The 72,089-nt window shown below is 39.4% G+C and overlaps 2 protein-coding genes and 1 pseudogene across 2 annotated transcripts; 2 read left to right on the top strand and 1 right to left on the bottom strand.

The window, feature by feature from the left end:
• Nucleotides 1-28,438: 28,438 nt before the first annotated feature.
• Nucleotides 28,439-35,388, bottom strand: LOC142642599 (factor of DNA methylation 1-like; annotated as a pseudogene).
• Nucleotides 35,389-57,152: 21,764 nt separating this feature from the next.
• LOC142644277 (uncharacterized) lies at nt 57,153-58,967 on the top strand. Its single transcript, XM_075818924.1, has 2 exons — nt 57,153-57,443; nt 57,639-58,967. Exons 1-2 carry the CDS (start codon nt 57,153-57,155, stop codon nt 58,965-58,967), a joined length of 1,620 nt encoding a protein of 539 aa, XP_075675039.1.
• A 1,858-nt stretch (nt 58,968-60,825) lies between these two features.
• On the top strand, nt 60,826-61,429 carry LOC142644276 (uncharacterized). The gene is made up of 2 exons (XM_075818923.1): nt 60,826-61,241; nt 61,348-61,429. Exons 1-2 carry the CDS (start codon nt 60,826-60,828, stop codon nt 61,427-61,429), a joined length of 498 nt encoding a protein of 165 aa, XP_075675038.1.
• The last annotated feature ends 10,660 nt before the right edge of the window (nt 61,430-72,089 follow it).

Genomic DNA, 72,089 nt, shown 5'->3' with positions numbered 1-72,089 from the left:
CTATCAATCCGTTAGAACCTAATCCATTTTTAGGTTACCCATTAAGGAGAGAGAGAGAGATGGAATAGAAAATGTTGTATTGTAACCAAGAAATTTTTTTTTTTTTTTTTGTCTTATCTTCTTATGTTTTCTTGCATATAATAAGAAAAAGAAGATGTTGGCATCAAAATTTTTAAACCAAATATCCAAAAAATGGTTCATGTTATAGAGAGAATACAAAGATTACGTAGCTCAGCCGAAAAAACTCTTAATAGCTACTAATGGTGAACCAAAAATTGGACTATTTCTAGTTCGTCCATAGTGTCATCCAAGTCCAAAAAGGATGTCTCAATATAAAGAGGTTCTCCAACATAAGAAGGTCGTCTAAAGAAAAGAAAGTCATCTAGCACGGAAGCACCTGGACGACCTCACAACACTTAGAAATTTTCAGGATAAATTTATATCCAAAAGCTTAACATCCGGATCATGTTTTGTTATTATGAAGTATGAGCAAAATCCTTATTCATCGCTTTGACTTCCTACTAAGTTCTTAACTTCTAATGACAGTTGTAGAAGATAAGTCTAAACCTTCTAACTCCTATAGCAATTGTAGAAGATAAGATTAAACCTTCTTACTTCTATAGTAGTTGTGGAAGTTAAGTCTGAGCCCTCTAACCTCTATTTACATTGAGGAAGTTACTAAACAAGTAACCACTCCAAAGCTCACTATATAAGGACTCATCCACATCAAATGAATGTAAGTTTCCACCATCCCTACACTTGAGTTCTAGAGAGAAAACTAACTTAAGTATTGGAGGGTTCTTGGCCGGTTTACTCCGGTTGCCTTTGATCTTGTGTTTCTTTCTTTTCAGGCCTTCTAAACAACCTCAAGCCTATTGAAGCCTGAGCATTCAGCCTACTAAATTTTTTGTGCATCATCAATTGGCGCCGTCTGTGGGAAAATTAAATTTGTATTTTGTAATTTATCTTTTTTAGACAAAAGGCTGTATGGTTTGGACAAGGTCAATGGCCACTAGTCCAAGCCACCAGGAGAGTGGAAATGCTTCCAACCACCCCAACCACACTCATCAATTAGCACCTGTTATGCAACCGCCTTCCGTCCAACAAATGTAGTCTATGGTAGTCGCTATGGAAGAGCTAACCCGTCAAAACCAAGAGTTGACTTGAGAGATCGACCAAAGAAGGCAATGTCATGAACAGTGTGTGGAAGGACAAGCTCAAAGTCAAGAAGTTAGAGAATGAGAAAATGTGGAGCACGAAAATCACTCAAGAGGTACTGCTTTATGAAGGGTGCCACACTTGGAAAAGGAGATGGATCAAATGAGGAAAGCCATGAACGAGATGAGAAAAAATAAGAGAAGGACGAATCTTGTAGATGACTTGGTTCATCGAACTGATTCTCCTTTCATAGCTTCCATCAATAGTCATCCCCTGCCTTCCAAGTTCAAGATGCCTTTGTTGGATTCGTATGACGAAACACGTGAACCATGTGATCACATTGCCACCTTCAAGACCACAATGCACCTACAAGGGGTTCCAAATGAGAAAATGTGTAGGGACTTCCCAACCACCCTTAAAGGGCCAGCATAGATGTGGTTCAACAAGATACCTCCAAACACTGTTGGTACTTTTGAAGAGTTGAGTAAGTTATTTGTCAATAACTTTATTGGAGGTCAAAGGCATAAGCATTCCTCGTCCATCCTACTAGCCATAGAGCAAAGGGATAATAAAAGTTTGCGGTCCTTCATCACTCGTTTTAACAGGGAAGCCTTGACGGTAGATAAGATGGATGACAAGCTGTTGTTAGTAGCCTTCCACAATGGAGTTAGTTCAGATTTATTCATCCACAAGCTCTAGGATCAAGAACCACAGACCATGGCTGAACTCGTCCATTCAGCCCAAAGTTTCATGAATGCAGATGACGTGATCCTTGCTAAGAAGAGGAAGAGAGCAGAACAAATGGAAGCAGAGTTCCTTCGTCATCCTAAACAAGACCCTTGTCCAAAGAAGGCCCGAATAGGAGAGAAGAAAGATAGAGATAACAAGAAAGCAAGTTCATCTTCAAGATAAAGTCAACATTACACGCCTTTGAACGTTTCATTTGACCAAGTACTTATGCAGATCAAGGATAATCCATCCTTGAAGTGGCCAGAGAAGATGAACGGAGATCCCAATAAGCGTAATAAGAATAAGTATTGCCACTTCTATAGAGATCATGGGCATGACACAGACGAGTGTTATGACTTAAAACGTCAGATTGAAAATCTCATTAAGCAAGGAAAGTTGAGAAATTTTTTTGGACGAGATCATAAGGACGAGAAGTTAAAAGAAAAGGTAGAAAAGCCATCACGACCCCCACTTGGAAAAATAAGAGTTATTGTAGGAGGATCTTCAGCAGGACAATCTTCCAAGTCAAGGAAGACCTACTTGAAGGTGGTGCAGAACGTCCAACTTTCTGGACGAGTTCCAAGGACGAAGGGGCTAGATGAGCAGGCTATTACTTTCACAGATGAAGATGCTAGAAGGATCCATCACCCACATGACGATGCAATCGTCATAACTTTGCTCATTGCATACTACACGACTAGAAGGGTGTTGATAGATAACAAGAGTTCAGCAAATATCTTATATTACCCTGCCTTCCAGCAGACGAAGCTTGGACGAGATCGACTCTGTCTAGTGAATTCACCCTTAGTTGGATTTGAAGGAATAAAGGTACAACCGATGGGCACTATTACTCTACTCGTCGTGGTAGGGGTATATTCGTAACAGATAACTAAAGAAGTGAATTTCCTCATCGTAGATTGTCCATCTTCCTACAATGCCATCACTGAACAAACAACTTTAAACAATTGGAATGCAACAGCATCTACCTACCACTTATCTATTAAGTTCCCAACATATTATGGAATAGGACAACTACAAGGAGTTCAATCAGCCGCGAGAGAATGCTACTTAGCCATATTGGCTATGAACGAGCATGTGCAGATGATGAATATAGAGGAGAGAAGGGTCGCTGCAGAGCCTACTAAACTACTAGAAGACATCCTTCTAAACAAGAGTAACCCTAAGAAGTTTACTAGAATTAGAACAAGTATGGAGGAGAATATGAAGCAAGACCTTGTCCAGTTCTTAAGGAAGAGCATTGATGTTTTCGTGTGGAGTCATGAAGACATGCTAGGAATTGACTCAAGTGTCATTACTCATCAATTGAATGTATACCCATCTTCCAAGCCAGTTCATTAAAAGAAGAGGGTCTTTGCTCCTGAGCAAGACAATGCTATCAAGGAAGAGATCCAGAAGTTAACCACGGTAGAATTTATTTGGGAAGTCTATTACCTGGATTGGCTAGCTAATGTAGTGATGGTCAAGAAGGCCAATGGCAAGTGGAGGATGTACGAAGACTTTCCTGATTTGAACAAGGCTTGCCCCAAGGATAGTTATCCATTGCCACGCATTGACCAGTTGGTAGACTCAACAGCAGGTCATCGATTGCTAAGCTTCATGGATACCTTCTCAGGTTATAACCAGATAAAGATGGGCGAGGTAAATCAAAAGAAGATATCCTTCATTACTAATCAAGGTTTGTTTTGTTATAAAGTGATGCCCTTTGGTTTGAAGAATACGGGGGCAACCTATCAGAGGTTGGTCAATCATATGTTTCGTCCACAGATAGGACGGAATGTAGAAGTTTATATAGATGACATGTTGGTGAAGAGCTTGGACGAGAAGAAACATTTGGATGACCTACAAGAGACCTTTGACACACTTAGATGATACAACATGAAGCTGAATCTAAGCAAGTGTGCTTTCGGGGTTTCATTAAGGAAGTTCTTAGGATTCATGGTTTCACAGAAGGGAATTGAAGTGAATCCTGATAAGATCCAAGCAATACTGAACATGGAACCGCCAAAAAATGTTAAGGAAGTCTAATCTCTTACTGGACAAGTTACAGCTCTAAACAGGTTTGTTTCAAAAACTACCAATAAATGTTTGCCGTTTTTCAAGGTTCTTAAGAAAGTGTTTGATTGGGCGGACAAGTGTCAAAAAGTCTTCTAGGATCTTAAGGTCTATCTTACCACAACTCCCTTTCTAAGTCCATTTATACCAGGTAAGGAGTTGTATTTATACTTAGCAGTGTCCCCACATGTAGTAAGTTCAGTATTAATCAGGGAAGAAGGGAAAGTATAAAAGCCTGTTTATTACACAAGCTGGGCACTAAGTGGGGGCAGAAGGACGATACCCAATGATGGAAAAGTTAGACTTTGCACTAATAATAGCTTCCAAAAAGCTAAGGCATTACTTCCAAGCTCATGTCATCAATGTCTTGACAAATCATCCACTTAAGAAGGTAATGAACAAGCTGAAAGCCAGAGGACAACTAATCCAATAGGCCATAGAGCTTAGTGAGTTTGATATCAGGTACCTACTTAGGAGTGCAATAAAGGCTCAAGCTCTAGCAGATTTCATTGCAGAATTCACTCCAAGCCATGGTGATTTAAACGAAGTGGATGAATCCAATACATGGGTTGTCTATGTAGATGGCTCGTCCACACTGCATGCAAGAGGAATAGGAGTTATACTGAAATCCTCGGAAAGGGACAAGTTGAAATATGCAGCTCGTCTACAATACCAAAAAACCAATAATGAAGTTGAATATGAAGCCCTCCTCAAAGGGTTGGAATTGGCTAAGTCCTTAAGGGTAAAGCCAATAGTCATACAAGGAGACTCTCAGTTGATAATAGGCCAAGTGAATGGAACATGTGAAGTAAAGGATGAATGGATGAATAAGTACCTCAGTAGAGTGAAGCGTCTTATTAAAAAATTCAAGGAAGCCAATTTCTTTCAAATCCCAATGGAGAAAAATATGGAAGCAGATGCCTTAGCAAAGGCAGCATCCACAAATGGATGGGTGGACGAGCTTGATGAAGTCCAGTAAATGCCTAGCATTGATCTGCTAGAGGTACAGCAGATAGAAGGTGAAGGGAATTGGATGACCCCCATACTAGCTTACCTAAGGGATGGAAGGCTTCCAAAGGAAAAAGATGAAGCCAGAAAGCTAAGGATCAGATCAGCTAAGTGTCCTTATAGACAAGGTGCTATACAAAAGAGGCTTCTATCAGTCATACTTAAGGTGTTTAGCTCCAGATGAAGCAAACTACATATTAAGAAAAGTTCATGAAGGAGCATGCGGAAACCATTCAAGAGCAAGAGCACTCGTCCACAAGGTCATCCATGCATGATATTATTGGCCAACAATTCAAGCAGATGTTAAGTCTTATGTAAAGGTGTGTGATCAGTGTCAATGTTTTAGCAACATCCTTAGATGACCATCGAAGTACCTTGCCCCGGTGATTGCCCCGTAGCCCTTTGCCCAATAAGGATTGGACATTTTAGGTCATTTTCCAATAGGAACCAGGTAGATGAAGTTTTTGGGGTACCTAGGGTACTAGTGTCAGACAATGGACGACAATTCAATAACACACCCTTCAGAGACTTCTATGAGCAACTTGCAATCAAAAATCATTATTCCTCACCCTCCCACCCACAATCAAATAGACAAGAAGAAGTAGCAAACTGATCCTTGTTAAAGATCATCAAGACTCGGCTTAAGGGGGCAAAAGGAGTATGGCCAAACGAGCTACCAGGTGTTCTATGGGCTTACAGGACGATTGTGAGAACCCCCACAAAGGAAACTCCTTTCAAACTAGCCTATGGAAGTGAAGCAATCATATCTGCAAAGGTGCACATGGCTAACCACAAGGTGATAAAGTATCAAGACAAGGAGAATAAATAACAACTTTGTCTTAACCTCGATCTAATTGATGAGGTAAGAATGGGTGCAGAGCAGAGGACAACAGGGTATAAAAACCTCATGGCTAGGCAATATGATGCAATGGTAAAATCCAGGCACTTCAATATTGGGGACCTCATCCTAAAAAGGGTCTCCTTAGCAACCAGAAACCCGGCCCATGAAAAACTGTGGCCAAATTAGGAAAGACCCTATAGGGTTATCAATTGCAAAAGGTAGAGATCAAACTATTTGAAAGCCTTAGATGGACGAAGGATAGAGCACCCCTGGAATACTAAGCATCTCAAAAGATACTTGTTAGGATTAGTGCCCTTAAATCCTATTGTATGATACTGTGTATGATATTATGTATGACATTATGTATGACTTAATATTGTGATTGATAAAGTTATTTTATTATTATCTAAAATAATGGTAACATGAATATGGGACATTATCATATAGTCCATGAGATGCATTGTATGTGATTTATGTGAAAAGTCACAGAAGATGTAAATCACAAGTTCTTTGTAAACTCAGAATTTATAGTTCGTAGTCGATGATGAAATTGGGCATTTCATCTGCGAAGACTATAACGTGTCAACTAAGATGATTTGTCTTGATCATGGAAGTAGAGACTTCTAGTTGATATGTTGATATGTTTTAAGAGTTAAAACATATTGAACAGGACCGCTGTGAGATTTATTATTCTCCTAATGACTGTCAAATGAATAATAAATCTCATGACTTCTATTTGCATGAACTCTTAATCCTAAGAGAATAATGGACATGATCATGAAGTGTAGGTTGCTTTGATATATCAGGAGTGAGATCTGAAGTGACGGTCAAAACCTCAGTATGTTGGGTAGCCACATTTAGTGTTGATGGAACATATATTCTCAAGATGGAATTCATAGTCTCTTGATGGAGATATAAAATATTCCCTTGAGATAAGTTTAATAGTTTCAGTTATTCAGAGAGTTAGGCCTAACCACTTTAGTAAGAAATTACTAAAGTATATATTTATGAAATTGGATTTCATAAATATATAATGAATAACTTTAAAGAATTTGGTATTAAATATAATTAATGGTAACCTTGAACTTGTCAAGAGTTGACGGAAAAGCCCAAGGCCCATTGGAGCTAGTGTCTTATTGGTCCCTTTTGGTCCCACTCCAAGCCACATACTAAAGCCCAATTGGAAAGGCCCAAAGGCCAACCCAATTAGATAATCAGTTAGTTATAAAGGGAGAAACATACAGAATTTTTTTTTAAAGAGATTAGAAAAGAAAAGGAAACTGTGTGTGAGAGAGTGTGAGACACACTTTCATTCTCCCTTTGAAAAACTAATTGAGAGACCACACATCTTGGGCGTAAAGTGGAATTGGAGTGAAGATTAAAAGTGTTCCCAAGTGCTTCTAATCTTTGTTTTGAATTTCTCCACACCAAGGTACACTATCTTGTTCTTAAATTCTAAAATTTACATTGTGCACGTTATCAATCATGAACGAAATAGATCCTAGTTCTTTGCTTCCGCTATGGGTTTTGCATGAGTTGCAAAACCAGAATTTTTTCTTCAATACTATCAATGAAGAGTCAGCCTAGACGAGTATCATCCTAGACGAGCATCATTCTAGACGAGCATCATCATGGACGAAGTTGAAGTTATGTGTTACTTTCCTAATATTTATTTGTGTTTATCTCTAGTACTACATGTTTTTAGTATTTTAATTCCCTAAAAGTGCATTAGCTTCCAACTTGTGCACTATCTACAGATGAATTTGTGATGGACGAAGTCATGAACTTAGTGTGTTTGTACATAATTATTTTTAATTCCTTCAAGGCACTAGCTTCTAAGCATGTGCCGTGCTTGTGGACCATGTTTATGTTGTGTCTATACGGTTTGGATTTCCAATGTATATAATGTTGTGTGAATTTCTAATTCTCATGATTGTTCTCATTCAAACTAATCCACAAGAAGGCTAAAGGCCCAAGACGAGTAAAATCTCTAGACGTAGGGATGTAACATCTATAAGCTTTCCTTAAATAAAGATAAAGCAAAGAAAAATAAACCTAAGGCATATTCATCTAACTAATGGATGAGGCAAAGTGTGCACACAAGGTTATTCAAAATCCATGGATAAATTTAACCAACCAAATTTAACCAGCCAAACGTCTTGCCCAAAGACAAATAAAGGATCGTCCAACCTATGGATAAGGGATAATGCAAGTTATAAGTCAAATTTATGGACAAATAAAGCTAGCAAAGAAAGTACTATTCATAGACGTTATACTTACGAAATTTAAAGAATGGTAAGTGTTGAACATGAGCAAATTGTTCTAACATGGACAAGCTAAATGCCTTCATGAGTAGACGGACCATACTTGAAATTATAAGATGTGACATGGATGATGTGAAAAAAGGAAATTCGTTTATACATCAAATGTATAACATGTTCAACAGCAAGTGAAGAATAAAGACGAAAGTAAAATTCATTCATAAAATGTAAAAAGGAGTAGACGACCATCGTCCCAAAACCCTTATGTTATTCAAAGCCAAATGAAGGTCATTGTATCTATTGCATGTCCATAAACTTGGATGACTAAATTGTACTCAAATAAATTTTAAAATAAAGCCCAAAACAACAAGCATCCCCAAAAAATAGAATAAATAAATAAATTTTCTAAAAAGAGGTAAAATTACTGAGATAAACCACTAGGGCCATTGCCCCCAGACTTTGGGACGTCCTTGCTGGCATTAGTGGCGTCCTGGGCAAGTTCCATTAAAGCGTCGTCCACAATGTTGACGTCTTTGAAGCTCATCTAAAGCAGAGAACTCTCTGCTATAGTGGGGATCTTAAAGGAGTCAAAATCTATTTCAGGGAAGGCCTCCTTGGCGTCAGAGCAAAAATCCTCAAAGCCAGCAACATAATGTCGGTCTAAATGATTGGTGAAGTCGTCTAACTTCAAGAAAGTTGCAATGGCTTCCTCCTTAGCCTTCTCCAAAGATGAGGTGATCTCTTGGATTTTCACCTCGAGATGACCAATGCGGGTCTCGTTCTCAATAGAGTTTGTCTTGAGCTCTTTCACCTCATTCTTTAACTTCTTCTCAATCCCTCAAAGACGAGTGACCTCCTCGGTTTACCTGATTACCTCCCCCTTCTTTAATAGAAACTCGTCCTTCAGCTACTTGTTCTTGGCCTTAGCATCCTTAGCCTTGTCACAAAGTTCCTTGGCTTGGCTAGATGCAATATAAAACTTTGCCATGGCCTAAAAAATGAATGGGCAAAAAAGAGTTAGAAATTTTTTCATAAATTTCTCAGAAAATAAAATGAGAATGACGAGAAAATTACATACCTTGAAGAGGTCGTGGATGGTAAAATGTTCAAAATCCTTCACTGACATGTCATAACATGCACTTACTTCTTTGTCAGTGACGATTCCTTTGAATTTCTTCCAAGCATAGCCTTCGTCAAGTACCAAGTTAGGAGGACAAGGGGTTAAAACTGAAGGATGAACTCTCTGAGAACCTTTGACTACAGGGGGAGGAATTTCCAGCTGGAAGATTGAAGGAGAAGCTTGAGCAGGGACCACATTCACTGCCATGTCGTCCAGGGGTACCGTCGCATCTTGAGACTTCGGAGCCTTGGGAAAAGGAGTCTTGTCAGACTTTGGTTTCTTTTGACCTTGACGACTTAGGAGATCTCCAAGTTCAACATTACTTGATATGCCCTTCCTCTTCCACCAGAAGTCTGGACTGCAGGCCTCTAGACAACAGGCTTTTGGAAGGTAGGCTTCTAGATGAATAGGGGAGTTGAATTGTCTTGAATCTGAACATCCTTGTCTTCTTCAGTGCCACTTGCCACATTTTTTCCTTTGTTTTCCTTCATGGTGGCTAACCCTATCATAAGGAAAGTTAAAGGATTGTTCAAAAATAAATAAATAAATAAATAATAATGGTGAAATGAAGATGGACGACACTTACTTCAACAAGTGGTCAATTCGTGGGCAAGTTTCTCTTCAGTAAGCTCTGGACCAAGTCCCCAAACAGCAAGATGATGCAAAGTCAGTAGGCTATGAAAAGACCTCTCTGGATGAGCACAGGCTCTGTCAATATGGTCTAAATGAAAATTGTCCAAACGTGAACCAATAATAGCTGCACAAACATAAAACAGAGTTAGACGAGGAAAAGACTACACAAAACAGACAAAGGAAAGGAAAGAAGGACATACCCTCAAGACCAAGACGACCTAAGGCACTGGTAAAAGAAGGAAAATGGGCATTATCTACATCAATTGGGTCCCCAGCCCAATCTCTAGAAATAGAGAAAAATTCCTTCTTCCATATCCTATCAGAATAACTACAACCCTTAATTAAATTAAATTGAGGGCCCTTGGACGAGAACTAGTAAAAACTACCAGACTGCTTAATCTCTGAGGTTTTTAGCAATAGAGAAACTCGTCCACTATGATTGGACAGTTCCCCTCAAAAACCTCACGCCACAACACTTGCATGGCTACTATTGTCCTCTATCCATTAGGATTGAGTTGGTTTAGTCCAATACTCAACCTATGGAAGAGACCTCTACAGAAAGAATTGAGAGAAAACCTAAGACCTGCTAACAAGTATATACACCAAAACTAGAAGTAGGAGAACAACATCGTTCTCCACTTTTAGGAAGACAATGCCTAAAATCATTAGGAATCTAGTTTCTACTAACAAGGGTTGCCAATTTACTTAACAAGGGTTGCTAACAGGTAGGAAGTATATACACCAAAACCAGAAGTAGGAGAACAACACCATTCTTCACTTTTAGAAAGACGAGACCTAAAATCATTAGGAATCTGGTATCTACTAACAAGGGTTGCCAACTTACTTGAATCTAAGGTGGACGACACCTCAGGGGCACAACTATAAATAACATTTTTGTCCTCCTCTTCTTCTTGAGGAGGACTTGGTAATTTACTTCTTCCGGACGAGCTAGCCTTAGCCCCAGAAGCCATCCTACGTTGCATTTCCTGGAATTCCTTTAAAGGAAAACCAAGGACCCTAGATGAATAATGCTTGTCTTGGGAACTATTGTCACTGCTACTACTGTTACTATTACTCTCATAGCTGCCACTACTACTAGAAGACACATTTTGATACTCGTCTATTGCTCTCTCTGTACTACCACTAGACATAGACATATTTATAAAAATATACAAAATTTCCTAAAGACGAAAACCTAAGGAAGAAGGAACTCCTAACGAGAGACTACAAACGAGGATGACTTGACGAATCTTTTGAATGAGATGGCAAAAGGGAAAATATTAGGAAAGTGAAAGGGTAGGAGAGAGAATGTACATATTTATAGGCCTCAGAGGTGGGTCAACGAAGTGATGCAAACCAATCAGAAGCTGACACGTGGCATATACCTCAAAAAAGTGAATCAACGCGACAAGTCAACCAGTAAGATTGTGACACATGGCATGATCTGAAGTGACAAAAATCTACATACACAAGGATGACACATGGCACACCAACTAACCATTAAAATACTGACACATGTAAAATGTAAAAGGTAAACCGGAGTTCTGCTACAGTGTCTAAGACGACACTTGGACAAAGGGGCAACTGATGGTGAACCAAAAATTGGACTATCTCCAATTCATCCATAGTGTCGTCCAAGTCCAAAAAGGATGTCCTAGTTAAAGAGGTCGTCCAACATAAGAAGGTTGTCTAAAGAAAAGAAAGTCATCCAGCACGGAAGCACCTGGATGACCTCCCAACACTTAGAAATTTTCAGGATAAATTTATATCCAAAAGCTTATAATTCGGACCACATTTGGTTATGATGAAGTATGAGCAAAATCCTTATTCATTGCTCTAACTTCCGACTAAGTTCTTAATTTCTAATGGCAGTTGTAGAAGATAAGTCTAAACCTTCTAACTCCTATAGCTGTTGTAGAAGATAGGACTGAACCTTCTAACTTTTATAGCAGTTGTGGAAGTTAAGGTCAAACCTTCTAACTTCTATCCACGTTGAGGAAGTTACTAAATAAGTAACCACTCCAAAGCTCACTATCTAAGGACTCATCCACATTAAATGAGAGCAAGTTTCCACCACTCCTAAAATTGAAATTCTTGAGTTCTAGAGAGAAAACTAACTTAAGTATCGGAGGGTTCTTGGCCAATTCACCCCGATCGCCTTTGATCTTGTGTTTCTTTCTTTTCAGGCCTTCTAGCCAATCTCAAGCCCGTTGAAACTTGGAGCATTCAATCTATTGATTTTCTGTGCATCATCAAGCTATATACTCACTATTCTCAGTTATATATTATAATGAGCCCAATGTGATGTATTTGTAGGAGGTCAAACTCTAGACTAACCATATACTAAAACACGGTTACAAGACTTGTTGTACAAGTAGAATACTTTGCTTGCACAAAGATTAGGATTGGGCTTGAGCCTTTACTTGGATTGAGTATATTATCTTTAACATCCCCTTCAAGTCATGATTAAAGCAAGAAGACAAATTAAGTTTAAAATGTAAGCCCATGAAGATACTTTGATGATGACCATAAATAACCAAGATGGATGGAGAATGGACCAAGCACAATTTAGAATGATCGTGAAATGAAGGATGTTGAAAAATGGCTATATTGGCCTAATGACAACTACATAATGACCAGGGGGTTGCTATGGCTGGGGATGGCTACACTAAGAGCATGAGGAAAATCAACAAAGGATGACATCATGATGGAGCATGGGCAATGGAGGAATACCAAAAGGTAACTAAGGCCTAAGAATGGTTGCACTAAAATTAGGTACCACAAAGAGATGTGTGTTGCAGTGCATTTAACACCTTTTCCACTCATAATCAAACTTCTAAGCGTTTTTTTTTTTTTGGTCGAGGCATAATTTCGAATTGTACCTAGAATAGGTAGTCTTGAGATGAATCTTCCCTTATGTTTGGATTTAAAATCAATTAGATATAGGTGAACAACCACACCTTAGAGTCTTAATGATTGATGGTGACTCCTTATACTAGTTCACCACATTATCTATTAACCAAACCCTCCCACACATTCCAAACATCGTATTGCCAATACTGGCTAGTCAATCCAACAATCTAAATGAAAGGGGGGGGGAATATATATATATATATATATATATATATATATATATATAGAGAGAGAGAGAGAGAGAGAGAGAGAGAGTTACACCTGGTGTAACTCTATTGAAGTTACACCTTCTTTACATAGTAGATCTCTAAGAGATCTAACGTTTTACAAAATATAGTTGACTATTTATTGGTTTCCAACTCATTTACCTAATTAATAGCAATTTTTTTTCTCTCTCCTTAATTGTTCCTACCCTCCCAGCTTCCATTTCTTCTAAGCAAGTTCCCACTTTACTTTGTAAAAAACAAAGACACAGCCTAGTAATATTTTGAACAAGCAAATAGCCGAAACTATCCAAGGGAAAAAAATTTAAATATTAGTTTATATATAGTTTTTTTTTTTTTTGAGAAACAGTTTATATATAGTTGACACCACTACAAATAATCAAGTTCATGAATAAGTACCAACAGATATTGTTGCCAAGAGCCTAAATTAAAAAATTGGTTCATAATGCAATTGTGAGTGAGTGAAAAACCATTGGTATCTCCTTGCTAGGAAAATGTCATTGGTACCCTATTAAAACAAAAGCTGTGATATAATTAAATGCCCTATCAAGCCACAAATTACTAAAGATGACATATTTGCAATGTTTTTTTTTTTTTTTGTTAAGGAATAGTGCCAATAAGAAAACCTTTCAATCAGGGTACTACAAGGCTGAAATTGGAGGTATTGGCTATGGCGAGGTGACCTTAAAGGCTTCAAAAGTTTCTTGAAAAAATGGCAGAATGACATTTAATGAGATGGAAAACAATAGTATCTCAACCATTAAAAAATAAAAAATATGGAAAGTAATAAATAAGGAGTGAGAAAAAATGATATTAATTAGGCAAATGAGTTAGTAAGGAATTAATATTTAATGGTGTTTTTTAAACTATTAGATCTCTTAAAGACCTATGGTAAACAAAAAAATGTGTAATTTTTATAAAGTTATACCAGATGTAACTTGAACTCATCTCATATATATATATATATATATATATATATATGAAGAGAATAAAATTAAGGTAGATGGACTCATTCAATAAAACTTGCCATAGGCAACGGTATGGGGATAATGGATGATCAAAACATAAGGAGAAGACGACGAATTAATGCACCGGACGGAGAATATATAAGACGGATTGATCCTACATAATAGATGGATTCTAGCTAAACAGACACAAGGGGGACATATATCAAGGCCACGTGGCATCTACATGGCTTAAGTGGCCTCCAAGGAACCCTAAATGGAAATGTCTTACACCCAACAATTAACCCTAGTCAATGGAATCCTAATATTGAAAGAATCCTGAAAAATACAAATATTTATGAGGATCTTCCCCACAAGGAAACATCTTCTTAGCCAAGAAACGAAGGTCGGTCCTACATTACTATAAAAACCCAAAACCCTCAAATAATAAAGTACGCATAATTTACCCCAGCTCTGGCACTCTAGAGTTGTGAAAGTTCTTTAACTTAACCTTCGGAGGGTATTTGGCCGATACTACATTGGTACTCTCTGTAGATTCTTCTTCTTCTTCTTTTTTGTGCAAGTCTTGTCTAAGAGCATGCAAGGATTGTGTAGCTTACTGACGATTTTTGGCATCATCAGTTGGCGCCGTCTATGGGAAAGAGAGTAAGTCATACTACCGCTTCCCAAACAAAGAGTTGCATGGTACTTACTCCCTCAATGGCAACCACCTACAACAATCAAGGAGACGAACCACATACCACCACCCTCGAGAGACAGGTTTAGACCCTCGCCACGACTATAGAACGCCTTATCAAGCAAAACCATGACCTAGTGGAATAGCTACGCCAAAAGAACGCAGGGCTTAATACTCAAGAGGACCAAGAAGGTACCAACGCTGAGAGAAGGGATCAAGAAGGGTCGAAAGGTAGCAATACCCCAAGCAAACTAGAGCGACAAGATACAAGCCGTCCATCCGCCATGGATACGGCTCCGCCATACATGGTTGCAGAGATGCAGATGATGAAGGAACGAATGGACTTCATGATGAACACCCTAAGAGAACAGGTATCAAACAACCTCGACAAGCTAGTCCATCGGACGGACTCACCCTTCACTGCACCCGTCACTTCTTTCCCCCTTCCATCAAAGTTTTGTGTGCCACAAGTAGAGGCCTACGATGGGTTAAGGGATCCTTTGGACCACCTGGAGTCGTTCAAAACCCTCATGCACCAATAAGGCGTGGCAGGTGAGATCATGTGTCGGGCCTTTCCCACTACGCTAAAAGGCCCTGCAAGGGTTCAATAGGTTGATGTCAAACTCCATCATTACCTTCAAGGAGTTGAGCACCCAGTTTGCCTTGCACTTTATCGAAGGGCACAGGTACAAGAAGTCCACGGCATGCTTGATGAATATTAAGCAACAGGAGAACGAGACGCTGAGGTCTTACATAACCCGTTTTAACAAAGAGACCCTCTCAATTGATAAAGCTAATGACAAGATACTCATGGCTGCATTCACCAATGGGTTAAGGAATGGGGAGTTTTTGTTTTCATTATACAAAGGTGGAAATCACATTTTCGTCCCTACATTTTCAGGCGATTCCCACTTTGGTCCCTAGATTTTATTTTCACCGCTTTTAGTCTCTATCCTGAAAAACGCTTCCCGTTTTGGTCTCTGCTATTACATCAAAGACGGAAAATGCACATGTGGCAAACAGTAGAATTAAAAAATATTAAAAAAAATTTATTTTATATTAAAATAAAATAAAATTTTAGTTATCATTTAATTATTTAAATAATAATTGTTCTTCATGTTCTTCCCCAAGAACATGGTTGCCCAGAAAATAAGAAATTCAATATTTTTTTCTCTTTTATTTCATTTTCTTAGCATCCAAACAAGCAAAAACATATACAAAATCATGATCAAACTCAAATACTCTAACACAATCAACTAACAAAACCCAAAACACATAATCAAAAAAAAATAATAATAATAATAAAACAAACAAAACCCAAAACACAGTCATATCAAAAACAAAATACCAAAAATACCAAAACTCAAAGCTAATCCTCATCAATAAAATACACCAAAATGCAATTATGGCCAGTGAGATCAAACCACAGTGACCATCTGGGTTTAGAGAAAGAGAAGATCAGATCTGGGTCAAGGTGGGTTTTGGCCATGGATCTTCAACCATGGGGTTTCGGCCATGGGTCTTCAGCAATGTCTTCTTCACAGTTGTCACCAGGCTACTACGACACACTTACCTCCACATCCATAATCACCACCAATTCTGTCACCGCCGCGTGCTCTGTCTTTGCCACATGCCATCCATGGTGCGAGCTCGTCCAACCATTCTCCTCCTTCACGCGCCCATACACACTCAGCAGAGCCACCACTCGCATCAAGCGCAACCTTGATCACTTCTGTGAGAACTACACGTTCATCATGCTCCTCATCCTCTTCCTCAGCCTCCTTTAGCACCCGATCTCCATGATCATCTTCCTCGCCATCTTCATCACCTGGTCTTTCCTCTACTTCCTCCACAACCGTCCACTCCTCCTCTTCCACATCACTATCAACGATCGCATTGTCTTGGCCTTGCTCTCCATCATCACCATCGTCGCTCTAGTCCTCACCGCTGTCTGGCTCATTGTCCTTGTTTCGCTAAATCTGGGTTGATAATAATATGTGGGACTACTTAACTCTGAATTTGTATTTAAATCTGGGTTGGTATTTTTGTTGTTTTTGTTGTTCTTGGTTTTTGGTTTTTAATTATGTTTGTAGATTTTTTTATTTAGTTAAAATTGATAAATTAGTTTTTTAAATTTAGATACTGATGTGGCATTTTTTAATGCCAAATAACATTTATTATTATTATTTTAATGGCTATGTCAGCTTTTAGTGTGCCAACAGTGCACTTTGTTTGCCACATGTGCATTTTCCGTCTCTAATGTAATGGCAGGGACCAAAATGGGAGGCGTTTCTCAAGATAGGAACTAAAAGCGGTGAAAATAAAATATAGGGACCAAAGTGGGAATCGCCAGAAAATGTAGGGATGAAAATGAGATTTTCGCCTTATACAAAAAGGACCCAAAAAACATGTTGGATGTACTTTACAAGGCTACGAAGTACATGAACGCAGAAGACGCGTTGTTGGCCCAAGAACAGAAGCCCAAGAAGAGGGAAAGACAAGAAGAGGCACAGCAGGACAGGGACAGAAGACGACAAAGACTAGAGACAAACGGGAGGATAGACGCTCTAAACCCCCCACCGGAAGGTTTGCAAGCTTCACCCCGCTGAATACCTCAATCGATTAAGCCTGATGCAGATCAAGGACGAAGGAGCCTTGACATTCCTTGGAAAGCTAAAGGGAGACCTTAGCAAGAGGTCAAAAGATAAGTACTTCCATTTTCACCGCAATCACGGTCATGATACATCTAACTACTACGACTTGAAGCAGCAGATAGAAGCTCTTATTAGAAAAGGAAAGTTGTAATGATATATCAGCAAGGAAAGGACGAACCCACCATAAGAGCAACCTGCCTAGAGGGAAAACAAGGGTCCTAGGCCACCCCTAGGAGACATAAGGATGATTGTAGGGGCAACACAACTTCCAATTCGTCCAGGAAGACATACAAAACATACCTTCGAATGGTTCAAAACCTCCAACTGATGGGTTTCATCCCAAAGATGGCACGAATCAACAACCTTGTAATCGAATTCATAAAGGAAGATGCACGGTGTCTCCACCACCCACACGATGATGCACTTGTTGTTAGCATACTGGTAGGGGATTAAAACACTCACCGGGTCCTTGTAGAAAATGGGAGCTCCGCTGATATCCTCTACTACCCGGCATTCCAGCAAATGAGGATTGAGAGAGAACAGCTGATTCCAACCAACGCACCACTTGTTGGATTTGGGGGAACAAGGGTATACCCCCTCGGTGCGATCACTTTGCCTATGACGATCGGTGAGTACCCTTAATAGATCACCAAGGATGTCACATTCCTGGTCATTGGTTGTTCATCTGCTTTTAATGCCATCCTAGGTCGTCCTACTCTAAATTTATGGAAGGCCGTAAGTTCAACTTACCACCTGATGATCAAGTTCCCCACTGAGTACAAAGTAGGGGAAGTACGAGGAGAACAAGTAGCAGCACATGAGTGCTACATCGCCATGCTAGAGATGGCCGATCATTTACAAGCCATGTGTGTGGAAGAGCAGCGGATGGTGGCAGAGCCCATAGAAGGGTTAAAAGAGATACCTCTAGATGACTCCAAGCCTGAGTGAACGACCATGATTGGCACTCTCGCTAGCCCACCCGTCTATCAGGTGCTCACAACATTTTTAAGGGAGAACCAAGACATCTTTGCCTAGAGCCATAAGGACATGCCCGGAATCGATCATTTAGTCATAGTCCACAAGTTAAATGTGTCGCCCTCTTTTGCTCCTATCCGTCAGAAGAAACAAGTGTTCGCACAAGAAAGAGACAAGGCCATAGAAGAAGAGGTTCACAAGTTGCAAGAACCAGAGTTTATACAAGAAGTGTACTACCTCAACTGGCTAGCCAATGTAGTAATGGTCAAGAAGGCCAATGGAAAGTGGAGGATGTGTGTGGACTTCACGAACTTGAATAAAGCACGCCCCAAGGATAGCTACCCATTCCCACAAATTGAAGTCCTTGTAGATTTGACGACAAGACACCAATTATTGAGCATCATGGATGTGTTCTTTAGATAAAACCAAATCAAGTTGGACAAAGCTGATCAGGAAAAACTTCGTTCGTTACCAGTCAAGGCCTTTTTATTACAAAGTGATGCCGTTCAGATTCAAGAACACAGGTGCCACGTATCAAAGGCTAATGAACAAGATGTTCGCATGTTAGATTGGGAGGAATGTGCAAGTCTACGTGGATGACATGCTAGTGAAAAGCATAAGGGAGGATGACCATTTGGATGACCTCAAAGAGACCTTCAAAACCCTTCGTTCATATAACATGAAACTGAATCCAAACAAGTGTGCATTCGGGGTGATGGTAGGAAAATTCTTGGGGTTCATGGTGTCCCAAAGAGGTATTAAGGTTAACCTAGATAAGATACAAGCCATAATGGAGTTAACTCCGCCAAAAAATTCAAGGAGGTATAAAGTATAAATGGCAAGGTAGCCACACTGAACAGGTTCATCTCAAGAGAAACAAATAAGTGCCTACCTTTCTTCCGCACACTGAAAAAGTCCTTTGAGTGGACGGCCGGGTGTCAGTATCATTCGAGGACCTAAAGACATATCTTTCTTCCTCATCGTTGCTAAGCCCATCTGAACTAGGAGAAGAATTGTTTCTCTACCTAACTGTCTCCCCAGCTTCTGTCAGTTAGCCTTAGTCAGAGAGGAGGATGGGGTACAGAAACCTATATACTTCACGAGCCAAACACTCCAAGGTGCAGAAAAGAGGTACCCTCCAATGGAAAAGCTAGCCTTTGCCCTGGTGATTGCAGCCCGTAAACTCAAACCTTACTTTCAGGCGCACACGGTGATTGTTCTAACGGACAAGCCTCTATAGAGAGTGATGAGCAGCCCTGAAGCTACCAGATGGATGGTACTATGGGCAATTAAGTTGAGTGAGTTCAACGTATAGTATCACCCATGTATGGCCATAAAGGGACAAGTTATTGCTGACTTCATTACAGAATTCACAACATGGAAGGCTAGGGGGCAGGAGAGTGTCTTCAATCGAATATCCACACGGATGGATCATCCAACAAACTGGCAGGTAGAGCTGGTGTGGTACTCCATAGCCTAGAATGAGACGAGGTCGAATGCATGATCTGAATTGATTTCCCTACAACCAATAACGAGGCGGAATACGAAGCCTTAATAGCAAGGCTAGATCTAGCCAAAGTAGTAGGAGCCATAAATGTGGTCGTGTATTACGACTCTTAGGTAGTCACAAGTCAAGTAAACGACGACTACGAGTGCAAGGGCAAATAGATAAAGAAGTACCTAGAGCAAGTGAAGAATCGAATGAATGACCTCCAAGCTAAGTTTGTTCAAATCCTAAGAGAGGAGAATGAGCAAGCTAACTGTTTTACCAAGGCTATATCAGCAGAACATATACTCATCCCTAGTCAGGTACTGTCCTTTGTTCAATATTCACCATTAATACATAGCGTTTGTGTGCAGGAGATAGGTTCCAAAAGCAACTAGACTATAGCAATAACCTCCTACTTAAAAGACGGCATGCTACCAGATGGCCAGGAGGCTGCTAGGAAGTTAAAGGTTCAAGCAGCACGATTTGTGCTAATGAAAGGCGTCTTGTACAAAAAGGGCTTCTCCTATCCATACCTGAGGTGTCTTACCTCTAAGGAGGCAAACTATGTCATGAGAGAAGTCCATGAAGGAATTTGCGTGAACCATTCAGGATCACGGTCTTTAGTGCATAAACTGATTTGGGCAGGATACTATTGGCCTACCATGCAAAAGGATGCCCATGCATACGTCAAAGCTTGCGTTAAGTGTCAGAGGTTTGGCAACCTCATTAGACAACCAATAGAGGAGCTCACCCCAATGATGGCCCCATGGCCTTTTGCTCAATGGGGGTTAGATATCATGGGCCCGTTCCCAACAGCAGTTAGATAGATGAAATTCCTAGTAGTCGGTATAGACTACTTCACTAAATGGATGGAAGTCGAAACCCTAGCCACCATCACGGAGAAGAATGTGTGAAGTTTTGTATGGAGGAACATTATTTATAGGTAAAGTATACCTAGAGTATTAGTCTCAGAAAACGGGAAGCAATTCAACAATGATTTGTTCGGGGATTCTTGCTCACAATTGGGGATCAAGAATCACTACTCATCAACTGTCCACCCTCAAGCCAACAAATAAATTGAGGTACGAACTAATCCTTGCTCAAAATCATCAAGGCTCGACTCGAGGGGGCAAAAGGAATATAGTCGGAAGAATTGCCAAGAGTTTTATAGGCTTACAAGACAACGACAAGGACGCCTACAAGAGAGACTCCGTTTCGACTATCATACGGAAGCGAGGCAATTATCCCAGTCTCGATCAGACTCACAAGTTACAGAGTTGGAAACCATGACGAGAGTAGGAATGATGAAGCTATGCATCTTCAACTTGATTTGGTGGATGAGGTCAGGGCGACAGCTGAACAAAGGTTAGCGCGATACCAAGACCTTATGGCCAAGCACTACAACTCCAAAGTCAGACACAGGGACTTCCAAGTTGGAGATCTCGTCTTAAGGAAGGTGACAGGCACCACAAGAGATCCCGCCGAGGGAAAGTTAGGACCTAATTAGGAAAGACCCTACAAAATCGTGTCATGGTAAAAGAGAGGCACCTACCACCTAGAGACGCTTGACGAACAAAAGTTGCATCACCCATGGAACACGAAGCACTTGAAGAAATATTACCAATAGACAACGTCACGAATAACAACACTCCTCATCTCCAGTTTATTTCCTTTTAGTTAAAATTTACTATCTACAGTACTTATTAAGCCCAAAGGGCAATCTTTTATTTTTTCAAGGACAAGTTTTATACACATATTTATCATAATAAGAGGAATTATTCAAAGATGACGTATGTGCTGTCAACATTTTTACAATTATTAAGTCCCATAGCAGATGGTTCATCCTAAGTGATGACTCGAAATTACTGTCCCATAGCAAACAAGTTCATCCCAAGTGATGGTCCAAATTATTATGTCCCATAGCGGAAAAGTTCATCCTAAGTGATGGTCCAAGTCCCATAGCGGACGGGTTCATCCTAAGTGATGGTCCAAAATTATCAAGTCCTATAGCAGACGGGTTCATCCCAAGTAATGGTCCAAAATTATCAAGTCCCATAGCGGACGGTCCAAAATTATTAAGTCCAATAGTGGACGGGTTCATCCCAAGTAATGATCCAAAATTATTAAGTCCTATAATAGACGGGTTCATCCTAAGTGATGATTTAATATTATAAAGTCCAATAGTGGACGAGTTCATCCCAGAAGATGATTAAAAGTTGTTAGGTTCATAAAGTGGACGTCTTCATTCCAAGGGTGACCTAAAAAATTGTTAAATCCAATTAGGGGACGGGTTCATCCCAAAGGATGGTATGAACTTATCAAGTCTTTGAATGGACAAATCCAATATTAAATCTACGAGTAAATGGGTCCATCCAAAAGGACGTCTTGAAAATATTAAGTAACTGAAAGGATGTATCCATTATAAAGTCCTCAGAAAGAACGGATCAATAATGAAGCATACAATCAAAATGCTAAGTCCAAAGAAACACCAGGATAAATAGGTGGATACGCAAAATATATAATCAAAATACAAGCAACGAATATCAAAATATTATAAAGGCCTATAAAGGGAAAATGTCTACATGCAAGGCCTAGATAACAATAGGCAACGGTTAAATTAACAGAAACATTGTTCTTCCAAAAGATCTTTACATTCAAAAGAGAGAAACAATAATTAAATCCCAAAAAAAAAAAAAAAAACTACTGCTAATCCACTGGGTTCTCTCCGTCCTTCCCTTCAGCGGTATGGTTCCCCTCAAGTGGACGAGCCTCATCCCCAACAGATTTGTCTTGATCTTCATAAGGAGCAATCTCCCCATCACCTTGAGGGTGGATGGTGGTGTCATCAGCAAATAACTCATCAATGCTTTCAAAGTAGACGGGCTAGGCTGGACTCTGGGCCTGGGCGTCAATTGAAATATGGGACAAGTCTAGGTTCGGGAAAGAGGCCTTGACTTGATGGAAGCAATGGTCAAAGCCGTCAGCAAAAGAACCACTGAGCTCCTTTAGGAGGCGTTAGAGTCACAATATTCCCGTATCGCGTCTTCTTAGCCTGACGGAGCTTATCCTTGGCATCCTTGATCTCTCCCTCCTTGTCCTCGAGGACTTTTCTCAACACCTCCGTCTGCTTCTCCAACTCACCCCGAAGTTGCTCCTACACAATAAGCTTATTCTCCTGTACCACCTTCCAGGCCTTCAGCTCCCCCAACTCCACCTTTGTCACCTTCGCCTTCATTCTCACATGATCCACCACCGTCTCTTGAGACAGGCAAAGGTCCATTAGACCCTTTACAAAGGTTAGAAAACTTAAGAGACAATATGACGGAAAGGAGAGAAGGATGGATATACATACCTGTGCAAGGCTGAAAAGACCTGTCTCCCCCATAGCCTCGATTTCGTGATTGCCCAAGTCCTCATAGCCATCATCTTTGAGGATGGACGAAAGTTGCTTGAGTGTATACCATGAGTCCTCACGAAGGAGGACGAGGCGCTCTTCAGTGATGGGACCCTAACCCGTTATGAGGCCATTGCCTTTCCCTAGACCAAACAAAAGAGGCGGCTTGTTTGTCCCCCCAACGGCTGACCCCGCCACCTTGGATTTCTTGGGAAGACAGTCAATCTTGTCCAAAGATTTTCTCTTTATGGACAGGTTAACCAAACCTATTCCCTTATGAGGCAAGCTTCCCTCTTGCTTCTTTCGTGCAGCAACCTGTTGTTTGATGAAAGCCCTCCTCTTACCGTCTTCCATTTCTACATCAAAATGGACAGAAAGAAAAAGTTAGGTAAATTACTATAAATAAAAGAAAAAGTAAAGAGCAAAGGACTTACATCTGTGTGCTTGACTATCGTAGTGACGGGCAGCTATGGTAGGTTCAGGACCGTCACAATACCAATGGATCATGTCCAAGGTAACAAGCTTTGCCCACGTCCTCTCTGCCAATTTGATCTTAAAGATTTTTTCAAAAAACTCCACTGCTCCAGGGTCACCTCTGGACAATCTCGAGCTAGAAAAAGGGAATGTTTAGGCCAACATGACAAATAATAAGAAACAAAATTTAGACCAGACAAAGGCATTATACCCCAAGTTTTGTCCACATGCATGTACTCATGATCGTTAGGGTGACACATCCAGTCGTCCACCTGAATGAAGAAGTATCGGCTCTTCTAGTTTCCATTTGAATCAAGGGTGTCGTACACTAGCCTAAGCACCAACTTCCTTGGTAGGAAACTGTACATACCCTTAGACTGTGTGATTTTTGATGGACGGTAGTAGTGGAAGAACTCCTCCACCTTCATCTTACGCTTAGTCAAGACTCCATATAACACTTTCACGCCAAGGAAGACTCTCTAGGCATTCGAAGACATCTGGGAGATGACCAGCCTCAAATATTGAAGTAGATGGCGGTGAAGAGCATTTAAAGGGAATCTAAATCCCGCCTTAAGCATCTGCTCATACACCCTAACGTCTTTGGCACCCTGGTTGTAGCACTTTTTGGATTTGAAAGCCAGACAGATAGGGATGCTGATGGGAATTTGATATTTTTCCTTAAGGATCTCGAAGTGTTTTTGCTTGATGCTAGAGTTGAAGTCATTTACCTTCCATAACGGGAGAAGGAGAAACTCCCTAAGGCCATCAAGACCTATGACGGATTGGATGGGAGGTTCAAAGTAGTATACATCTTCACTGTTTAAGTCCCCACTTGAATCACCCTCTGATCCGACCACGTCCAAGTCCTCATCCTCCTCCACAGAAAGAGAGTTGGCCAACGGAACCCTTTCATCATAAAAGGTGTCAAGGCCATCCTAACCTAACGGATACACCTCATCATAGCCCACTCCTTCGCGAACACACGATTTTTCACTCGTTGCCTCACTAGACATCTATCACCTACACGTGACACATAAACCCCTAAGACTCTACAAGTCTACACAGGCGACCGGTATGCAATATTTAAAGTGAATAGCAAAAAAGAATTCAGCATAAGGTGAAGGATACTTACAGTTGAACGACGCAAAGAAAGCAACGGAGAAGGCGTGGCGAACGGTCGCACCAAGTAGATGGTATGTCGGTTTGATGAAGAGGACGGTAGTGCTCTAACTGGAAATTCGTTGAGAGAAGTAAAAATGGATGGGAGAAGCAACATATATATAGAGGGAACGACATAGAAGGCGAAGGGATGCTTTGGTCTGAGTGATTAACCACTGCAAACATGTCACGTGCCCTTACTGCATTAATGGCTCTAGACTAGCCTGTCAATCAAAACGTGTTTCCCAAGGGTTGAATTAGACCATCACTCCATGAGTCCTTCTAAAAAATAAGGCGACGGACCCATAGAGTGAGGGGGCAACTAAAGAGGACAAAATTAAGGTAGACGGACTCATTCAATAAAACTTGTCATACACGACGGTACAGGGATAATGGATGATCAAAACATAAGGAGAATACGACAGATTAATGCACTAGACGGAGAATATAAAAGACGGATTGATCCTCCATAGTGGACTGATTCTAGCTAAACAGACACAGAGGGGATAGATATCAAGGCCACGTGGCATTTACATGGCTTAAGTGGTCTCCAAAGAACCCTAAATGGAAATGTCTTACACCCTACGATTAACCTTAGTCAATGGAATCCCAATATGAGAAGAATCCTGCAAAATACATATATTTATGAGGATCTTCCCCACAAGGAAACATCTTCTTATCCAAGAAATGAAAGTCAGTTCTACACTACTATAAAAACTCAAAACCTTCAAAAAATAAGATACGCATAATTTACCCCAGTTATGGCACTCTAGAGTTGTAAAAGTTCTCTAACTTAACCTTCTGAGGATATTTGGCCAGTACTACACCGATACTCTCTGTAGGGTCTTCTTCTTCTTGTTTGTAGTGCAAGTCTTGTCTAAGAGCGTGCACAGACCGTGTAACTTACTGATAATTTTCAACATCATATATATATATATATATATATATATATATATATATATATATATATATATATATATATATATATATATATATATATATCAGGGATTGACCGTTTGACACCTGGCCGAGTTCCTTAGGAATTATATAGTAGGCAATTAGGAACCTTTTGAATCATATTTGGGAACCTAAGATTGATCATCTAAATTAACTACACCCAAACTTCACCATTTTTAATATGGCAGACGTTTTAATTCAGATTAGAATGCTGGTAATGGTGCCGAACTTTTGTTTCAGTTTGAGTAGATTACCACCATAGCCCAATGCCCTTATAGTGATCTGCAAGAACTCATCGACATGATGGGGTATACATTGATTAGTTGTAGTAAGCAATGGAAGTCATTCCCAAAACTTGTCTATTAATGGTCTTTTTAATAATGGTAACAAGGTTTTTGAAATGGCTCTCTTTGTCACTCACTTCTAACTGATCTTTGACTGAAGACAATGACAAGGCTCAAATAGCAGTATTGGTCCATAGATCTAGTGAACTCCCCATGTAAGGAGTTTATACCATGATGAACACTGCCGCAACTTACATATTTAGACCATTTAAAAGCGAATGTAGATTGAAGAGTTTGGAATTAAAGTAAACGGTCAAATTTTACAAAGACCTACCATAGGTTACATCTCTAGGACAACGGACAAAAGCATGAGACGACAAAACCCTTTAAAGGTGGATGGATAATCTGGGGGGACGGGTCACCTTTAGTGTACGGATGATCTAAGGAGAACAGATCACCTTTAGTGTACGGATGATCAAAGGAGAACGGATTGTCTGCAGTGGACGGATAACGCTCCGGACGAATACTGAGGTCGACGATGTCAAATAAGCCACGTGACAATGATATGGCTTACATGGCCTCCAAGGAAATTTCAAATAACAATAACTTGTGATCCAAGATTAACTCTAGTCAATAAAACTCTTATATGGAAATGGACCCTTAAATTACGTGCATTTATGAAGATCTTCTCTACAATGAAATATACCTCTGGCCTAAGGCAACAAAGTCGGTTCCCTACTACTATTAAAAGGCGAAATCCTTCAGAAAACAAGGTACGCATAATTCATCCCAACTCTGACACTCTAGAGTTGTGAACAAAAAATTTCTCTAACTTAACCATTGGAGGGTATTTGGCGTCACACCGACACCCTTTGTAGGTTCTTTTTTTCGATGTTGTGCAGGTGTTGCTTCAGTACATAAGGGTTGTACAGCTTACTGACGATTTTTTGGCATCATCATAAATTCTCTTGGATATAACGAGGCTGCTACATTCAATCTAATGAGCTTTATGCAAGAGTCCTTCATATAATTACGCCCGATGTAGTATATGAAGTCATTCAATAAAATATTGATTTTTTTTTTTTTTAGAGTATAGATGTTTGCTGGCCTTATCGTTATTCTCTCGTTTTCTCTCTCTTTATGTCTTTTCCTTCTCTTTGATATTATGTCCCTCTTCTTGATTTATGTGAGTTACTGATAAATGTGGAGAAATTCAATTTCCATTTCTTTTTACCACTTTTCAACCCTAAATCAAATATTTGCTCTTCCCTACAAAACCCTATTCATTCTTAAACCCTAACCCCTTCTTTTAAAAGTTCTAAACCCTAATCCGCACATCCTCCTAAGGACCTAAACCATAACCACCACAACTTTAACCCAATACAAGCACACATTGAGAGATTCTCCAATTTGTCCTACGTGAGATTTTCAATACGAATCCAAAAAAATAACTTGTAATTCTAACCATCACACCACTGATAAAACACTTAACCCCACCTCTAAGAGGTTCCCGACATAACCTACATCAAACAACTTATATGCACTGTTTTGATGAACCCCCATTCACAAATTTATTACACATTGCATCATTCGTGCTATAATATAAGTAAAGCACACATCACAAAATACTTGCGTTAAATTTCAACCCAACCCAATTAACCGAAGTTGAGAGTAAAAATAGTAAAATAATTACAATTCCAGTATTTTTAGGTCATTTTTAAATTAATCCCCTATCGATCAGCTCTAGTACAAAATTTATTTATACTCCTTCGGGGTCTCTAGAGGTTACTTGAAGTTTTACAGGTATGGCCTACTATTTATAGGTTAATTGCTATGAATATTTCAACACCAAATGGTTTTTTTTTTTTTTTTTAAGTAACAAAAATTTTATTAATGAAAGAAAAACGGTCAACCCGAGTACATTGGGAATGTACTATGGAGGCACAAATCAAGAACCAAGATTACAACGATCAAGTATTTCAACACCAAATGGTTATTATAACATTAATAAAAATTCCCCCCCCCCCCCCCCTCTAAAATGTTCCTGAAGGATTTACGGTCCGGAAAGGGCCAATTACTATTTTATCTAAAGAAAACCATTAACTGATAAAATAAGCTTTAGACGACTAGATGTTGGCTTTCAATTTAACCATCTTGGCTTTTCAAAATCAATCTACACTATCTATGGGTCCATAGCTAAGTGGTAGAGCATTTGACTGCAATCTACACAATCTATTATAACTTTTTACATATAACCAGACCAGAATTACCTTGAGGAGCTCTCTAAATACTAATTTAATATATATTATTAAAATGGGTTCCAACAATATCAGCTGGACACAAAATTCAGCATAAACAGACTAGATACATCATACCACATTGTTAGGTAATAAGTACTTTTCATATTGGTTTATGGATGAATATAAAAAATTTCTTAAACAAAAACATAGAATTCTAGCATCTAGGGTTCATTTTCATTCCAGATGCATATAAAGTCGTGCCCAATTTATCAATAAAATACATATAGCATGTCATAGGTACTACTCAAGAATCAAATGACACCCCAACACAAGCAACTTCAATTTTGTGCTAAGGCATATACATGCATAGCATGTAACATTACCTAAACAAACATAGAGCAAGTCAAAGTAGGTTAACTCATCTAAAAGAAAACCCCCAAAAAAAAAAGCAAAGTAGCAAACTACCTATTACTCATTGCAGAAAACCCTAAACAGTTCATGGGGCACCAAACAGTTCTGATAAAACTATGATTAAATAATTAAATTCACAATTTCCTAACAACTTAAGCTGCGAGAATCATTTAACAGAATATCAGTGTACCTCCCATTTAAAAAGTGAAAATATTTCAAATGCAATGCCTCATGGTCTCTTGTGCTTAAGTGCCTTGATATTCTTCATCATGTAACTGATCACCTCCTTTAATGTAGCTTTCCTTTCTTCTTTTAAGTTCCAAAGCTCGGAAACAACGTATCGGCCGCTTGGATTATACTCATTCATCTCTTTCAATGCTGTAACAACAGCTGCATACACCTGATCCCCCAACTCCTCTTTGAGATTTCGTAATTTCTCATCTTCTTCATTTACTATTTCCTGTATTAAAAAGCAGACAAGCTAGTGATTAATCTACAACCAATCCTGTATATCAAAGTAAGCAGGAAAAGAGAATGTTTGATCCTGGAACTAATGACAGTGGACAAACCAAAACACTCGATATGAGAAAAAAAAAATTGTAAGAAATTGGAGAGAGTTGGACCCATCACGAATAACTTGTAAGCAGAAATATTATATTGCAAGCTAATTCTAATTTATGCCTTCTACAATAACATATACAAATATAAATAATAGAAGACAAGCAAATTTGCACAAGCTCATAAAATAAATACATACATGAAAACAACAATAATAAGGTTCAAAAAATATTTAAAATAATATACCTGAGTATTCCCATTGATATGAACAATTTTAAAAGGATACCATCCTGGATCCTTCAGGTTCTCCTGCCACAAAGAGCACAGCATTGAGCCTTGCAAATTTGCTTCCTCAATATGAAATTGCTCCTTGCATGCATCTTGAAATGCCTTCTGATCGATTTCTCCCATTCTCTTTATACCAATATTCATTCGAGCAGTAAGCATATCTGTCAAACCCTACAGTGAGTAGAAAGGAAAGCATAAGGTCATTTGTGTTACTGAATGTACCAGTAAATATAAGGAATTATTTATAATTATGGAGTTGTGAAGAGTGAACCCGTGACTATTGCTCGATTCAAGAGTGGACAAGGATATGAAATTAAAAAAGAGATGTCTTATGTGTATTTACTATCTAGAAGATCTCTGATATGCTTTAAAAAAAGGCTATCCAATTGGAGTGGTTCGTAAAATTTAAGAAGAAATCTATGATTTTCAAGCCTAAATATAATTCTGAAATGCCAAGACTGGTTATGCAAAAACCTAACCACCCACCTAAACTGTACTGATCCGCGTTGACCCATACAATTTTTTCTGGGGCAGTTGGTGCAAGTCATCAGAATCGGCCCTATAAGGTCAGTCTGGCATGCAGGCTGTATATTTTTAGCGTGCCCTAAACCAATCAAACCTGCCTATGTCTCACGTGGAAGATATGGAAGGAGAGAAATAGGATGACATATGGGGGTTAAAATCAGAAGCTTTTAATGTAAAGAAAACTCGTTAAAAAATCCTTCAAGAACTTATCAAGAATCCTAATTTAGTGCTGATGTTTTGAAGAACCTTCACCATATATAGACAAATATATATATATAGCAAAGAAACCATACTGCAATTAATTCTTTCCGAGTCTCTTGTAAGTCATCATTGCTCTGTCGATCTTTAACAATAAGAACTTTATTCGTAGATTCCAAATCATTCAGATCCTCAACTTTTTCTTGCAATTCATCATTCATCTCCTTCATCTGCTTCTGAACTGCTGCATCATCATAATCTTTACGATGCTTCATCACCTGAAGTTTCCCTTTTATCTCTTCAATTTCCATCTCCACTTTTTGTTTAGCAGCCAGCTCCTCTTCCAACTGAAGTATCTTATTTAGGGCAGCCTCTTTCTCCCTCTGAAAATTAAAATTCCTAATTAATGAAATAGAAAGTGAAAATTAAAGACAACTGTTAAACAGTAGATTACATGCTACAGTCTCTGGTTAAAACCTAATATTAAGTTGCACACCTTTTGCTCCTCAACCAGCCTTGCGACATTCTTATCAGCCCTTTTCTGCTCCCAGGAAGCCATTTGAAGTGAATTGTTTCTCACACCATGCTACATAGACACAAAAACAATATCAATACACAGCATGAAGCATTATTTTACAAAATCAAAGCAATTGTTTTTTCCTGATTGATTCAAACAGCTTCTGCTAAATTGGTCAGTAAAATGATCCAAATATACTAAGACTAGTCAATTTGGTTCATTTATCCCACATGCTACTTGGGGCAGTTACATAAGCTATGCATAATATATAGTGAGATATTGATATGAAGAACAAAGTTAAACTTCTTATGGATGAATATTGAATGGCTGGGAATTTCACTTTCATATGTATCACCTTTTTCTTCTCCTCATCAAGCTTTTGTCTCTCACGCTCAGTTAGTGTTTCACGCTTGTTCAATTCTTTGCTCCAGGATTCAAGTCTATTGTTCTTGTTCTCCAATTGAAGTTTCAGTTTTTATTGTTCATCAAGTATCCTATGAACTTTTCCACGGTCAAGCCGCTGCAACCTCATTATTTCTGATAAATAAGTCAAATAGTTAAAAGTAGATCAATTTATCATATACCATATTTGTGCATATTAAAAAAATCAATAAACTATCACCTGTCCTAAAAGCTTAAACTTTTAGGAAATGATGAATTTTATAAGGTTTCAAACTTAGAACCACCAGCTCTAGTTAGACCATTACCATGCTACACTACACTTAATCAGACATCTGCAGTCTTAGAAAACGATGAATTTAATCATTTAACCATAATTCTAACAAAAATCATTAGCTATATTTAAATTGCTGGAGATTTCATGATCGTCTCATTCCTTGGGTTCAACACTGTGAACTTAGTTCAAAAAAAGCCTTGGAAAACTTCTTTTCTTTTATGTCACAAAACAAACAACCATAGGTCTCAAGAGCATGACTTGCAAATCCAGAAATAAGGAACAAGTACAATCTTATAATTTATTTGGTTTTCTCAAGAAGAGTAATTCAACAATCATCAGACTGTTTGAAAACACAGTGAAACATATGATACAACCTATATTATATAAGTTTGGCTAAGCACAAAGTGAAGCAAGCTTCACCAGAAACTTAAAGGAAGTTTCACCAGACATAAAAAGACACTGCAAATGAACGTAATTCAAAAAATGAAGCATGTATCAAGAAATATGCAAAAATAAAATAAAAATAAAAATAAATTGAAGAATACAAACCTTCTTCATAAGCATAGTTTAGCCTGTCTTTCTCTTCAAGCATTCTACTTAAGGTCATGGTCTTTTCATTGTACTTGTACTCTATTTCGTTAAGATTTTCATTTGTAATATTAATTTTATTAGCTAGCTTTGCCACAACATTGTTTCTGTTTTGCGCTGCTTCCCTGTCAATGTCAGATACTGTTCTTAACTGCCCTTTTCTGCGAAGAAAATCACCTATTGCCCCTTGAGCTTCATAATCATCAGCACGTGCACACCACCCATAGCATTTACGACCATGTATTTTTTGCGCATACCACTCCTTTTTACCGCAATGTTCAGTTTCAAAAAATTTCTCAAATTCAGAACAATTCATGAAGCCCTTCCAATCATTACTAAATTTTACAATGGCCTGTCCTATTTGGTCCTTCTCATCTGAGAAAACTACAACTTCCACTGGTTCAAATTTCCGGAACCTTGTCGACAAGTGTTCAGTACCAAGTAAGATGTCCTTGTTGCTACAGACTATATTAACAAGGATGCCCATCCAAGGCCATACATATAAATCATCTAACTTTGGAGTTGGAGCAACAGGTTGTGGCAAAATTGGACGTTGTGTTTGGTCTGCTTCACTTGCTAGGTCAGTCTCCAAGTACTTTGACAGGGCAAGATGGTTTGCCTTTTGTTTTGCACTTTTTTTAGCTGAACCTTTACCTGCTCCTGAAGCATGTTGAAGCAACTCCTTGTACTTGTAATCTTGTTTCTTCTTCCCAGTACAGAATGGACATCTAAGGTTGCCGTTCAAACCTTTAACTTTGTACTTTCCAGCTCTCAGCTCCTCATATGGTTTCTCTATGTGATCATTGATCTCAGATTCACTAATATCTGACTCTTCAGAACTGTAGTCCATCTGACTTGTATGCAAACACCAAAAATCAATGTCATAAGAATTAAGAGATTTGAAGTGATAATAGAAACACAAGAAATTATGAAGGTCGAAGCTTGTCAGATAGACAATCCAATGAACATCAAGCAGCAGTTTCACCCAAAAATGAAAAGCAAAAATAAAAACATCAGACAACTTTATATAACAGAAAGTTTAGAAGAGTGAAGCTAGGTTATATTGACATTAATGCATAAATAAGGCCAATGCCCATTGGAATATAAATGTTGTTGCAAAGAAAATTGAATAGTCTTGCAATGCAATCGCAATGAGGCAATCATATAAATACTACACTTTCTTATTTGAGTGCACAACATCAAATTCAACTATTAAAAAACACAGTTCCTTGAAAGATATTCAAAAAGTAAAAGGCATTTTGAGATTAGAAGAGTTAAATAATTTCAACATTGAGAGCAAATATAATAAAAAATGCTAAAATTTAAAGAACAGAATGAACCAATAAGGATTTTACCATTTACATTTGGGTTTCATCTAATAAACATGGTTTTAAATACGCACATAAATAAATAAAGCTTATTATCACTTTTTATAACAGTAAAACAAAACAAACTTACTTGTCCGTTATGCTTTGAAAAAGAGTGCATGCTTTTGTGCTTAAGCAATAGCTGATAAAAGACAGATGAATGACTAATAATCTAGATACAGGAAGATAATCAATAATATTTTTAACAAAAAAGATTTGTGAGAGAATAATTTGCAAGTAGGTATTAAATTCACAACCTTACCCAGCACCCTAATTTTTATATGGACAATGGAGAAAGTGTGATTCAAGCTAGAGCTCATTGGTTATGGGATACTTTACTCTCCCCTATCTTTCCTGAACTAAAGTACCTTACTCAGGTTGATCTTAAAGCAGTATAAGTTTTGGGAATGTCGGGCAAACTACATCGGGTCAATCCTAATAGGGTAACTAGTTTTAAATTTCTAAAGTTTCGGTGAACTTCTTAGAATATGGAGCTATATTTAATGTCAATTTAATACAAAAATATCAACTTAGACAGAAAATCTAGTCTAGACAAGCTACATGCAAATACAAACCAATTCAAAATTAAAGTTCTGAGGGTAACTTTCTGTTATCATGACACTTTCAGAAATATACTGAAAGAATATTTGGTAGCCAATAATCCTCAAAGTTGGTGGAAAATTTATTAAATTTAACGAAGACTCGAAAGCCATATACAGAGATTAAAAGATAGATAATCGTTGCTGCAGCACAAGGACAGTGGCAAAGCACAATTAAAACGCCGGTTTGCTTCCATTTTGCAGATTATTTTATTAAATAATGAGTCATAGCTAGAAATAATGAGAAGAAAATGTTTTAACATAACAAATAGGTGTAAGAATCAAACAAGGTCCCAAATGAGAAAAAAAAGAACGAGAAACTGGTCATTTTAAGGTTGTAAGTTGTAACATAATATGTCAGCATAACAAATGAAGGTTCTTCTTGAACACGAGATAGAATGAAACAGACTATTATTTTCAAAACATATAGCAGAAAATTCATGACTTAGACTTCTTATGCATAACTCTGAGTACCCTCCAAATTCTTCATCACACTATCTTTTGGGTCAAAAATTAAGTTAAACCAGCCTAGTGAGTACTACTTTCACCACAAATTTTATAGTCACCAAGCTGATATCCAATGTCAAATTTACAAAACATGATAATTTTAAAACATTCATGAATTGGACAGACTCTTAAAAAACTAAAGTACCTATAAAGTTGCTTAATAGTAGAATACAAATCATCTGTACCATTTTTTGTATTCTACTTTATGTTTCACCGATCGCAACTTATCATATATTTATTTAACTTTTCTTATAAAATAACCAAAGCTTGAAAAATAAATAAATAAATAAATGCATGACAAATTGTGATGGGTAGAAGATAAAGCAAACCACAGAATGTGGTACTGAGGATTTGTATTCTTAATAATGATCCTGCCAATCATGTAAATTTGTTTCCAAGCTAAGAATGATTTCTTACCCTTCCAGGAACCAGACCTTTTTTGCTCTATATTGTGTAAATAACGCAACCAGATAAATCATTTTTTCCTTATGGGAAATGGGTTTCCTACTTTCCTGTACATTACAATTTATATCTACAAAATCCTATTTTTATTTTTAAACTTCTTAAATACCCACTAGATTCAACAAAAAACAACTACTAAGCATATTTAGGAAGTGGGTTTACTTTAAACTTTTTAAGTGGAGTAATCACCAAAATTCTTCTTCAAATTTAAGCCACATTGAACACAAACGCACACATTCCTCAGAATATCAAAGATTTCTTTTGTTATTTGTGAACAAACAAAATGATATTATATTAAATAAATACAATAAATCAAATAAGAGAAATTTTATAGAGAGGGTACATACATTTGACTCTCTGTCTTCTTCTTCTTTGAAGGGAGAGAGATGATCACGATTCACGAGCTTGTCTTACAAATGTTTGGAGAAAAATAAATTGTATTGGACACATCTGAGTATCTGACATCTTTATGAGGAATAATAATATAATAATAAAATAAATTACAGTATATACTTTGGGCTTAGAAGAAGCCGTGTGTGTTACGCCAAGTGTGATTAATTGACAAGTAACAAGTGGTTGTACTAAAATTTAGCAGTTTTTTAAGATAGAATCAAACATTTTTTTGTTCTAATTTTTTTTTTTTTTTTTGAAATGGGAAGTTCTAATTAACTTTTGTTTTACTGCTTTATTATTATTATTATTTTTTTTTGCTAAACACAAAAGTTTAATATTTTTTTTTTGAGGGGGACAAAAGTTTAGTAGTAGTTGTTATCAAAGAATTCTATCTTTTTTTTTCTAAATTTATTTTTTTCTAGCTTGATAAACACCACCTCTTTTATTTTTTTTAAGTTTTAATGAAATCAACATTTTTATTTTCTTTTTCTACAAAGCCTAGGAAACATGAAAACTCTCTGAGGATACAATATTCGTGTCGTACTCATATTGACTATGTTATGTTATAATCTTTTAAAAATTGTTCATATTATCATATCGTATCAGTAGCCATACTTCCTAGTACAAAGATTCCTCATCTTTGTTTTATTCTTCTTTTATTAAGTGTCGCAATTTTATTCTGAATTAATATTATGTATGTGTGATGCACTGCAAATTCATGATACAAATGTAAATTTTTTAATCTAATCTTCTTATTGTCAAGATGAAGTCTTTATGCTAAGAAAGTGGGATTAATCCTAAACATCCTCTTATTATGTCATTAAATCAGTTTCAAACACTTATAATCTCATAGGACATTCACTCCAAGTTTTTTTTTTTTTTACTAGGTGAAGATTTACTCCAAGATGAAGTATTTGTGATAAGAAAGTTGAATTAATCCAATCATCCTTTTATTTTGTAATTTGATTAATTTTAAACACTCTGAATAGAACACTACTCATTATCTTCTCCAAAAAAAAAAAAGTTTAAAAAGTTTAAACTTTTAACAAATTTAATACTTCAGATTTTTCTAGAAAGATAATATTATTTGTACCATATTTATCTGTAGGAACTTGAAAATTGATGGCCCAAGCCCACTAATAACAGTAGTGTCTTATCCTTTAAACCAAACTCAAACAATAGAAGGTTACTATGTAAAGAGTGGGAAAACAATTCTAGTGTAATTCTGAGCTAAGTTCAGGTCTAAGGCCGAAGAGTCCAAAGTAACAAAGAAAAACAATTCACGTTGTAATTGAGAATAAAGCTCTCCTTAGTCAGGTCCGAGGTTTAGTTCTTATATATGATTAATACAAGTTCTATATCAGGCAATACATTGTTCACTTTCTTGTTTGACTTCTTCTTAAAGAATAATCCCCCCTTTTCAACTGGAAGGTTTCCCTCCCTTATATACCTTTCCTTCTTGCATCATAGCCCTCCACTTGTATGCCTCAGGGCTTTTCTTAGGATACTTGTCCCATCAAAGTTTTGCTGAAAATGGTAGAAGGGGTTGCTAGTTGCGAAACTACTATTCAAGTATCATTTCCTCATTAATGCAGCTGATAAGGTTGTTGTAGTGCATTCAATGTGGAGATGGAAGATATACATTTACAGGAAGCTCCCTTCCACCATCCAGGCCCCTTCCCCTACTTTCCCCTCTAATCGGGCTCTCACAAAATGCTATCCCGCATGTCCTTCCATTCTCGGGTCAATGAAGTCCTTGAGCCGGATACACTTTTACGGGTGGGATCATGTGTGATACTTCTCATTCAATCATCTTCGGTCCTTGGACACCCTACATTATCAATGTTGTAGACATTTGCTTTAAATTATGTATTAAAAAAATTTATAAAAAAAAAAAAAACATACAGTACTTTAATAATTTAACCTCCACCTTCTTATCTTGCCACACATTATTATGTATGGACTTTGGATAAGATATTTGGGATAGAATTTTACTCCAAATTAATTATAATGTGAGAATTAACAATATTTAAATTTCCTTTTTTGGGTCAATGAAGAAATACAATTCAAATATTATTTGAAAATTTAAATATGAAATATGCAAATATTTAAATCTCAATCCAAATTCTACAAGGATTGTTTATGTCCTAATAAGTATTATGTCTTTCATATTTTCATAACGAATTATAAGTGATCAGTTGCTATTGGCTTTAATTTGAACTTCATAACGGATACCTGACGGTTATGCGTGGGATAAGGGATTGTCACATTATATTCGGAGATTCTTCTAAGTATAGTCTCCTCGTCCTGTAATTCCTTCGTCGAGTGTGCCTGATAATTCCAAGTGTAGCATACTCGTCCACGAAGCTTTATGTGGACAAGTCCTCTCAGGGCAGGCCGCGCGTATACCCCGGACAAAGGATGTAGCTTCGCTATCATCCTCTCGACGGCCTTGTCAGTTACCCTCGTCCTGAGGATAACTCCTGGACGGCTGCCGAGGTGATGACCGTCCAGGGACGGGTTGAGCGTTTTCATCCATCAGTTGCCCCTCGTCCAGGAGTTATGCAACGCATCAACAGATTTCAAAACGCGCTACGTGTCACACATCCATAGGGGGTTAGTCACCTAGTTTACTTCTTCGAGGCATGCGCCATGTGTCGCCTTCTAGTTGGTTCCGTCGTTACAGTTATCGAGACTTTTCTGCCTATAAATAGTGGTTTGCCTCCCATGCCCCTTTCACTTTTTCAAATTTTCTGCTTTGACACTCTCGTCCGTCGCTTCGTCTAAGAATATCCTCAGCGTCCTTAGTGTCCCTCGTCTAGAGCCAGGTAATCTCTCTACACTTATTCTAGCTTTCTGTTTTAAGTGTTAGGACGTTGTCAATGGCCTCCTGCTCGTCTAGCGACAGTGTGGTCAAGGCCATAGACGAGTATCACGACGACTCTAGTTGTGATACTTCCAGTAATGCCAGTAGTAGTAGTAGTGGTCATACAACTGAGGAATACACATCTGGTGTTCCTGGGATTCCTGCAGAAACCTTTCAGGAGTGTATTAGGACGAGGACAGCCTCTGGGGCTGACACCTCGACGAGCTCCCCGTCGTCTTCCCCTTTGGACGAACGGGAAACCGTATATAGTTGTGCTCTAGAGGTTCCTTCCAGGACGGACGAGAGAAGGTTAGATTCCCTTAGGAGTTGGTTTCAAATTCCTGATGATCTAAACCCTAGGTTGGTTGTTCAAGGTGAATGGTGTTGCCAGCCTCGTTTTGAGATAGGCGTCTATGAAGCTTATCTGTTAGGGGGGCTTAGACTTCCCTTGAATGCCTTTGCTAGGGAATTGCTCACTAGGCTGGGCTTGGGAGTGTGTCAGCTTAACCCTAACGCATGGAGACTAATTGTTTCCATGCAAGTCTTATGGATGAAGGTGTTTGACGGGGACCGTCCTATCACCGTGGACGAGTTCTTGTACTGCTATAAACCCTCCGAGATAAATCAATCTCGAGGCTTCCATCAGTTCACAGCCAGGAGCAATGACTGTAGACTAATCAAGTCTTTGCCCTCGTCTGACAGAAACTGGAAGACGGAATTTTTCTTCGTCTCTGGTTTCTGGGCAGGGCATCCTGTTGAGACTGGTAGAGATTCGTTTGCTCCTTATACTGGAGACATAGGGAACCTTCGTCCAGAAGGTATGTTATGCTCTTCCTTTTTTGTTTCTTTTTTATTGTACTTTTTCTTTGGACGATGGTCTAACCTTGACTTCCTTCTTTCCTTTCCAGCCGTTGGACGACCTTCTCTGAGCAAGTTCCACCGTGATCGCGTCCACAGGGCCCGTCTACATTCTGAACGAGACTTTCACTCGTTAGTGACCCTTAAGCGTCTACACAAGTGGGGACTCGGCCTTGAACCGTCCGTCGACGCCTTAACACACGAGCTAACTACCCGTAGACGTGAGTGTTCTTCTTTAAGATATGTCTTTTCTATTTTTGTTTTATTAGTATTATTTATATGTCTTTTTTTTTTTTTTTTTTTTTTTTTTTAGGAATGGCTACCATGAAGGGAAACAAGGGGAAGGAAGTGGTCGACGAGGCAGCTAGATCTGAACCTCATCCTCAACCCCGTCTTGCTTCTGGAGAGAAAAGGAAAAGCTTGTCCAAGCATGTGGACTTGGCTAGCTTGCCAAGTCGTCGAGGGAAGAAAGCTAAGTCTGGGTCGTCCAGGCCTGAAACTGCTAGGCCTGAACTTCCTTCCCAGCCGCCCGTCCTAGTCGTTGACGTTGACTCGTCCACACCCCTAAGTGCCACTCCGTCCAAGTCTCCTGCTCTCGACTCGTCCCGGCCTCCTCAAGGGATTTCTACTAACTTATTGGAGAACGAGGATCTGGCTTGGGAGCGATTCCAAGAAGCCATGAAAGGTGAGGACGTAGTTGCGTGCTACAACATGTCTTTGAAAGAGTTCGAGCACTCTGGCGTCCACGATCTCTTCAAGGTGACCATCTTTGCCTTGTCTTGATTTGTCCATGTTTGCCCAATATTATTTCTATCATCTGAACTTCCTATTCTTCTATGTAGGTAATGTCCAAGTTCGTAGCTGCGTCCAGGCAGGCCACAGAGTTGGACAGGACGAGGATCCTTCTAGAGAAAAGAATAGAAGAGATCAAAAACGACTGTAGGACGTGGGCAGAGGTGGCCAACAAGGCCAAGGACGAGGCTGAAGAGTTCAAGGCTTTGGTGGGGGAGCTGAAGTCCGACACTGCCAAGAAGTATGAGCGTCTTGAACTTCTTCAAAAGGAGAACGACGAGTTGAGCCTACTTCTGAAGAAAGCTAAAGACGAGGCGGTGGAGGAATTCAAGGCGTCCAAGGAGTTTACTGACCTGATGGATACAAACTATGCAGCAGGGTTTGAAGACTTTAGGATGGACGCTATGGACAGCTTTCCTGAAGTTGACTTTAGCGTCATCAAACTTAACCTTGCTGCTGCTACAAGTTCTCTCGTCCACACAGGTTCAGACGATGTCAACATTGAGGACGACGCTTCCACCAGACCAGCCCAGGACGACCCCAACGCTGATGCCCCTTCCTCTTGAAGAAAATATTTCTGTCTCTAACCAATCATCATTGTCACTTGGCTTTCTTTTCTTTCTCTTTTTTTTTTTATTTAAAAAAATGTATTTAAGAATTTGAGATGTTATTCAAGTACAATTTCCTCGTCCAGAGTGTTCTAGACGAGCTTATGAACAATGTCTTTTACTGCTTATTTTATGAGGGTTTTTGGACGGTGGCCGTCTACCCTTTTCAAATTAAAGAATATCTTCTTTGTTTGTTATCATTTATGTCATTGACTTTTAAACAATGCTCCAAGTGTTGAATGGCCGTCTACAATCTTTTTATGGACGACCCACTTAGGACTGATGACTGCGTTATCTTGGCTTGTCCTTTAGGCAATTATTATTCGTCTTCTCGAAAGAAGTTTATAACGTGTCCTTTCTCGTCTTAACGAGTGCTCGTCTTTGGAATGTGATACCTTAAGGCTCTTTTCTTAGACGAGTGGGCCTTGGACTTTTTCCTTTTGCTTTATCCTCTTTAGAGGAAAGCTTTGGACGAGCATGCCTTGTCTTTTTTAGAGAAAAGCTTTGGACGAGCAGTCCTTGGCTTCTTTCTCTCGCCATATCCTTTTTGGAGGAAAGCTTTGGACGAGCATGCCTTATCATTTTTCCTTTGCTTTATCCTCATTTGAAGGAAATCCTAGACGAGTTTGCCTTCGTCCCGAGATTTTACTTGTCTAAGGCTTTTGCCTCGTCCGTGGATATTATCAGGGAGACTGGAATTCAAATACATAAGAAATCCACACCATATTATTACATGAATATTGTTCACAAACTTGGCACATGCTTATAAGCTAGTGCCTTATTAAGATACTCAAGTACATAGCATCGTCTTTCATAAGCTAGTCTGTAAGTAATGCAAAAGTTTAAGAACTAGTGCATTTTTATTCATAACACACCATAATAGTAGGAAAAACAAAAGTAAGCATAAGCGAACACGCAAATCACAGCTGTAATTTTGCCACTGACTTCCCTCGTCCCTGCTCATTACTGATAGTACCTTCGCAGATGTTCCACGTTCCAAGGATGCTCTAACTTCCGCCCGTCTAGAGCTTCCAGGTAGTAGGACCCCTGCCTTTTGTAGTTGATTACCCTGTAGGGTCCTTCCCAATTGGGTCCCAGTTTTCCATGAGCTGGGTTCCTGGTTGCCAAGGAGACCCTTTTGAGGACATGGTCCCCCACACCGAACCGTCTGGGTTTTACCATGGCATCATGCTGCCTGGCCATGAGATTTTTGTACCTTGCCGTCCTTTGCTCCGCATCCCTTTTTACTTCATCAATAAGATCGAGGTCAAGGCGAAGTTGTTCCCCGTTGTCTTTCTCCTGGTACTCCATCACTCGGTGACTTGCCATATGGACCTCCGCTGGTATGACAGCTTCACTCCCATAGGCTAGCTTAAAAGGGGTCTCTCCCGTCGGAGTTCGTACAGTCGTCCTATAGGCCCAAAGAACACCTGGTAGCTCGTCTGGCCATATCCCTTTCGCCCCCTCAAGCCGAGTCTTGATGATTTTCAGCAAGGATCGGTTTGCCACTTCTGCTTGCCCATTTGCCTGTGGATGGGAGGGTGAAGAATAATGATTCTTGATCCCAAAATGATTGCAAAAGTCCCTGAAGTGTGCGTTGTCAAATTGACGTCCGTTGTCAGATACTAATACCCTGGGTACTCCGAACCTACATAGGATATTCTTCCATACAAAATTTTTCACGTTCTGTTGAGTGATTGCTGCAAGAGACTCGGCTTCTACCCACTTGGTAAAGTAATCTATACCTACTACCAAAAACTTCATTTGCCGGATTCCTATGGGAAAAGGACCCAGGATATCTAGTCCCCACTGTGCGAAGGGCCATGGGGCTGTCATTGGGGTCTGGTACTCTGATGGCTATCTAGGCACATTGCTGTAACGCTGGCATTGGTCACACACCTTGACGTAGGCTTTAGCATCTGCCTGCATTGTTGGCCAATAGTAACCGGCACGGACGATCTTATGGACGAGGGACCTTGCTCCTGAATGATTTCCACACGATCCTTCATGAACTTCCCTCAGAACATAGTTTGACTCGTCGAGAGCCAAGCATCTTAAGTAGGGTTGGGAAAAGCCTCGCTTGTACAACACCTCATTTATGAGGACATACTTGGCCGACCTGACCCTTAACTTTCTCGCTTCATCCTTGCCTTCCAGAAGCCTCCCATCTTTGAGGTAAATTATTATCGGACTCATCCAATTCTCTCCTCCTCCTATCTGCTGTATGTCAGGGATGTCTATGCTCGGCATGTACTGGATGTCGCCGAACTCGCTTATGACTCCTGCCGAGGCGGCTTTCGCCAAGGCGTCTGCTTCTGCATTCTCCTCCCTGGGAAGTTGAATAAAACTTATGGATGAAAATTTTCGGGCAAGGCGCTTCACCTTGTTGAGGTACTTCTTCATTCGATCTTCCTTGACATCACACATCCCATTCACTTGGTTAATGACTAGTTGAGAGTCTCCTCTGATCATTAACGACTTCGCCCCTAAGGACCTGGCCAACTCCAATCCCTTGAGTAGAGCCTCGTACTCAGCCTCGTTGTTGGTAGTTGGATACTGCAGACGGGCTGCGTACTCCAGCTTGTCACCGTCAGGGGACTTCAGTATAATTCCAATTCCTCCTACATATAGTGTGGACGATCCGTCTACATTAACCACCCACATTTCATTTCCTTCGTTCTTGTTCAGGTCGTCCTGACTGGGGGTGAATTCTGCAATAAAATCTACCAACGCCTGCGCCTTTATCGTACTCCTTGGGAGGTACCTGACATCAAACTCACTGAGCTCAACGGCCCACTGTACCAATCGTCCAGCAGCTTCCAACTTGCTCATCGCCTTTTTTATGGGATGGTCTGTTAGGACGTTGATGACGTGTGCCTGAAAATAATGTCTTAGCTTCCTGGAAGCCGTGATCAACGCGAAGGCTAGTTTCTCCATCATCGGATATCGTCCTTCTGCCCCTCTCATCGAGTGGCTCGTGTAATAGACCGGTTTCTGGACTCTTCCCTCTTCTCTGACTAACGCCGAGCTTACTGCGTGTGGGGACACTGCCAAGTACAAGTACAATTCTTCCCAAGGTACAGATGGACTCAACAGCGGTGCCGTCATTAGATACGTCTTCAAGTCTTGGAAAGCCTTTTGACACTCGTCCGTCCACTCAAAAGCCTTCCTAAGGACTTTAAAGAACGGTAAACATTTGTCTGTAGCTTTCGATACAAACCTGTTGAGGGCGGCGACTCGTCTAGTAAGAGACTGGACTTCCTTGATATTTTTCGATGGTTCCATGTTCAGTATTGCCTGGATTTTATCCGGATTCGCCTCAATTCCCCTGTGCGATACCAAAAATCCCAAGAACTTACCCGATGAAACCTCGAAAGCACACTTGCTCGGATTTAATTTCATGTGGTACCGTCGCAACGTATCAAAAGTCTCTTGGAGGTTGTCCAGATGTTTGTGCTCGTCCTGGCTCTTCACCAGCATGTCGTCCACATACACCTCCACATTTTGCCCGATTTGAGGACGGAACATATGGTTAACCAGCCTTTGGTAGGTCGCCCCCGCGTTCTTCAAACCGAAGGGCATTACCTTGTAGCAATACAACCCTTGGCTCGTGATGAATGAGGTCTTCTCCTGATCCGCTTCATTCATCTGAATCTGGTTATACCCTGAGAAAGCGTCCATGAAGCTAAGTATCCTATGACCTGCCGTCAAGTCCACCAGCTGGTCAATGCGCGGCAACGGGTAGCTATCCTTGGGGCAAGCTTTGTTTAAATCAGTGAAGTCCACGCACATCCGCCACTTGCCATTGGCCTTCTTGACCATGACTACGTTCGCCATCCAGTCTGGGTAATGAACTTCTTGGATGAACTTTGCGCCGACCAACTTCTGCACCTCTTTCTTAATGGCATTGTCTCGCTCGGGGTCAAAAACTCTTCTATTCTGACGCACTGGTTTTGAATAGGGACACACATTCAGGCTATAGGTAATGACGTTCGGATCAATGCCAGGCATGTCCTCATGACTCCATGCAAAGACATCGAGGTTTTTCTTCAAGAACCGAATCAAAGCGTGCTTTGCCCCCTCTTCCATGCTCGCCCCAACTCTAGTAGACTTCCTGGGCTGGTTATCGTCCAAAGGGACGTCCTCTAATGCTTCAGTGGGCTCAGCCACGACCCTTCTTCCGTCTATACTCATCGCCTGCACGTGCTCGTCCATGGCCAGCATAGCTAAGTAGCATTCTCTGGCGGCCAGCTGGTCTCCTTGCACCTGGCCTACTCCGTGCTCGGTTGGGAATTTGATGGACATGTGGTAGGTAGAGGTTACCGCTTTCCAGCTATTCAAAGTTGGCCTTCCAATAATTGCGTTGTATGACGATGCACAATCAACAACGAGGAAATTTACCTTATTGGTTATCTGCTGCGGATATGTTCCGACGACCACTGGCAACGTGATGGTGCCCATAGGTTGCACCTTCACCCCTCCGAATCCTACCAATGGCGAGTTCACTGGTCGAAGTTGATCTCGTCCTAGCCTCATTTGTTGGAATGCGGGGTAGTAGAGAATATCTGCAGAGCTGCCATTGTCTATCAATACCCTCCTAGTGGTATAGTCAGAAATGAGCAGGGTGATGACTATCGCGTCATCGTGTGGGTGGTGAATTCGTCCTGCCTCCTCGTCCATGAACGTAACAGCCTGTTGGTCTACCTCCCTCGTCCTAGGATGTTGTCCAGACAGTTGGATGTTCTGCACCACCTTCAAGTATGTCTTCCTTGACTTGGACGACTGCACCGTCGAGTTTCCTCCTACAATTACCCTTATCTCTCCTAGTGGGGGGCGTGATGATTCCTCCACCTTGGCCTTCATTTTTTCATCTCTCTGGTCTCGTCCAAGGAAGTTCCTCAATTTTCCCTATCTAATGAGATTTTTTATCTGCTGCTTCAAGTCAAAACACTCGTCCGTATCATGCCTATGGTCCCTGTGGAAACGGCAGTACTTGCTCCTATTGCGCTTGTTGGGGTCTCCCTTCATTTTATCCGGCCACTTCAAGGACGGATCATCCTTGATTTGCATAAGAACCTGCTCTAGTGGCATAGTCAAGGGCGTGTATTGCTGATTCCTCGCGGAGGAACTGGCCTTCTTACCATCTTTATCTTTCCTCTCGTCAACCCGAGCTTTCTTTGGACGAGGTCCTTGATCCGAATAACGATGGTGACCCGCTTCTGAACGCTCTGCCCTTTTTCTCTTCTTGGCTATGATAGCGTCCTCAGCGTTCATAAAATTCTGGGCCGAATGTACTAGATCGGCCATGGTCTGCGGTTCCTGCTCGTAGAGCTTATGAATGAACAAGTCAGAATTGACCCCATTGTGGAAAGCGGCCAGTAATAGCTTGTCATCCATCTCATCCACCGTCAGGGCTTCCCTATTAAAACGGGTGATGAAGGATCGCAAACTCTCATTTTCCCCTTGCTCTATGGTCAGTAAGCTGGGGGAGGAACGCTTGTGCCGCTGTCCCCCAATGAAATTGTTGACAAACAACTTACTCAACTCTTCAAAGGATCCCACCGAGTTTAGGGGTATCTTACCGAACCACACTCGTGCCGGTCCTTTAAGTGTGGTGGGAAAAGCTCTGCACATAATCTCGTCCGGGACTCCTTGTAGGTGCATAGTCGTCTTGAAAGTTGCAATATGATCGCAAGGGTCGCGATTTCCATCATACGAGTCCAGAGAAGGCATTTTGAACTTTGGAGGTAGGGGGTGACTGCTGATGGAAGCCGTGAAGGGTGAGTCCGTTCGGTGAACCATATCGTCCACTGGGTTCGCTCGCCTCATGTTTTCCCTCATTTCATCCATGGCTCTTCTCATCTGGTCCATCTCTTTTTCCAAGTGCGGCACCTTTCTTGAAGCAGTACCCCTTGTTTGATCTTCGGACTCTACATTTTCCCCTCCCCCTTCCTGACTTGGGGCCCTTCCCTCCATGCGCCCTTCCTGACGCTACCTCCGGAGGTTGATTTCCCTATTCAACTCCTGGTTCTGGCGTGTCAGTTCTGCCATAGCGGCAGCCATGGATTGTATGTGCTGCATAGAAGGTGGTTGCATTACAGGTGTTGATCTGCGATCGCGAAGGGGATTGCTGGATGCATCCCTACTCTCCTGGTGGCCTGGGCTGGTAGCCCTTGATCTTGTTCGAACCATTCAGCCTTTTGCCTGGGATAGAATAACTGTTTTCAACAAAACACGATTGAACCAAAAAGGACTGAGTAGTTTCTTCCCACAGACAGCGCCAACTGATGATGTTAAGAAGATCAGTAGGCTGGATGCTTCAGACTTGATAGGACCACTTACTCTCTCTATGACCTGGAGAAAAAGAAAAGCCAATCAAAGGCGACCGGGGCTGCCGGCCAAAAACCCTCCGATGGTGAAGTTAGTTTTTCTCATTATGTTTTTGGAGTTCCAACTTTTTTGGAGTAAAATTCACATACCTTTGCCTTGTCTGAATCAGTCTTTATATAGTGCCTTCATGAGCGGTTATCGAAATTGGGATCTCTCCTGGATTCAAGGAGGATTAAACGTAACTGCCATAACCATTTAGGAGTTACACTTCTACTTCATAACGGATACCTGACGGTTATGTGTGGGATAAGGGATTGTCACATTATATTCGGAGATTCTTCTAAGTATAGTCTCCTCGTCCTGTAATTCCTTCGTCGAGTGTGCCTGATAATTCCAAGTGTAGCATACTCGTCCATGAAGCTTTATGTGGACGAGTCCTCTCGGGGCAGGCCGCGCGCATACCCCGGACAAAGAATGTAGCTTCGCTATCATCCTCTGGACGGCCTTGTCAATTACCCTCGTCCTGAGGATAACTCCTGGACGGCTGCCGAGGTGATGACCGTCCAGGGACGGGTTGAGCGTTTTCATCCATCACATACTATTAAAATTACTTTTTTGCCCCATCAATAACACCCTACAATAAACTACCACTTAAAATTTATTGTGAAAATATTATTAAAATGTTGTAAAGAGTGCATTTATCATCTACCGTTTACGAATATTCTACAAACATTATTATTGTCATGTCACTTACCTGACATGTCACTAACCTCCCCACCGCTATCAAAAGCACTTGTAATATCATAATTTAGAAGGTTTCAACTAAGGAAACCTGATTTTTTTTTTTTTTTTTCCGTTTAGTATCCGTTTAGAATAGCTTATTTAACTAAAATAGAAAACTTTTTTCCTAAAAGTGTAGAAAAAATGTTTAAAAATATAAGCTGAATAGTACAGTAGAGCTCATGAATAATATCAAAAAGTACAGTGAGACTTATGAACAGTAACAAAAATAAGCTAAAAGTGGAGATAAGATGAAGAATTTCAGTTCATCCCATACGTACACTTAACACCATTTTAGGAACAATTTCGTTAGTTAGCAGGGTTTTGAAACTATTTAGGAAACTAACATCTCAAGTTTGAGAGACTCGAGTTCAGTTGTAAAAATCTAGCCTTAGACACTTGGTTCTAAGGTGAGGCGTAGTACTTGAGTCACTAAAACTCATTCCATAGAGTTGAAAGAAGAAGCATACAAACTACAGAGTTAAGAAGAAGGAGCGAACAGAGTGAAGAAGAAGGCGTAGCAAAAAGAAGAAGGATCTAACTGAAGAAGAAGAAGAATCTAACCGATGTACTTGAGCAAAGTTGATCTTCCTCTCCGACCACGTGTTGCTGGGTTTTTCTTTGCTCTTCTCTCTTTATTCTTGCTAGGTTTTTTTCTTTAGCTTGCTGGGTTTCGTTGCTCCACTCTATATCCAAGTTTCTTTGCTCTTCTCTCCGTATCCAAGTTTTTCTAGGTTTTATGTTTTTATGGAACTCAAGTTTTAAAAAACTCAATTTCCACAATTTTTATGGGACTTAGGTCTCTAAGACTCGATTTGGAAACGTTGCTAACTAATGAAATTGTTAGCAAAATAATGTTATTTTGAAAGAAAAAAAAAAAAAAATCCTCAAGGAAACCTTCTAAATTACATATGTTGACCTTTTTATTTTTTCATTTTTCCTAAGAAAATTAATTACTCAAGATAAAATTGCTCCATTTGCGTTTTAATTTAAAACCAATACGAATTGTCCTAACTTATAGGCTGACTCACTTTTGCTTTTAATTGACATGCGTGCTAATCGAGATCATCAGAAGCCTAACAAAGAGAAATGTGGGCAAACCCGGCCCAAATTTAAGCAAGAGAAAAGGTTGCACTGTTATACAGTCATGTATCAAAAATGAAACCCTTTAAATTTCTGACCAAAGAAAGAAAAATACAAAAAAAAAAAAAAATATGACAGCATAAATTAATTGACCTCTCTTTGACATATATACTATCTTCATAAACTTTGCTTACACCTTTAACACACAAAGTTTTTGGTTATTTAAGTTCACTTAGGCCAGGCTGAAGCAACACAATGCTGAATAATGCCTTTCTTGCGAAATTGTTGAACCTGTAACATAGTTAAGCCCGACTATGGTTGTGATCAGTGACCCAATCCCCCTTTGCTGGGTCCAGAATTACCTTGGTTTATAATAAAACCATTCATGGATAAAGAAGAAGAAGACTGATGTTTGAGAACTCTCAAGCCCTCGATATGCATGGAATGAGAGAGCAAGAGGGTTATAAAGATGATGATGAAAAATGATATTGAAGCCCCATGAAAGAGAATTTCCCTTCACTCTTTTTAGTTATCTCAAAGGCTTTGAAGGTTTTTGGTGTGGTATAGAGTGAGAGGAGAGTCTAATACATAGGTGATAGAGAGGTGAGGTGAGGGCCAAAATTGGAAATTAACATTAATTTCCAAACAATATAATTAATAGGCACAGTTACAAAACTATATTTTTTACTAACATTTCAAGTCTAAAAGACTCGATTTTGAGCTGATAAATCTACTCTCAAATACTCGATTTTCATGGTCTGATCTGTTTGATATGGCATTTTTTCCACGTGGCGTTTACTTGGAAATCAAGTTTCTAAGACTTGATTTATAATATTTGAAAAACGCCCTTTACACCTTCTCATTAGAATCAGAGGGGGAAAAAAAAAATCACCCACAGCACAGCAGCCACCACCACCTAAAATCCAACAGTACCACCGCTACTAAATCCATACCCACAAACCCAAATAGATCGGATCCGCCACTAAAGAAGAAAGATAGAGAGAAAGAAAAAAAAAATCACTCACAACATAGCAGCCACCACCACCACCTAAAGTTCAATAACACCACCATCGCCAAATCCATACCAACAAACCCAAATAGACTGGACCCGTCACCAGAGAAAAAAAAAAAAAAAAAAAAAAAAACTCACCCACGACCACCGACGGCCACCCTCACCCCATGACCACACACGGCCCACGCCGAGCTGAAGCCACCCACGCCGACTTGAAACCCACCCACCCATGGTCTCACGCTGATCTGAAGCCACCCACTCTAATCTCGATCTTCAATGGCGATCTGAACCCGACCCACAGCTAGCCACGAGCACCAACGGCCACCCACGCCCCACGACCACACACGGCCCACGCTGAGCTAAAGCCACCCACGCCGACTTGAAACCTACCCTCCCATGGTCCCCTTAGCTTTTTCCTTGTGTTTCTATTTCTGGGTTTTTTTTTTTTTTTTTCTTTGATGAGATGAGAAGGTGTAAAGGGTCTTGTATTGTAAAGGGTTTATAAATCGATTCTTAGAGACTCGATTTCCAAGTAGATGCACGTGGAAAAAAATGCCACTTCAGACGTGATCAGACCGTGAAAATCAAGTCTTTGAGACTCGATTTATAGTCAAAAATCGACTTTCTGAGACTCGAGATGTTAGTAAAAAATATAGTTTTGTAACAGTGTCTACTAATTATATTGTTTGGAAATTAATGTTAATTTCCAATTTTGGCCGTGAGGTGAGTGCTTAAGATAGGTGTGTTTTTATTCTTTCACATTGCATTGTTTCACTGGGAGATGCGCTATATATATGTTCTTTGAGGTTTTGAGTTTGAAAACGTATAGCCCACGGTTTGACCGTTGAAATGCATGCTTCGCTAGCGATGTGAAAGTTACATAAAATTTGGTGGGCTAAAATTGTTAGAAAAATGACATTCACAACATTTTTACAACACTTTCATAACAAATCACACTTTTTTTTTTAAAGAAAATTATAGATGGTTTGTTACTATTGGATGTAATTTGAATATGCTACTGAAATTACTTTTTTTGCTGTACCAATAACAACTTATAACAACTTGCTACTTAGGATTATTGGTTCTAATTTGAACCTACTACTAAAATTGCTTTTTTTTGCCCAACAAATAACAATTTTTCCACTCTCATAAAAAAAAAAAAAAACAATTTGTAACAACCTGCTAGCCACTTAGAATTATTGGTTCTAATTTAAACTTAATTCTGAAATTAATTTTTTTTTTGCTCTACCAACAACATCCTGTAACAACCTGCTATTTAGGATATGTTGTGAAAGTGTTGTAAAAATAATGTAGACAGCATTTCTCAAAATTGTTAGGCTATGGCATTTCCTTTACTTTTTGATGTATAATTTCTCTCTCTCCAAAAAAAAAAATATTTTAGTTTCTCTTTCATTTCCCCAATGACCCAACACTCAAACCTACTCTGTGACCCTTCAATAAGCATTTTAAAGTTTTGTCAAGCCACTAGTCACTAAAATTGAACAAATGATTCAGTATTCATAGACATGCTTTGCGTTTCATATAGAATTTATGTCCACTTGGCCTAAAAATTGACATGTTTAGCATTCACCATAAAACATTAGCAATGATATAAAACATAAAAATAAAAATAAAAAAACTGAATTGATGGTGTTGATTTCTTACCTATGTTTTCCTTTCAATTTTTTTCTTCTTTTCAATTCATTAATTTTTTTTTAAATCAAATATTTTTCAATAGAATTATTTTAAAATATAATGTTCCTAGTATTAATTTGACCCTCCTCAGTCCTCACAGGGCTGGCCCAACAAAATTTGGGGCCTAAGGCAGAAATTTTATATGAGGCATTTTTATATGTAAACATTAATTAAATAAATATATATAATACATATTAAATTAAGACTAATTTGATGTAAATACAGAAATTGATGAATAATAATAATTAAACTAAGGTTAATTTCATACAAAGGATTGAATATCATAGTTGAACCATAAATTTAAACAAAAAGAACTAGAAAAAATATTATTGTTCTAAAAAAGAAACTTACTATAAATTGGATATATAACTATGCATAGTTAAGTACAATTGTAACCTAAATTTTAATTTATATATTCTTTTTAAGAGAAAGAGATAGATAAATATTATTTGGTGCATGGTTTTGTAGGATATTAGTTTACAAAAATTAAGACCTCAAACAATTAGAGGAGATTAGTCATCATTGATGATCTATCACATTTGCAGCATTTTTTTAAAAACATTTTAGGGTTTCAATTGGTTTTAATTTCTATTGGTCTCCTATTTTGGAAGCCTTGTTAGAAATGAAAAAGAAAAATACTAAAGATGCTGCAAAATGTTCACAATATAATGTGATAATGATTGTAATTGATGAAATTCAACAACTTAATTTATTTGTATTTGAATTAATTTTTTATGTGATTGGTGACATGTTAGTTAAATTTAAACTTAAACCTATAGTAAAATTTGTGGTATCTTTAACATCGCTTAAAAAAAAAAGTACTAATTATTTAAAAAATGTTATATTTTTATAAAATTTTGGGCCTTTACAAATGGAAATGGGGCCTTTTTTTATTAGGGAATTTATTTTTTGGTTGTGGGGCCTTAGGCCTAGGCCTAAGTTGCCTAGGCCTTGAGCCGGCACTGAGTCCTCACAATGATCTAAGTTACTAAATCTTTGTCTGAAATCATGTCACTTAAGAAGCCCAGAGAATGTCACCACCACCTTTAAGCCAAGAATTTGGCGAGAGAAAATCATAGGTGTCTACCAGTAGATTTAGATATGGCAAAATAGATTGAAATTTGTTGGCCCAACCCGAATCCGCCCAAACCCACTCATTTTGTTCCGAATTGAATATGGGCCAACCCACAGCCCTCCTTTTTTTTCTTTTTTTCTTTTTTTTTGTGGGCCAACTTGACCCGACCCGTGGCCCACCCGTTTTTTTAACATTCTTTTTCCTAAAAAATATTTAAAAACTATATGGCACTATGGCAAGGTATGCTAGACTACCCCTAGGTACATAACATTATTATAAAACGCACAATGAACTTGTGAATTCTAGTAGTTCTGCCCCCTATTTACCAAAAAATAAAAAATAAATAAAGAGTTAATTGAAAGGAAAAAATAATATACAAAAGGAAAAATAATATACTAATATCTAAGTATCTAACAACATGTCCAATTTTTTTTCTTTATCCAAGTTTGTCTATTTAATATAGTATTAATAGTAATAATGTAATATACGAATATCTATCTAATCTAAGTATCTAACTAGAACAAAGCCACAAACCCGGCCACAGTGAGTCAGCAACAAAGTGGCAAACAATAAATAAAACAAAATAATTCAATAGTGACTCAAATCGAAAGGCAAACTCCAAAGTTGGTTATATGGATTTGAAGGTACTTTAATTTATTAATAGAGTCATATAAATTATACATTTTAACTCTTTATTGATAAGCTTTGATTTGCTTTCATGGTACACTTATATTAATATATTGTATTGCAGATGAAGATATTGATAAAATTGGCCAACTTGAGCTACAATTCACAGGTATGAATATTTGTAGTGCTAAATCTACTACCAACATTGAGTAGATTGAGGTATATATAATTCTTATGAAACATTTACTTGTTCTTCTTTACTTAAATTGTTATGTTTATTTTTAAAGGTTTTTTTATTTTATATATATATATATATATATATATATATATATATATATTTAGTTTATCTTTCTATATAATCTAACATTATTATTATTATTTTAAATGCAACAAGGATTTGTGCACTTAAGAAGGTTGATAACTTGACATGGTCCATAACATTTAGTTTTGTAATTTTTTTTTTTGGGTTCTTTTGTGGGAATAATATCATTAGTAAACTTTGAATTTGAAGTATGTAAAGAATATTATTCATGCTCAAAAGTCAAAATTGTTTAAATTGCAAGGATACGAAAATCCTTATGTTTTTTGGTTTGTTCTTTTTTCCTTTACATCACACGTATAATAGTAAATTAGTAACGAATAGTCTAACTATTTGATTTGATTCATTCTCTCTAAAACATTGGTATTTATTTATTTATTTTAATGTGAAAAATATGGGCTAACCCGACCCGCAACTCGATTGATTCGACCTGTTTTCAACTAGCTTAAAATGGCTTGTTTTTGGCCCGCAATTTGAATGACCCGACCCAACCTGACCAAACTCGACTGTTTGCCATGTCTAAGCAGAATGACCACAAACATGTGGATGAAAAAAAAAAAGAAATGTTTGCACAAAGTAATTAAACGACCAAGCCATAGTAACCAAAATTTCAAAGTCTTTTTTTTTTTTTTTTTTTTTCCACAGTATTTCCTCAAAACTCTCAACTAGAAACTAATCAATGTTTGCGATGAGTAGGTCTATAGTGGGGTAAATTGCTGGCCCAGGGATTTTTTTCAAAGTGCTGGTGCCTGGACTTGAACTAGGGAACTTCTAGTCAAACCCAAGAGGGTCAAGATAGCCACTTTGAGATCTAGTGCCCAACCACTTAGCCAACCCCATTGGGTTAAATTTCAGAGAGTCAAGAACACGTATTATATAAGTTGCAACTCACATGCAATGTTTTGGGTACCAAATTTTGAAGTCGTTGGCTTTGGCCCAAATTCTATGGTCTATCGATCACAACTAGAGGTTCAAACTCTTTCATATAAGCCTAGGCATTTATCGTTTTCTATCATCCAAAATTCTATAACATATCTTATTTCCATTTGATCTATAGAAACAAAAAAACCCTCTATAGGGTAAAAGTCTGTGTGTATATAGGTGTGCACTGTTGGGCTTTGTGAAAACTAGTTGTATTTAATCCAAATCATAACCCAACCCAAAATAAAATTTCTAACGGTTTTTAATGAGGGATTTTCTAAGGCTAAGCTCAAGCTGTTGCCTTAGGAAATAATTTTTGGCACGTTTTATAGCCTATTGTGAATCTTGTGCGTAAGATAGAAAACTGTGCTGTCGCATCTTGTAATTTTCTTTGTGAATAGTGAAATCCTTGCAGCTCTGTGGATTTAGGCAAATTGCCAAACTACGTATATATTGTCTTGTGTAATTGTTTTATTTGTCACATATTTTTCTCTATTTTTATATCTCATAGATCTAAGAATTTTGTATTTATTCCTTTCATCTGTGTTTAAACAAAAAAGGCCTAAAGGATGTATGTATTTCAAATTGACAGGCTATGTGATCAAAGATAAGTTCAATCAACAATATTCTTGGATCATTTGTATTTTAAATACATGCAATATAAACTTGACATGAGCTAGGACTAGGAGTGATTGATTACAAACCGAGCAGATCTGGCTATCTTATCAAACTTTGATGAACTGAATTATGGATTATTGGCTAGAGTTTAGCTCAAGGTCTCTTTGAATTTTAACCAATCAACTGAATTGAACTCACAACCTCATGCTCCAACCAATAATTATAAAAGAAGTACTAGTTGAGCCATAGCTAATTAATTGGTCATCCCTAAAGCTAAAAATGTTAAAAGATTTTGATGGCTAAAATCATATTACCACATATGAGTTCAGTGATTTATCCAACAAAGGGGGGAAAACAAAAAAAAATTGATGGCAATAGGGAAAAAAATCACAATTCTTTTTATGCTTCTTCACTTGAAAACTAAAAATAAAGTAAATGATTACATTTTTTTTTTTAATTGACGACAAGGAAATATACATAAAGAGTGACCATTCTCTTTAGCCTGTCAATCATTGAAGGATGAATGCTGCATTTATTGGGTGATGTCTCTGCTTGATTAACCTTCGCTCCAATGGCCAAGCGGTGCACTATGCAATTCATGAGGGATAATTACCTTTAAACCATGATACAAAATTTGGAGAACGGTAAGATTTCTTGAGCAATATACTTAATGATTTAAATGTTCTCTCAAAAGTTTAAGTTATTAGAAAATTGTGAATTTAATCTAAAAAAAACTGTATTCAACTTATATACGAAGCTCTTTAATAGATCCCTTTAGAAAAGAAAATTTCCGTAAAACATACACCAATTCCAAACTTATACTTCTTCTGAACGCACATTCAACATACCCAGTAAACTTATACTTCTTCTGAATACTTTCCTACAATACACTTTACTTTGAAAATAAGTTGTAGATGTTGGCTTTCATTCTAACCATCTTGGCCTTTCAATATCAATCTACACTATTTATGGGTTCATAGCTCGGTGGTGGAGCATTTGACTGCAATCTACACTATCTATTATAACTTCTTAATTATAACTAGACTAGAATTACTTGAAGGAGCTCTCTTCAAACTAATTGTATAAATTATTAAAATATAGTCCCACAATATCATCTGGCCACAAAATTCAGTATTACACAGCCTAGATACATATTTACACAAGGTTAGATAAATATTTTTCATATTTCTCACAAACAATAACATAGAATTCTAGCAGTGTGTACTAGTTAAACTGAGTAGTCTAGGGTTGGTTTTAATTCCATGAGCATATTAAGTAACAAATGTACCCTAATTTCCACCTCCATCTCCATTTTTGGTTAACATATTGCTGGTTCCACTTATATTCCAAAGCATACAGATCCTCAAAAAAAAATTTCAATAATGTCCTTCTTTGGAAGAGTTGCAGCTTGAAGATGCTTCATCACTTCTAGTTTCCTAATTTTCATCTTCATCTCCATTTTTTGGTTAACATATTGCTAGTTATTCCACTTATATTTTAAAGCATACAGATCCTCAAAATTTTTTTGTTACAATTCATCATTCATGTTCTCCATCTTCTTCAAATGAGCTGCAGCTCGAAGATGCTGTTAAGATGTGTGCTCTTAAATCTTATTGTATGATGTTATGTATGACATTATGTATGACTTAATGTTGTGATTAATAAAGTTGTTTTTTTGTTATCTAAAATAATGGTAACATGAATATTGAAACTGATGGGACTGAGGAGGTGAAACATGGACGAGGTGGCCTCAAGGACGAACATAACCCGTTATCGTCATCATCAGAGGAAGAGTTAAGGCCATTGAATGCTGCCAATAAAGCCTCAACCGTTACAAGACCAGCTGGACGAACTAACGGGAAGGCATTAACTCCCATTACTCCCCTGAAGACGTTATCAGAAGAGGCATTAATGCCCCAACGGATACAATCCCCAAGGGTATATAAAACCCTTTCAACACCAAAACAAGGTACATACAAAAAAAGAACTACATCACAATTTTAGCTATTTTTATTCCTAATATCTCAACAACTGTCTTTTTTCCGTACTGACTTTATCATCGAAGGTGTTGTGGCAGGCACCACACCGGTGACCATTTGATTCAATCCCTGCTCCCACAGGTCCGTCAGAGTGCCTCCAGGAGCCATCTGGACGAATCCTAGCAAATCAACGAAATACAACTTCATCAGTTTGGCGCTGTCTGTGGGGATCGACTTTCTCATACAACAAGAACACAGTTCCTACCAACTCCAGATGGAATCCAACCAGGACTCATCGGCCTTGGCGCAGCAGGTCCGAAATCTTGCAGCCACCGTCGAAGAACTTACAAGACAGAATCAAGAGATGAGACAGAGGTTACAACAAGAAGAGAACCGGTCAAGAGCTGTTCAAGAGGACGAAGGGGATAGCCATGGGAGAAGTGACCGACGGAGAACGGTAACCCCAGAAGAGCAGCATTCTGACATCCTCCAGGAAATGAGGAAGGAGATGGATGAATTAAGAAACGCGATCAAAGAAAAGACGGATCGAAGCCTGGATAAAATGGTCAGAGCGACGGACTCCCCATTTACCATGGCAGTTCTAGAACGACCAGTACCAGCGAAATTTCGGCTACCTCAGCTTGAGCCTTTTGACGGGCTCAAAGACCCCCAAGATCACCTTAACACCTTCAAAACGACCTTAGGCCTTCAACAGCCCCCTGACGAAATCATGTGTCATTCATTCCCCACTACGCTGAAGGGAGCTGGACGAGAATGGTTCACGAGATTGCCCACTTCGTCCATCGACAATTTTGAGCAGCTGAGTAGTGCTTTCCTGCGCCATTTCGTCGGGGGGCAACGTCCCAAAAGACCAGCGGATCACTTACTCACTATTAAGCAAGGAGAGAGGGAGACCTTGCGATCGTATGTGAAACGCTTCACTCGGGAGACTCTAGAGGTGGACGATGCAGACGATAAAGTCCAGTTGACGACATTTAAGGCAGGACTCAAGTCTAGAGAATTCGTCGTCTCGTTAGCAAAGAATCCACCCCGGACGATGGCAGAGATGTTGTTGAAAGCTCAAAATTACATGAATGCTGAGGACGCACTGGCGGCCATCGTAGACGAGGGAAAGCTAAGGACGGAAGGAAGGAAGGAAGACGAACGCAGGGGGCAAAAGAGGGAACGTCCAAGTCACCGGGGAGGCGACATCGACAGACGAAAAGACGAGAAAGCTCCACGACCGGTAAAATTTACTCCTTTAATTATGCCTGTTGACAAAATTTTGGCACAGATCCAGGATCAACACCACCTGAAGTGGCCGAAGCCCCTGCACTCGTCACCAAATGTGCGAGACAAAAGCAAATACTGCAGATTCCACAAGGACCACGGCCATTACACAGAAGATTGCCGAGATCTGAAAGGACAGATAGAAGAATTGATACAGAAAGGAAAACTTCAGAAGTACGTGAGGAAGGGGGACTCCAACAGGTTCAGAGAGGGTAACAGGAGCCAACGAGAGCCCTCGTCCAAAAATGAAGGTCGCCAATCCCAACCACAAGAAGTGATCGGAGAGATAAGCACGATAGCAGGAGGACCTTTTGTGGGGGGATCGTGCAAGTCCCTCAAGAAAGCATACCAGAGACAAGTAAACAGTGTCCATACGGGACCCCCATTGAAACAAAGATGGACGAACCAAGATACATTCTTCAGTGAAGAGGACGCAAGGGGGGTCAGGCAACCCCATAACGACCCTCTAGTGATAGCACTCACAATTGAAGGATTCAATACTAAAAGGATCCTCGTCGACAACGGTAGCTCTGCGGACATTATGTACCTGTCGGCCTTCCAACAATTGAAGCTAGGTCCTGGTAGACTGCGTCCGTTCGAGTCCCCCCTCGTCAGCTTTAGCGGTGACAGGGTATACCCCAAGGGCATTGTGACACTAAAAGTAACGATAGGCGCCTACCCGAAGCAGCAGACCCGCCATCTGGACTTCCTGGTTGTGGACTGCCCTTCTTCGTACAATGTGATCATTGGTAGGCCCACGCTCAACCAGTGGAAGGCAGCAACGTCCACCTGCGCCTAAAGATAAAATTCCCAACCGAAGATGGAGTCGGTGTGGTAAAAGGAGACCAAGTCTTGGCCGAGAGAATGTTACCAGGCCGTGTTAGCTGCAGGAGAAAACCACACATGGACGATCGAGAGAGAAAAAGAAGACAAAATAGAAGCCCTGGAAACGGTGGAACTCGTTGAGGGGGAAAACTCAAAGGTGACGAGGATAGGTACAACCATAACTCCCGAGATGAGGAGTGAACTCGTTCGTTTCCTTAAAAAAAATTTGGACGTATTTGCATGGAGTCACGAAGATATGCCGGGCATACCGTGCCAGATAATCCAGCACGAGTTGAAGACAGATCCCGAGAAGAAACCCGTCCAGCAGAAACGACGGGTCTTTGCCCCCGAACGAAACCAAGCAATCATGGAAGAAGTTAACAGATTGTTGCAGGCAGACTTCATCCGAGAAGTTTATTATCCCGAATGGCTGGCTAACGTCGTGTTAGTGAAGAAAGCAAATGGAAAATGGAGAATGTGCGTAGACTTCACAGACCTAAATAAAGCCTGCCCGAAAGATAGTTTTCCCCTGCCGAGGATAGATCAGTTGGTAGACTCTACGGCTGGACATAAATTACTAACATTCATGGATGCATTTTCAGGTTACAACCAGATAAAAATGGCTGAGGATGATCAGGAAAAAACCGCTTTCATTACAAGCCAAGGACTCTACTTGCTACAAGGTAATGCCCTTCGGACCGAAGAACGCAGGGGCAACGTACCAAAGATTGGTGAACAAGATGTTCGGCGAGCAAATTGGAAGAAATATGGAAGTGTATGTGGACGATATGCTCGTCAAGAGCAAAGAAGAGTGGACTCACCTGGACGACACAGGAGAGACATTTAATACCCTCCGAAAATACCAGATGAAGCTCAACCCCAGTAAGTGTGTTTTCGGGGTAGCTTCGGGAAAATTCTTAGGGTTCATGGTATCCCAAAGGGGAATAGAAGCAAATCCGGAGAAAGTGCAAGCGATACTCGACATGGCATCTCCCAAAACCACCAAAGAAGTCCAGAAGCTCACAGGAAGGATAGCTGCCCTGAATAGGTTCGTCTCTAAAGCGACGGACAAATGTCTCCCATTTTTCAAAACGTTGAAACAAGCGTTCGCCTGGACTGACGAGTGTGAGGCAGCTTTTCAAGAACTCAAGCGCTACCTAGGCAGCCCTCCCATCTTGAGTCCCTCAAAAAAAGGAGAGAGCCTTTATTTATACCTGGCAGCCTCATCCACAGCCGTCAGTGCAGCCTTAATCCGGGAAGAAAACAAGAAGCAGCTTCCAGTTTATTATGTCAGTCAAGCCTTCCAAGGAGCGAGAGGCCAAATACCCCGGGATTGAGAAGATTGTCTTCGCCCTAATAGTGGCTTCGCGAAAGCTACGACCATACTTCGAAGCACATCCTATCCTTGTAATGACGGATCAACCCATCGGGAAATCCATGAACAAGCCGAAGCGAGTGGGAGAATGGTCCGGTGGGCAATCGAACTCGGCCGGTTCGACATCGAATACCATCCCAGAACGGCCATCAAGGCGCAAGCTCTAGCGGACTTCATAGCAGAATTCACCCTCCCAGACGATGGTGACGGCATGGACGAGGTGGGACAGTGGACGATTCAGACTGACGGATCGTCAGCCCAGAAGAGGGGAGGAGTAGGGATCATTATAAACACCCCCAATGGAGAAAAACTCCAATATGGTGTCCAATTAAAATTCCCGGCAACCAACAACGAGGCTGAATACGAAGGCATACTGACGGGACTAAGACTTGGCAATGCTTTCGGGATTAAGAACTTGCTCATTCAGAGTGACTCGAAACTAGTGATAGGGCAGATCATGGAAGAGTATGAGGCGAAGGAAGAAAGGATGCAGAAGTACCTCAAGTTGGTCAGACATCTAGCTCGTGGGTTCGACAAATTGAATTTCGCCAGGATCCCGAGAAGCCAGAATGCAGAGGCAGACGAGGTCGCCAAGATGGCCTTGTCTGTAGAAGAACCAACGAACAAGGAAATTCTCATGGAGATTCAGAAACACCCTAGCATCGAAGAAGTCCATGTATTCTCCATCCAGAACATAGGTGGATGGATGGAACCGATCGTCTCATATCTCCAAGACGGGCATCTCCCTCGTGACCCAGCGGAAGCCAGGAAGGTTAAAGCAAGAGCGGCCAGGTTTACAATTTTGAATGATACCTTATACAAAAGAGGATTTTCCTTGCCTTACCTGAAGTGTCTTGACAAGGAAGAAGCCAAGTACGTCCTCCACGAAATCCACGAAGGGATTTGCGGAGACCATGCCGGGCCTAGATCCCTGGTAAGCAAAGTTGTTAGAACAGGATATTTCTGGCCAACCATGCAGGAAGATGCCACGGAGCTCGTCAAGAGGTGTGATAAGTGCCAGAGGTTCGGGAATGTCCAAAGGCTGCCAGCAGAAAAGATGACGACGATTACCTCCCCGTGGCCATTCGCACAATGGGGGATCGATATCGTCGGCCCATTACCCCAGGGAAAAGGACAGGTAAGGTTCTTGCTCGTCGCTATTGATTACTTCACTAAATGGGTCGAAGCCGAGGCAATAGCAACGATCACAGAAGCAAGAATCCGTAACTTCGTGTGGAGAAATATAGTCTGCAGGTTCGGGATTCCAAGAACAGTTATTTCGGATAATGGCCGACAGTTCGACAGCCAGGGATTTAGGGACTTCTGCTCGGGACTCGGCATCAAGAACAAATTGTCGTCACCTGGACACCCGCAGTCAAACGGACAAACAGAAGTAACTAATCGAACCCTGCTCAGGATCCTCAAAGCCCGGCTAGACGAAGCCAAGGGTGCATGGCCGGAAGAATTGCCCAATGTCTTGTGGGCCTACAGAACGACGGCAAGAACCCCAACGGGAGAGACACCTTTCAGGCTCACCTATGGCACCGAAGCTGTAATTCCCGTCGAGGTAGGGATGGCCAGCATCAGGCGAGAAGTGTTCCACGAGGAGGACAACGACGACCAACTTCGAATCAATCTGGATTGCCTAGACGAAGTTAGGGATAAGGCCTCGGACGTAACGAAGAAGTACCAACAGAAGATGAATGAGTATTATAACAAAAGGGTCAAGCTCAGAAGACTAGAAATTGGCGATCTCGTCCTACGCAAGGTGACTACTGCAACTAAAAACTCCGCCCACGGGAAGCTCGGTCCCACGTGGGAAGGACCTTATAGGGTCGTGCACTACTCCCGACAAGGTAGCTATCATTTGGAGACCCTAGACGGACAAAGACTCCCACGACCCTGGAACATAGAACATTTGAAGAAGTACCACCAATAGATATAGATCAAGAATGTACCAATTCCTCAAAATTAATGAAATGATGGTTCAAACGATGTGCTCATACAGGTACCAAGTATCAGAGAATTGGAAATACAAAATTTTCCTAAGTAATAAGATTCCGCATTGACGGATGTACATTACTGACGAAGGCAAAAGCACAGAACTTTTGTCTAAGTAATAAGATTCCGCATTGACGGATGTACATTACTGACGAAGGCAAAAGCACAGAACTTTTGTCTAAGTAATAAGATTCCGCATTGACGGATGTACATTACTGACGAAGACAAAAGCACAGAACTTTTGTCTAAGTAATAAAATTCTGCACCGACGGATGTACACTACTGACGAAGACCACACAAAAAAAAACATGAGAAGCCTTAAGTAATAATGTTCCCATCAAATGATCGAACATTACTGACGGATGCAAAAAAAAAAAAAAAAAAAAAAAATTCTATATAGCAGAACATGTGAAAGTAGATATTATATTATAAAAGCCTAAAAACCAGAGGCCATTGTTTGTGCGAAAAACGAAAAAGAAACCCATAAACACTGGGCTAAAAATACACATAGAAACCTTTAAAATGTTCTGGAAAGCAAGCCTTACAACATCGGGCACAAAAAAAAGAAAAAAGAAAAAAAGAGAGAGGTAATTTTTGCTGGTCAAAAACAGGTTCAAACGTCCGGATCAATATCGTCTTCAGCGGGGACGTCGGGAGCAGGAGCTTCAGTGACTGGGACATCAGGAAGGCCTTCAGGAGCGTCAGCAGTCGCAGCTTGAGCAGCCTCGTCGGCTGAGATTTCCCTGTCTACCTCTTCCATATCCAAGGTCTCCAGGTCGATCCCAGAAGGATGCTTGAGGCAGTACCTCCGTAGAAGCTCGAACCCTTTGAAGTACCAGCTGAAGAGTACAGAGTTGTACTCCTCCATCTACTGGAAACCTTCAATCGCTCTGGAAGCAACGACTTTGATTTTTTCCTTCGCAGCTGCCAACTCCCCGTCTTTTTCAAGCACGAGCTGCTGCTCTACCTTCAGTTCGTCACTTAACTTCCTAGCTTCCTCCCTGGCTTGTTGGGCGTTCTCCATCGAAGCAATTAGTTCTCTCTTCATCTTTGAATTCTCCATCTCCAAGACCTTGATCCGAGACAGCGAAGACTCAACCTTAACCTCCTGAGCAAGATACTCAGAAGAAAGGTGAACAGTCTCCCCCAGCACCTAAAAATATACATGTTAGTTTATACACAGCGACATTTAGCTCAAAATAAACCAACGTGAAAGACACGTATGTTACCTGGACGAGCTTCTGGAGATGACGACCCATCAATTCACTTGTGGGCATGCCCGAGAACACTTTCAGGTCTTCTCCAGTCACGACTCCGCGAGCCCAGTCCATAGCCAGCTTCTCGTCATCCCAAATGGTCGACGAAGATGTAGTCTCCTTCCCCCTCTCCGCTGTACGAGGCCTCTTCGAAGCAGGGGTCGGGATCTCTTCTATTGAAGTAGCCGGCGAGGCCGTCCTCGTAGTGTCGGCACCCGAAACCACGGGGGTAGAAGAAGTAATCGGGGTGACGGAGGTAACTTTCCCTTTCACCCGGACCACTTTCTTCCCTATGTTGGACAAAGGTTCGTCCTTCTTGGATCGCATTTTCTCGTACATACCCTTATTAAATTTAGTCGTCATCTCTGCCATAAAAGAAAGTATTGTCAAAAACAGAACAAATAAATACGAATGTAGATCTGACGAACCCAAACACTTACTCTTTTTCCCTTCAATATCGAGGCTCCGGAGGACGAAGGAAGATGGATCGGGGCCTAAATTGTAAAAAGCGAGTGTCCGAGGATCTACCAAGTCGTCCCAGTTTTCGATGGACTGAGCATACACAATGGCTGCCTCGACACACTCCTTATACCTGCTTTTTAGTTTCGGTCTCCTTTTGACTGCAAAAAAAGAGGAGAGATTAGCAACGATAACATTGGATTCAATAAATAAGGGAAAGGAAAGGATACTGACGCACATAAAGTCGGGGTTCCCCACCGACGAAGCAATCGGGGGATATCTCCCTAATCCTGGTTAGAGGGGGTCTCAAAGTCGTCCCCTGACACAAATACAAATCTGGACTTCCAGTATCTGAAGGACGAGGGTAAGCCCTTGACGATTCTGGTTCTTCTCTCCCAAGGTACTAGCTCATAATACCCATACTCCTTCGACTCTTTCAAACGGTACAAGTACACAAGCTCATTCACCTTGATCATATCCCCATTAGCAGCCAACCATATCTCCATACAGTTGACTACTATCCTCCACGAATTGGGCATAAGCTGCCCAGGAGCAATACCCAAGTAAGCTAAAAGCTCCATCACAAACGGGTGAACGGGGAGCCTTAATCCACAAGTGAAAGCGGCCTCATAGAAGCACACTTCACCGGGGAAAAACTGACAGGCCCTATCATCGTCAGAAGGCCGACGAACCCGAACTCGCTCCGGGAACTGAAACCTATCCCTAAACCTACCCACGGCATCGGCATCTAGCCCACACGCCTCCACGAGGGCGTGGAAAGCCTTAATCTCTCTCAAGGACGACGCATCAGTATCCCCTTCCATAAGATCCCCACTAGACGATAACCCCGTCTCAAGATCGCTAGACCTAACTTCAGACATCGGCCATTGTTTCTTCACCAAACCCTCAAACCAGTCGACTGACCGGCGAAGCAGGGGAAACAAATCGCCCAAAACAATGCCTAAGCCACTACCCGCAAAAACGAAACCCTCCAAATTGGGAAAAACACCTAAGGACCCTCCTAAACGAGCAAAAAGAAAGAAATAGCTAAGACAAAATAAGAATGAGAAAAATGCAAGATAAAGCAAGGGAGAAGAAGTTTAAAAACCAAATGAAGGTGAAACTGAAAATCGGCGGGAAACCCAAGGGACATAATTCTCCGCCAACCACATCATGCCACGTGGCCACAACCCACATAACGCCGCCACCACGCATTCAATGCGGCACGGAACCATAAAAAATAAAATAAAATAAAAACTGTTCGGTTTCCACAATCGTCACTGACGACCGTGAAACCCGGGGGGCATCTGATGGGACTGAGGAGGTGAAACATGGACGAGGTGGCCTCAAGGACGAACATAACCCGTTATCGTCATCATCAGAGGAAGAGTTAAGGCCATTGAATGCTGCCAATAAAGCCTCAACCGTTACAAGACCAGCTGGACGAACTAACGGGAAGGCATTAACTCCCATTACTCCCCTGAAGACGTTATCAGAAGAGGCATTAATGCCCCAACGGATACAATCCCCAAGGGTATATAAAACCCTTTCAACACCAAAACAAGGTACATACAAAAAAAGAACTACATCACAATTTTAGCTATTTTTATTCCTAATATCTCAACAACTGTCTTTTTTCCGTACTGACTTTATCATCGGAGGTGTTGTGGCAGGCACCACACCGGTGACCATTTGATTCAATCCCTGCTCCCACAGGTCCGTCAGAGTGCCTCCAGGAGCCATCTGGACGAATCCTAGCAAATCAACGAAATACAACTTCATCAGAAACATTATCATATAGTCCATGAGATGCGTAGTATGTGATTTATGTGATTTAGTCACTGAAGATATAAATCACAAGTTCTTTGTAAACTCAAAATTTTAGTTCGTAGTTGGTGATGAAATTGGGCATTTCATCTGCGAAGACTATAACATATCAACTAAGATGATTTATCTTGATCATGAAGATATAAATTTCTAGTTGGTATGTTGATATATTTTAAAAGTTAAGACATATTGAACTGGACTGCTGTGAGATTTATTATTCTTTGAATAGCTGTCAAATGAATAATAAACTCACGACTTCTATTTATATGAACTCTTAATCCTGAGAGAATAATAGACTTGATCATAAAGTGTAGGTTGCTTTGATATATTAGTAGTGGGGTCTAAAGATACGATCAAAACCTCAGCATGTTGTGCAACCACATTTAGTGTTAATGAAACATATATTCTCAAGATGAAATTTATAGTCTCTTAACAGAGATACAAAATATCCCTTGAGATAAGTTTAATGGGTTTGGTTATTCAGAGTGTTATACCTAACCACTTTAGTAAGAAGTTACTAAAGTATATATTTATGAAATTAGATTTCATATATATATGATGAATAATTTAAAGGATTAAACTGGCTACTTAAGGAATTAAGATGTAGTAATTCTTAAACTAGTAGTCCATATTTATGACTTTATATTACTATGAATATTTTATGAAGGAGTTGCATGTACAATAAAGTCCTGAGATATAATTTATAAATAAGGTCTAGAGTGCAACTATATTTATATAGTGGTATTAAATATAGTTAATGATAATTTTGGACTTGTCAAAAGTTGACAAAAAAGTCCAAGGCCCATTGAAACTAGTGTCTTATTGGTCCCTTTTGGTCCCACTCCAAGCCACACACTTAAGCTCAATTGGAAAGACCCAAAAGGCCAGCCCAATTAGATAATCAGTTAGATATAAAGAGAGAAACATATAGAATTTTAAGTAAGCGACATCATTGTGAAATGGTGTGTATGTGTAAGTGTAAGCCATTCTCTCTAATTCTCCTTTGGAAAACTGATTAAGAGCCACACTTCTTAGGCGTTAGTGGAATTGAACGAAGATTAAAAGTGTTTCCAAGTACTTCTGGTCTTTGTTTTTGAAATTCACCGCACCTAGGTACACTCTCTTGTTCTTAAATTCTAAAACTTACATAGCGCATGTTATCAATTAATGAAGTTGATCCGTTATTTTTTCGCTGCGTATGTTTTGTATGCGATATAAACATGTATTTATCCAACAATTGGTATCAGAGCGGTCTTCATTATCATATCTGTATTACATTCTTTGTGAGTTTTGGAATTAGTAACAATAGTTTCATGTTGTTAGAAATTAATATTCTGCATGGTTGTTGAAATTATTGTTAGATACATATTGATATTGATGTTATGATATTATTTAAATTTGAGTTTATGTTAAATTGAACTTTAAGGCTATAGCATAAATGAAATCCAGTTTTGATATCAATCTTTTTCCATTATGATCATATGATGGTTGTTTGTTCATAAAAAAATTGTCTTAGAAAAATTTTGAAAAATTCAAAATTTGTGAAGCTCGATCGATCGAGCAAGCATAATTTATCTCGATCAATCAAGGTACATTCTCGATCGATCAAGGGTTGGAGATTCAGAATTTTCTCTAAATGTTTTTTACATGTATAAAGAGCAAGGTTATGTGTAATTAATTTACGCATGTTTTAAAATAAAAACCTTTAATTTAAAATATCTAGTGGAAGAGAGATACAAGGGTTGTATCTCACGGCCTCCATTATCAGTTCATAGTAGTGTAGCACAAGCACCTCGTCTTGACGTATATACCACGCAATCCCAAAGGAGGGTGTTTATTTCATAGTACTACAAAATTGAACTTACTCGTTTAAAGTAGTGTGGACAAGTACCTCGTCTTGGCGTATATGCCTCACTATCTCAAAGGAAGATGTTTTGTTTCATGGTACTACAAGTTTAAACACTATAAAGGGAGATGAAATGTAGCTACACATGATTCTAGATAATTGTGTACATTAGACTAAGTGTAATGTTAACCTTCCAAAGGAGTTATGTCATTATTACTTAGAGGCTAAAGGGAATACAACATATTATTAGTGTTTGATAAGAGTTATTATGATAGCACTAATAATGAGAATAGTTTTCAATCAATCATAGTATTTATAATAAACTTGCTACCAAGGTATTATAAACATGGAATTGGGTTGTCGTTGCATATATTATATTATGGTTTTTTTAAGGTTTCATATTATATGATTATATGCTAAATTGATAATGTCTAGTTTACTTATTATATTCATGTTTATTGTTTTCAGATTTTATCATGGCATCATTTAGCCCACTTGTTGCTATTCTTTATCAAAACAAACTGATTGGATCCAACTATGTTAATTGGAAAAGAAATTGGGATGTTGTTTTAACTGCTGAAGAGCACAAATATGTATTTACTCAGCCATGTCCTAACTTTCCTTCATTAGATGCTTTTTTTGAGGAAAAACAACAATATGATCGTTGGCAGAAATCTAATGAGATGGCCAAGTGCTATATCCTAGCATCTATTTTAAATGTTTTATAACATCAAATGCATGATGTAGAACTAACTTTCGACATTATGCTAAGTCTGAAGGAGATATTTGGTGAGCAAGGTCATTCTGCAAGGCAAGAAACTATGAGGCAAATTTATAACACCAAAATGGCTGAAGGTAGTTCAGTGAAGGAGCATTGTCTTAAGATGATCTCTAATCTGAATACATTGGAAGTTTTAGGTGCCGACATTGATAGAAAATTCTAAGTGGATATGATACTCCAGTCACTACCAGAATCATTCAAGGAATTCAGACTTAATTATAACATGAACAAAAAGATTTATTCATTGTCTGAATTAATGAATGAGTTAGTGGCGGCGGAAGGTATTCTTGGTACATCTAGTGTTAAAGCCAATTTGGGTGAAGTTTCTTCTTCTCAATCTAAGTTGAAAGGCAAAAGTAAGAAGAAGGACTTTACCAAACAAGATAGTAAACAAATTGCCTTAGGAGTTGCCAACAAGGGAAAGAAGAAGGAGTACACTAAATGAAAGTGTTTTCATTGTGATTAGAAAAGGCATTGGAAGAGGAATTGTCCAAAATTCATAGCTACCAAGAATAAATGTATAAAATCCCACAGATTTCTAGTATGTAGATTCAGGTTGTACTAATCGTATCTGCAATTCTTTACAAGGGTTCCAAGAGGCCAGAAGACTGAATGAGGGAGAACTTTTTCTTACTTTGGTTGATGGGAGCAGGATTCCGGTTGTAGTTGTTGGAGCATTTAATTTATGTTTTAGTTCTAGAGTTTTAATATTGAAAGATTGTCTATATGTACCTAATGTTCATAAAAATTTAATTTCTGCAACTTATTTAGGTAAACATAGGTATTGTGTTATCCTAAAAGACAATATTGTAATAAAGAAGGATAAAGTATTTATCTGTTCTGGCAATATTGTAGATGGTCTTTATATTTTAACTCTTGATAAGCATGAATTATACAATTCTGAATTAGATAATAACTCTCATGTAAAATCATTAAAGAAAAAGTTTCATTCTAATGATGCATATCTTTGGCACTTGCGTTTGGGTCATATTAATTCAAATAGAATTCAAAGACTGATCAAAGATGGACTCTTAAAGCCATTGGACTTTGATGAATTTTCAATTTGTGAATCTTGTTTAGAGGGTAAAATGACCAAACGATCTTTTAATGCCAAAGGTAGAACAACTCAAGAGTTGCTTGAATTAGTTTATACAGATGAATGTGGTCCTATGTCAACCCAAGCAAAAGGAGGTTATGAGTACTTCATCACTTTTACAGATGATTACTCAAGATATGGTTATGTGTAGCTAATGAGACGAAAGTCCGAAGCCTTTGACAAGTTTAAAGAGTTTAGGGCTGAAGTTGAAAATCAATTGGGTAGACGCATAAAAGCCATTCAATTTGATCAAGGTGGCGAATACCTTCTTGGGGATTTCAAGGATTATCTAATTAAAAATGGGATTGTATTCCAATTGATTGCACCTAGAACTCCTCAACAAAATAGTGTAGCAGAAAGAAGGAATATGACTCGTTTGGAAATGGTTAAGTCCATGATGAGTTATTCAACTTTACCAGTTTCCTTTTAGGGATATGCACTAAAAACTGCAATGCATATTTTGAATTTAGTTCCATCAAAATCTGTTTCCAACACACCTAAGGAATTGTGGAGTGGGCATAAGCCTAGTATGAAATATCTCCACATTTGGGGATGTCCAGCACATGTGTTGAAAGGGAAGTTTGATAAATTGGAAGCAAAAACAGAATGACTTTTTAAGGTATTCAAAGGAAACTAACGGTTATTTATTCTATAATCATAAGGATAACAAAGTGTTTGTTAGTACCCATGCCAAAGTTTTGGAAGATGATTATGTAAATAATTTTAATTCTAGGAGTAAAGTTATTTTGGCTAAAATAGATGAACCTGTAGTTGAATAACCAATGGATGAAACTAGGGATGATGTGGTTGTATTAGATATACCACAAGATACTACTTATAAGATGTCTAGTACACAGGTGCCTCGTCGTAGTAGTAGGATTGTTTGGCCACCTATAAGATTTATAGGTTTGGGAGAAGCTTATGAAGCTATCTCAGGAGAGGCTGAATCAGGTCCCTACACTTTTGAGGAGCAATGAATGATATAGATGCACATTATTGGGTCCAAGCTATGAAATCTGAATTGGATTCTATGTATTCTAATCATGTGTGAGATCTTGTAAAGGCGCCTAACAACATTAAACATGTTGGTTGCAAATGGGTTTGAAAGAGGAAGAGAAGTATAGATGGAAATGTTGAAACCTTTAAAGCAAGACTAGTGGCAAAAATATATACACAAAAAGAAGGTATTGACTATGATGAAACTTTTTCGTCAGTAGCCATGCTTAAGTCTATCAGAATTCTCTCTTATCCATTGCAGCTCATTATGATTATGAGATTTGGCAAATGGATGTCAAGACTGCATTTCTTAATGACAATCTTGAAGAAGAAATCTACATGTTGCAACCGGAAGGTTTCATAGCAAAGAACTAAGAGTATATAGTATGCAAGTTGAAAAGGTCCATTTATGGACTTAAGCAAGCATCTAGGTCATGGAACATCAAATTTGATTAAGCAATCAAGTCATTTGGTTTTGAACAAAATCTTGATGAACCATGTGTGTACAAAAGACATCGAGATAAAGTGGTAATGTTCCTAGTGCTATATGTTGATGATATTCTACTTATTGGAATGTAGGGGTAATGTCATCGGTTAAAATTTGGTTGTCAAGCCAATTTGATATGAAGGACTTAGGTGAAGCTAACTATATTCTGAGATCAAGCTTTGGCGAGATCGAAAGAATAAAATGTTAGGTTTGTCACAAGCTGGATATATAGATAAGGTTTTAGAACGGTTTAGCATGCAAAACTCCAAGAAAGAATTACTTCCTTTCAGACATGGAGTTCCTCTGTCTGATGACCAAAGGCCTAAGACTCTTGAGGAAGAAAACTTGATGAGACAGGTTCCCTATGCTTTTGCGGTGGGAAGTCTCATGTACAAAGCATGACGTACTAGACCGAATATTTGTTATTCAATTGACATGGTCAGCTGATATCAATTAAATCCATTACCAAAACATTGGCAAGCTCTAAAGCATATTCTCAAGTATCTAAGGAGAGCGAGAGATTATATGTTTGTTTCTCGGTGTGAGGATTTAATCCCCATTGGCTATACAAATTCAGATTTTCAGTCGGATCTTGATTTCTGAAAGTCCACTTCAGGTTATGTGTTCACCTTAGGAGGTAGAGCTATAAGTTGGAGGAGTGTTAAGCAATCTTGTATTACTGACTCCACCATGGAAGCTGAATATGTTGCTGATTGTGAAGCAGCAAAGGAAGCTGCAAAGGAAGTTGTTTGGATCAAGAAATTCCTTTCTGATCTTGGTGTTGTGAGAATTAAGCAAGTTCCCATTACATTGTTTTGCGACAATAGTGGAGCGGTTGCACAATCTAAGGATCCAATGAATCACAAGAAAGGAAAACACATAGAAAAAAAGTACAACATCATTCGAGACATTGTTACTGGTAGAGATGTAGTAGTAGCAAATATTGATAGTGTAAAGAATCTAACGGATCCC

The sequence above is a fragment of the Castanea sativa genome, chromosome 7, assembly GCF_040712315.1.
Source record: "Castanea sativa cultivar Marrone di Chiusa Pesio chromosome 7, ASM4071231v1".
NCBI lineage: Eukaryota > Viridiplantae > Streptophyta > Magnoliopsida > Fagales > Fagaceae > Castanea > Castanea sativa.
Note: the sequence above shows the minus strand (reverse complement) of the source record. Positions and strands in the feature narration are given on the sequence as shown.

Excerpts from the sequence above, each read along its gene's own strand:
- LOC142644276 (XM_075818923.1), top strand. The coding sequence starts at position 60,826 with ATGGAAGAGTATGAGGCGAAGGAAGAAAGGATGCAGAAGTACCTCAAG. Across the intron at positions 61,242-61,347 it reads CTTGACAAGGAAGAAGCCAA|GAAGATGCCACGGAGCTCGT; the intron begins GTACGTCCTCCA and ends CCAACCATGCAG.
- LOC142644277 (XM_075818924.1), top strand. The coding sequence starts at position 57,153 with ATGGAATCCAACCAGGACTCATCGGCCTTGGCGCAGCAGGTCCGAAAT. Across the intron at positions 57,444-57,638 it reads ATCGAAGCCTGGATAAAATG|GGAGCTGGACGAGAATGGTT; the intron begins GTCAGAGCGACG and ends ACTACGCTGAAG.